Raw genomic sequence first — 72,089 nt, 5'->3', positions numbered from 1 at the left:
ATGTGGCACTGTAACCCTGTATCACCGAAATTCGCCAGCGATGTTGTACAGCCGCGTTCATTTGTAAGTCGGACAGGGGGTGGCGTGTTGCAGGCTTCTGTGATTGTTGTTTACGTCTCGCGTCTACTGTGCTGGAACAAACCCGTTATACGAACCAAAGCAAGTATGAGAAGTAAAAACATACACTGATGCCACATATGACACCCACACCTACATCAGCTCGTGCAGTAGTTGTAAGTGGAGGCGATTGTATATATGGGTAGCTGACAAGGAGAGCACCCAACACACATTCCTCCACATTACGACACACAACCGTCCCTTTACGAGTTAAGGTCCCTAATTTCAGTTCATGGTTCGAAAAGACCACGGATAAAGAAGCCCTGTCCAAAAGTCTAGTGATCGGACCTGAAATCGAACTCGGAACCTCTTGGAAGCTGGAGGAGTATGTTTCCGATTGGACCACCGCCATGCTCAGACGTTATATAGTTCCTGGTTTTATTGTATAGCCCCGTACTTCCACCACCACCACTGCCTCCTACTCCAGCTCCTCCTCCTCCTTTCTTCTTCATCTTCTTCCTTCTTTTTCTTTTTCCTCCTCCTGCTATCTTCTTCGTCTTCTCCCACCTTCTCCTGCTCCTCCTCATCTTCCTACTTTTGCTCTTGTTCTTTTTCCTTGTCCTTTTCAAGTTCCTCCTCTTCCTCTCCTCCTCCTGCTCCCCCTCAACCACTACCACCAACTCTTTCCCCTCCTGCTCCTGCTCCGCGTCTCAAAGTGTTTCCTGTCGCCTGAGAGAACACTTCCTTTTATTGCCCGTGTTGTTGCTTCCAGGTTCAATTCCCGGGCAAGTCAGAAGGGTGCACTCTCTTTCCCCCTCTCCCCCTTCCCCATTTCTTCCTCCCCTCTACCCCCTGCTAGTCCCTCCGGTGCTGGAGAGGGACGCCTTCACGAGGTGGCACTGATATAACGGGGTAGTGGAGCTGCCCAGTTATATACAAATATTCCTCAATTTCCTTCCTATCCCTAAAAGAGAGGAGGACGGTAGAGTGTTGGAGAGAGCAACTTCAGCCTGCAGTCCAGTGGGTTCACGTTTCAGATGAACCTGGGGCTACTACTACTACAACCACTACTACTACTACTACCGCTGCTATTACTACTGCTTCTGCTAGTGTCTATTCACCCAGCAGTAAAATCAGGAATCCACTGACCATTGCATCATGTTCTAGGAGAAAATTGGGACTTAGAAAAAATCGTTTGTCTGCCTGAACCCCTTCCATCTGATGGCGTATAGCTAGATTGCTCTTGCCAGCTCAAGACACCGTGATTCACCTTAAATAACCGTAGTGAAGAGGTCAGTGAAGTCTTTATCTTTATCCTCCAATTTTAAAGATTTCTCTGGAGCTGAATAAAACCGTCTGGACTGGCAGGGATACATTAGAAAATATATCAGTGGATTGGGGGAGTTCCTGGCCATAGTGTGGTTAACAGATACAAAAATTACCTCATTCAGTCCGATGACCTACGACTGATGTTATTCTCACTAACCCCAGACGATTTTTTTTAAGTTATAACGACACGATTTTTTGCAAGGTTATTGAAATCGGTCTCCATAAACAGCTTATGATGTGATTTATTACTATACGCTGAACAGACTCGTACCAAAGGAGGAGGAGGAGCGGCAGCAGCAGCAGCAGTTGTAGCTATAGTAGTAGTAGTAGTAGTAGTAGTTGTTGTTGTTGTTGCTATTGTTGTTGTTGTTGTTGTTGCAGTAGCCCTATATTTATCTGAAGTGTGAATTCAGTGCACTTCAGCTTATGGTACCCTCCTTCTGCAATCCAACATCCTCATCTTGGGGGAGGAAGTTGAGGGATTTTTGCATAACCGGGTAGCTCCACAGCCTAGCCACATCAGTGCCACCACGTGAAGGCCTCCCACTGACACTCACCCCAGCCAACGAAGTCCTCTAAACACGCGCAATCACACTTCCATCGTCCAAAACTTCCCCCCAGCTTCAACGCGCCCCAGGGGAGGGATATTCGCACCCCAGAACCGTATAAACCGTATCTATATCGCCCCCAGCGAGGAAATACAGAGCGATAAGTTTCCCTTGTAGCTTCCCAGTGTATCCTAGGGAGTCTTGATACTATTTGGTGCGTAATCAGCTTATTTTTTGCTCTCTCTCTCTCTCTCTCTCTCTCTCTCTCTCTCTCTCTCTCTCCTCTTCTTCTTCTTCCTCTTCATCATTATCATCATCATCATCATCATCATCTTCTACTTCTTCTTTTCTTCCTTCTTTCTTTTTTCCAAGTCCCTAACTCTCAGTCCTACTTTAAAATCTCGTGTTCTGTGTGTACCCTTTGAAATAAGACAAAACATCTCATCCCATCATAAATCATTATTCACGTAGCATCCACCATACATCATTATTCACGTAGCATTCCATCATACATCATTATTCACGTCCATTCCATCATACATCATTATTCACGTGATCTGTGCCGAATATTGGGAGCCAGAGATCAAGCCTGGTACGAAATTCATGATATGGATTACCGATGTGTCTGAACGAACCATTTTAAACTCACCTACTTCCTCTCTCTCTCTCTCTCTCTCTCTCTCTCTCTCTCTCTCTCTCTCTCTCTCTCTCTCTCTCTCTCCACCAGCGACCACATGTGTAACCCCAACCCCACCCTAAAAAATGGTGGTGGTGGTGGTGGTGGTGGTGGTGGTGGTAGTAATAATAATAATAATAATAATAATAGGCCCATCTCAAATCCAAACAGCTCTCTAGTAGGAATGTTCCAAGTGAATTCTATATTAAACTCTTTTAGTTCGAAAGGTCTACATCACTGCATAAAATCGTCTGGAGAAAGCAAAAAACCTAAATATGACCTCCACGAGCTTGAGAGAGAGAGAGAGAGAGAGAGAGAGAGAGAGAGAGAGAGAGAGAGAGAGAGAAATAAGTGACAGAAATTAGACAGAAAAAAAAGAGAGATCAACCACCGAGCCATCAGACACAGAAATAACAGAGAACAGGAAAAAAAGAAATATACAGAGAGTAAAAGGTGTAATCAGAGTATAATTACCTGCGCCTAACATAAACAGTGGCGTCATCAGCACACGGGAAATAGCGCCGGCCAATTTTCCGGTCGAGTCACTTTGTCGTCGGTGGGTCATCAGTCTGCCCTCCCCTCAAACCCCCACCCCGAATTGCACCCCCATTATGTTACCCTGACAAAGCTGGGTCTCGTTGGTAAATATTATGGACAGGTAAAAAAAAATCAGGTAGGGTTATATGGATATGAGACAGAGAGAGAGAGAGAGAGAGAGAGAGAGAGAGATCGGAGCATTGTAAGAACCGCCATTTCTTTTAAGACATTTAGTTTCTCCAACAGTTAACAGGGGCACCATAGCAGGCTCCATTTCACCCCATTATTTACTTATATGGTTACCACCCAGCGCTGTAATTTATTTATAGAGTTACAGGAAACCATCAGGCTTATCACTCAGTGCCGAGCCACCTACAAATGGAAAGAAGAGTAATAAAAGTGACAGGAAGAAATGGGAGATGTAGGATGAAAGGAGACCAGACACAATGACTGAATGATAAAAAGGGAAGGATGAAGTAAGCGGCACTGCATGAAGTGAGTGGACTATGCTCGCCACCACCTACCACCACTGTAAAATAATGCAAACAATAACGACGGATAAAAAGCTGAAAACGCCACATAAATAGCCTCTGAGCAAATAACTAACCCCAACTAATAAAAAAATAAATGATAATAAAAAAAAACATAAAGGGCAGACCACCAGACAGAAGGCGACCTGTGACAAATAATATGTTTATAATGATGCCATGAATTTACATGACCCAGACAAAACTGACCGCCTCTGGTAAATATTAATGGTGTGGAGAAAAATTAATGGCAGGTCAAACGAAGTCATTTGTCTGGCAGGGGGTACGAGTAAATAATGTTGAGCCAAAAATCGACGACAGTTCTTTACCAGCACAATATTCTGCCTTCCGTATTTCTCATTGTTTTTTGATCGACAAATAAGAGTACCCTTCCCCTACGAAATCTCTCTCTCTCTCTCTCTCTCTCTCTCTCTCTCTCTCTCTCTCTCGCGTGCTGTGTTCTTCATACTGCAATCACATAAAAATAGTTCATGGAATAACTCCCCTTCCCACAAGCGGCAGAAAAGTGTCAGCGAACTATTGCTCACGGATGTTCGTAATTCAGGTGGAGAAACTGGTTATAAAAACAGAGGTCAGAGTGAGAGGTGGAAATGAGTGAACTGAGAGGAGCATGTGGAGTTACTGGGAGAGACACATAGGGAAATGAAAGTGTGAGAGAGGGCTGCTGTGTGTGTGTGTGTGTGTGTGTGTGTGTGTGTGTGTGTGTGTGTGTGTGTGTGTGTGTGTGTGTGTGTGTGTGTGTGTGTGTGTTTTAGAAGATGAACAGAGGAAGGAAAAAGAGTAAAAAATAAAATCCATACACCTGATTTCGCGTGCCCTTCATTCATAAAAAAGTCTGTATGAGCTTGACTTGAACAGCGGTAAGTTGAAGGTCTGAGAGAAACTAATCAGAGAAAGCGAGTTCCAAAAGAAGAATCTGGAAAGCATTACGCGAAACACTCTAAGAAGGTTCAATCATGAGAGGATGGAGAATGAATGAGGTGAAGGGGGAGAAGGGGAGGGGAACACCGATGATGAGTTGGAAGGATGAAGTGAGGGGATATATGTAGGAGGGGTGCGTGATTTAGAGAGAGGGCAGTCAAATGGCAGAGGACAGGGCGACATGGAGGCGATTTGTTTGTGGCCACCCCTTTCAGAATTAAGACGCCTGGCTACAACTGTACAGATACACAGAAAGACGAAGATTTCAAAACTAGATGGTTGAAAAAACTGTTCTGTCTTAGGAAAATATGAACAACAGAATATACACAATCTTGGGGGAGAGAGAGAGAGAGAGAGATCGGAGCATTTGCTTTACGACATTCATGGAAAACCTGAATAAAAAAAAAAAAAAAAATGCATGAATAAAAAAATGTGTCGCTGAAAAATTGAAGCAAAACATGACAAAAAAAAAAAAAAAAAGAGAGAGAGAGAGAGAGAGAAAGAAAGAGAACGAACAATAGCTACAATGGAAGACTCAATAATTTTTAACCCCGTCGGCTAGAGAACGTTTTTTATTTATTTATTTATTCATAGCTTGGGAAACATTTTTTGAACAGGTGGAGTTTGATATAAGGTACTTTAACCTGCTCACTGGTGCTGGAGAGGGACGCCTTCATGTGGTGGCACTAGTATTACCGAGCGGCTTTACTGTCCGGTAACGCCAACGTCCCTTACCTCCCTCCCTATTCCCCCAAAACAAGGATGGTGAACTGCCGGAGAAGGGCAATTTCAGCCTGCAGTCCACTGGGTTTACACTTTAGATGAACCTGGGGCCACTACTACTACTATTACTACTGCTGCAGCAGATACTACTAACAGTAGTAGTAGCAGTAGTAGTAGTAGTAGTAGTAATAACAATAAATAATAATAATAATAATAATAATAATAATAATAATAATAATAATAATAATAATCATAATAATGAAATAATAATAATAATAATAATAATAATAATAATAATAATAATAATAATAACAATAATAATAATAACAAAAATTCCCTCTCACTACAAGACCCTTCTCTTAAAATTAATATAAACGGCTGGAAATGAAAACTGCACTGACGTCCACAGAAGCTGTTAATAGCCCAATAAAATCAGCCTGGACAAAATGACGGCGAAATAAAAGAGGCAAAACTAGTCAAAATCCCAGGCCCCAACACTACCCATCAGCTGCGTGAAATCGTCTGGAGGTGGCTGGAATAAAATACTAACGTTATCTCGTATATGTGAGAGTCAATGATAACACTACGGCTTCTGTATTCCCTCTCAGCTGAATAAAATCGTCTGGTGCAGCTGAAACAGGGTATGAGAGTTCTAACCCACTGAATCTTTCCACGTAAATCTAATTCTTGTTTTTCCCAAACGATTTTTTCTCCAGCTTATGGGGAATCTATTCAAACTGGGAAGGCTTAACTTGGCTTTCCTTAAAACCCTTTCGACTAGAGATTTTTAACTGGGTGGCCAAAAAATCGTCCTGTGGCAGCCTGATTAAAATGAAAACAGACGTCACTGAACTGAAGGGGTTAACAGTACCAGATGCGAGACACAGAGATATCCGCGACTCACTCTCAGTTGAGGAAAATCATCTGACCATAGCTAGAACAGTGGTAGTTTTGTTTCCAGAGAGAGGGAGAGAGAGAGAGAGACAGAGTTAAAATGATTGGAACAAGGAAGAACCATAAAAAAAAAAAACAACAAACGGAAAACTGAGGCAAAGAAAAATTAAAAAGGTAAAAAAAAAATGGTGGTAAAAGAATTGACAAAGAACATGTGAAAAAGAAAAAAAAAAAAAAACTGAGGAATAATCGCTCTGTTTGGGGTCATGGAATATTTGTCTTGATCTGGAAAGGATGGCCACAAAAAAATCACCTACATGTCACCCCGTCCTTCACCATCAGGATACCTTCTCTCCAACTCATCCATCCTCACTATCTCTCCACTCCAATTATATCGTAAAAATTGTTAAGGAAGAAGTGAGAGTCTCGTACACTAAAAAGGAAGTTTGGTAGGGATGGCAGCTGAAAAACGGGCAAGGGAGGCCAGCCAAGGGAACTAATCGCGTTTGACTGACAACACTGAAAATGCATAAATGAGGATGCAATAGGACGCAAATCAACCACTGCAAATTCAAACTTCAGAAAGACAAGGCAATAACGTACGTGAATGCTATCACACGCGCAAGCACGCACGCATGCGCGCGCGCGCACACACACGCACGCACACACACACACACACACACACACACACACACACACACACACACACACACACACACATGCACGCGCGCGAGTGAGGCTGGAAATGTGGTGAGGTGAAGTGAGATTAGGTGAGATGAAGTGAGGAGGAGAGATACTGGAAATGAGGTGAAGTATGATGGGATGAGGTGGAAGGATATTTGAAATGATGTGAGATGAGGAAGAGGGAGACTGGAAATAAGGTTAGGTGAGGTGAAGAGAGGTTAAGTGAGGTGAGACAGAGGAGGTGAAAAATGAGGTCAAGGAAGAAGAGGCAGAAGATGAGAGCTGAGATGCAATACAAGGTGTGATAAAGGAAGATGTGGGGTAATATCAGAGGAAAAGGAGAGACAAAATGAAAGAGAGAATGACGAAAGAAAGATAAAATAAGAATATGAAAAGATATGAGAGAGAGAGAGAGAGAGAGAGAGAGAGAGAGAGGTAGAAAGAAAATGTAAAAATATCAAAATTCAAGAGATGGTATCAGGGAGAAATTCGAGAATAAAGCGAGAAAGTGATAAAAGATGCGGTGAAAATACTGGAGCGAGGAAAGGGCGAAAGGAGGGAATTTCTGACGGCGAATAAATGATAAGAGGGAGTAAAGGAGGGATAGATAGACAGATAGATAGATAGACAGTTATACAGAGATAGAGACTGACAGACATAAAAGCAGATAGATAGGGATTTAGATACTAAGAGAGAGAGAGAGAGAGACAGAGAGAGAGAGAGAAACTGATGATAATGGTGATGCTGTTGATAATGATGATGATGATGATATCCGCTTTTAGGCAAGTTATTCGCTCACCCATATAACAATTACAGTTGTCTTGAATAACTACCCGGTACTGTGGTAGAGTTATCAGACCTCCTTCAATAGTTTCAGAATGTGTGTGTGTGTGTGTGTGTGTGTGTGTGTGTGTGTGTGTGTGTGTGTGTGTGTGTGTGTGTGTGTGTGTGTGTGTGTGTGTGTGTGTGTGTGTGTGTGTGTGTGTGTGTGTGTGTGTGTGTGTTTTGACTGTCCGAGAAGGATCTTGCTTAAGTCTGACGTCTCGTAGAGAAAAAGACTGACGCATACTGAGAGAGAGAGAGAGAGAGAGAGAGAGAGAGAAATTGGCCATGAGAGGCACTGAAGAGAAAGGGACTGGAAGCCTGACTCGGCATGATTAAAACGCGACGCTCCCTCCTTCCTTCCCCGACCCAAAACCTCTTATCCATCACTTGACAACCCATCCCTCGGAATCATATATAACTCTCACTACTACACCTCTCCCCTCTTCGCCTCCCCTCGCTAGGACGTGATCGCTTTTCCCCTCTCGCCGACTCAACCCCTCTCTCTCTCTGTCTCCCTTCCTCCGATCGGTCCATTTCAGCATTATTTTTTTTTTTGCTTTCGTCTTCCATTTGTCTCCCACGTTTGTCATATGTCTGAGTTCCCGTCTCCTTCGCTCATTTCGTCTGTCTCACCTCTCGTCGTCTCCCGATTATCACTTTTTCCTCCTCACTCCCCTTCATTGGTTTCCTCCCTCGTCCTTCTTCCTTCCTTCCTTCCCTCTCTCTCTTCCCTCAGCATTTTCTCAGTCTTCCCCTCCTTCACCCTACCACTCTGATATGCTCGCTTCCTCCTTGGTCACGATGCAGTCTACTACTTTTTCCCTTGCCTTTGTCTCCTTCTCAGTTTAGTTTATTCACTGTTTATCTTCTTCATTAGCACCTGCATTCACTCGATAATATAAGCAGGCTCTCGTTTAGTTATCAGTTCTTCTTTAGTTTGCATTATCAGTCATTTATTCAATATATCACCTTTTCTCTCTTCTTTCTCGTCGTCGCTTACCTTCTCCTTACCTACCGCTACAATGCGAATTATTATTTATGTCCGAAATGGCATGTGGATTTAAGTACAACGGTAGATCACCATCGTGAATCTTGCTTCGTGTAGTAGTAGTAGTAGTAGTAGTAGCAGTAGTAGTAATAGCAGTAGTAGTAGTAGTAGTAGTAGTAGTTGTTGTTGTTATTGTTGTTGTGACCCCAGGCACAACTGGACGTGAGCCCAGTGGACTGCGGGCTGAAACCTCGTCCTCCTTTGGGGGATATGGAGGGAACTAATGGACGTTTGCATACCTAGGAAACTCCACTGCCCTATTATAACGCGGCCGCCACGTGAAGGCATCCCTCTCCAGCAATACGTTATCGTAGTAGTAGTAGTAGTAGTAGCAGTCCATGAGTTACAGTAGTAGTCCTGGGTTCATCTGAAATGTGAACTCAGCGGACTGCAGGCTGAAGTCGCCCTCCTCCAACAGCTCAGTATTTTCCTTTCGAGAGACAGGGGAGTAGCTGAGAGGCAACATCGCAGCTTAAACAAACAGGGGCAGAAGCTATAAAGGACAGTATAGATATAAAGCAGTAAAGCCCAGGGAATGAAAAAGCATAATGAAACTGATCTCACCACATGACCAGAGGCAAGAATTAAAGAGCAGGTAGTGACGCTGTACCTTTAAACAGATTTTAACACGTAGCATTTTAACACGTAACATTTTAACACGTAATATTTTAACACGTAACATTTTAACACGTAACACTTTAACCCGTAACATTACACGTAACATTTTAACACGTAACATTTTCACACGTAATACGGCCTCCATTACACTGCCATCATTCGTACCTGCTCGGGGTGTGTTTCAGCAGACTATACTCTTTTTACTCTAACTTGGCCTAAAACTACCACTTCTCGGTCTTGAATACTGCCACAGCAATAGATTAATACTAGATTATAATGCTAGTCACGAAGAAGTGCTATGGAAAAGATGTAGAGTCATGGTGTTGTCCTTTCCTGCCACTGAGCTACGTAATATAAGCTACTAAAGGACGAGAATCTGGCGTTAAAGTGAGACAACTATAGTCAAAGGTTGCATATAACATTACAGGTAAATAAAAAATCATATGAAGATAGTAATAATAAGCTAAAAAAAATAATAATAAAATAGTTCAACATTTTCAGGTTAAACATAGCCATCAGTTACGGGATGATATAAAAAAATTAAGCAACACACATGATAGGAAGGGAAACACACACACACACACACACACACACACACACACACACACACACACACACACACACACACCGTAATGAAACAGAACTCTGCCAACCATAACCAGACGCAATAATAATCAAAGAAGAGGCCATAGTATTGTCAAATTTTCCCTCACGTAGGACAGCTACCCATTACCGTGACGATGCCTGCTTGTAGCGCTAAGAGGATGTAGACACTAATACTATAATGGAGAACTGCGTAGCTTGCATGCAGGGGGGAAAATGACTAATATTGTAACAGCACTGAATATCGGGGTCTAAAATCCACACGCTCTACCTCTCTCCCTTCTCGACTTTCCTTGCTCCTTCCCTCTTTCCTCTCGACTTTCCTTTCTCTCTTCTCCTCTTTCCTTTCTCTCCCCTCCTTTCTTCCCTATCTCTTCTCTCCTTTCAATTCTCCCTTCATCCCTCTCTCTTCTCTCCTTTCCTTTATCCCTCCTTCTCCCTTCTTCCCTCTCTCTTCTCTCTTTTCCTTTATCCCTCCTCCCTTCTTCCCTCTCTCTACTTTCGTTTCTATTCTCCCTCTCTCTTCTTTTCCTTCCTTTCTCACTCTTTCTCCCTTCTTCCCTCGCTTTCTCCCCTCTTAATTTCAAGATCTGATTTAATGCCTTCAGTTCGGTGACATTTATTGCTGATTACTGTTGTTGTTGTTGTTGTAGTAATATTGTCATTATTATTTTTGTTCTTTTTGTTTTTGATATTCTCTATCTATCTATTGCCAGACGCCTCAATCCCATTTGGGGTGGCCACAAACAAATCGCCTCCAAGTCGCACTGTCCCCCGCCATTTCACTCCCCTGCTCCCAGCTCACACCCCCCTCTCATATACCTCTCCACCCCATCCCTCCATCTCATCCTCGGCCTCCCCCTCCCTCTTTCCCCCTCCACCTCACTCACATGCACTCTCTTCGTCAGTCTTTCACCCTCCATCCTCTCCACATGGCCAAACCACCTCAGTGTGTTCCTCATAACGCTTCCTATCACATCCACATCAACACCACAACGCTCCTTTATATCCTCATTCGTCAGCCTGTCTCTCCATGTGACTCCACAGGCTCCTCTTAAATAACTCATTTCCACTGCTCTCACTCTTGACTTGTGTCCTTCCAACAACGTCCAAGCTTCACTTCCGTACGTTAGAGTTGGTAACACAATACTGTCATGTAGTAACTTTTTCACTTCCATGCTCACTTCCCTGTTTCTTATCACTGCTTTCAAGGAACCAGCAACCTTTCTTCCCTGCTGTACCTTTTCAAGCACTTCACCCTCCAAACCTCCATCCTTACTCATCACACTACCCATGTACTTCAATGTACTCACATTTTCCAATTCCTCACCATCCAACCTCGCTGTACATTCACTGACTTCACCTCTCTCAAAGACCATCTCTTTACTCTTCCCTACATTCACTTTTAGATTCCGTTTCTTACACACACTCTCAAATTCATCCACCAAGCCTTGCAGCTCCCCTTCGTCTTCACTCAACAACACAGTATCATCTGCAAACAACAGTACAGGGAGTTTCCAAACACTATCCTCTCTCACCAGGGCCACTCCAACATCCACTACCCTACCTTGTACCTCTTTTATTACCCCATCCATGTACAGATTGAACAACCATGGAGACATGACACATCCCTGTTTCAAACCAACTTTCAAAGAGAAAAATTCACTTAGTTCACCATCCACACGCACTGCAGCCTTCGTACCATCGAATATACTCTTCACAGCATTCAATAACTTTCCATCTACTCCATATATTCTTAACACTTTCCACAATCCTTGTCTATCCACCCTGTCATATGCTTTCTCCAAATCCATGAAAGCCGCATACAACTTCTTTCCCTTCTCTAGAAACTTTTCCACTAAAGATCTGAGAATGAATATCTGGGCCCGTATGCATAAAAGGTCCTGGGACCTAGGAACTAGTCGCAAGTCGTAGGAACTGATTTCAAGTCGCAGGACTTGTTTATAAACGCTCCCACGTCCTAGGACTGGTCCTAAGACACGGAGATTTTACTACACAACCTCTTCCCTTCCTAAAGCCTCCCTGTTCTTCTCCAACTAATTTCTCTGTTCTTTCTCTAACTCTGTCAATAAGTATCCTACCATACACTTTTCCTATTATACTAAGAAGACAAATGCCCCTATGATTACCACACACTTCTTTTTCCCCTTTTCCTTTGTACAAGGAAATAATTATACCTGACTTCCAATCCTCTGGGACTCTACCTTCCTCCCAGGCCAATCTGCACATCTTCCACATCCATTCTACTACTATCTCTCCCCCATGCTTCAGCATTTCACCACACACTCCATCAATTCCTGGGGCTTTCCCTGATTTAACTTTCTTCATTGCTTCCACAACTTCTATCCTACTGATTTCTTTCTGTCTTCTCACCTCCCTCCTTCTCCCAGCCATTCCCCAGCCACATATACTTGCATTACTCCCATCCTCTACGTTCAACAATTCCTTAAAGTGTTCTCTCCATCTGCTCACTTTTTCTCCCTTCTCCACTAGTAATCTACATTTTTATCTATCACTCTCCTGCTAACTTCACTTCCACCCTGTCTTACTCTTTTCACCTCTCTCCAGAACATTTTCTTACAGTCCCTCCACTTTACACTCAAATTCCTTCCAAATTCCTCATCCACTCTCTTCTTACTCTCTCTTACTAATCTTTTCACCTCTCTCTTTCTTTCTACATATAACTCTCTCTTCCGCCTCTCAACCTCTTCCACGCCCCTATTTCTCATCCATTCATTGTATGCTTTCTTCTTTTGTGCCACAGCCTGTTTCACCTCTTCAGTCCACCACGCTGTTCCTTGCACCCCCTCCGTCTTCTCTTCCTTCCACACACCACATCACATGCTGCACATATTTCTTCTGTAAATATCTTACACACACCTTCCACGTCTCCCATCTGCTCCAATTCATATTTGCTCAATCGTTCCTCCACTTCTCTCTTATACTCTGCCTTTTTCTCATCCTCTTGTAACCTTTCCACTCTCCTTGCAACTACTCCTTCCTCTCGTCTTTCCCTTCTTCTATTCCTCCAACTTACTTGAACTTTAATTCTGGCCATCACCAAGTAGTGGTCAGAAAGTCCACTCCCCCAACCTCTACACACTCTTGCATACATTACACATCTTCGCATCCTTTCATCCACACACACATAATCAATCATTGCCTTCCTTTCATTCAGTTCACCACCCACCCTTCTCAACACTCGCCATGTATACCTGTGGATCATTTTATGCCTGAAGAGGGTATTGGCTATCACCAACCCCCTCCCAGCACAAATGTCCACTAACGCACTCCCATTCTCATCTATCTCAGCAGGCACACCCCACTCACCAACTATTCCATCCACCTTCACATTCCCAACTTTACCATTCATATCACCAATCAAAAACACTCTCTCATTCCTTCCAAACTTTTCCATGCACACTTCTACATTTGTCCAGAACTCTTCTCTCACTCTTCTAGCACGATCTTGCGTTGGCGCATACACACACACAATCGCCCACATTTGTATTCCAACTTTCAACTTTACCCACACAATCCTTGACCCAACTGATCCATACTGTCTTATGCTCCTCTTCCATCCTTTACTCACAACTATACATACTCCTTCCTTTGCCATCTCATTCTCACCTACTCCTGCACATATACCCCATCCATACTCCCATTCTCTCACACTTTCTCCTCTCCATTTTGTTTCAGTTATTCCACATACATCCACTGTCGCATCCTCAAGCACCTGGACAATCTCTCTCTCTATCACCTCATCACTCGCTCCCCTTACATTCCAGGTTCCAATTACAATGTCCTTTGTCCGGTCCTTGGTCGTCATCGTTCGGTCAGTCCTTGTCCGAGGCTTATTGTTTGTTTTTTTTAGTTAGTTGTTTTCCGGGGAGGGGCACTAACCCTCCGCCAACCCTTTTAGTCGCCTTTTACGACAAGCAGGGATACTGGGGGAGTATTCTTGAAAACCCCCCCTACCCCCAGGGGGTATATTAGTTTTATTATTACCCCAGGGGATATTAGTTTTATTATTAGCATTATTATATGGTACTAGTAGTAGTAGTAGTAGTAGTAGTAGTAGCAGTAGTAGTAGTAGTAGTAATAGTGGTAGTGGTAGTAGTAGTAGTAGTAGTAGTAGTAGTAGTTGTTGTTGTTGTTGTTGTTGTTGTTGTTGTTGTTGTTGTTGTTGTTGTCGTCGTCGTCGTATTGAACATAAAACAAAGGAATATCGTTGCTGGAACTGCTATGTAATATTAAGCAAACCCAAATATCAAAAACCTAGAAGTACAAATACAAACGTTAATACAGAGACTAGGAGAGGGAGACGCATCACGTGTACTATATCCCTTTCACCTTAACTTGGCCCAGACATTCATCCTTTTGCAGCTTATTTCACGTGGTTCAGTGGGAGAAAATGACAATGCTATGGCTCTACATCCTTTTCATAGCACCTCTTCGTGACTAGTACCATGATCATAACTTTTCTTACAACTCAGCGTTCGAAAAGGAGAGACGTCAATTTTAGGTCAAGTAAAAGAAGTATAGAATAGGTGGAGATGAGAGACAATAAGAGATATGTATTACCCACCGTGTAACTAAGGGCAAGGCTTAATTAGCTGTGTGTCGAGGCTTAAGCTGGTATTAACTTCTTTACCTGCTTAATTAACGGTAGAAGGAAAGGTAGAATTATCAGTAAGTGGTGCTATAATTAAGAGATGAAACGCTCCCTCCGCCACTTACTTTACTGCTTACAAGAGAAACTTTATATTTTCAGCTTCCCAGGCAGTATATAGGCTGGCAACAAACTTACAATTCCATAAATAAACAAATAAGTATATTACTAGATGATAATAATAATAATAAACGATAAAGTAGTAGTAGTAGAAGTAGTAGTAGTAGTTGTAGCAGATTTGTAGTCGCTGAAGTAGGAGTAGCAGTAGCACTAACAGTAACATCAATAACAGCAATAAAAAAATAACAAATATAATAACAACAAATGTAATTCCAAACCCACCAACCAGCCACACATACACTTACACAAAAACACACTGAGCTACACTACCCACCCACCAAGCCACAAAAAGCAGCCTCTCTCTCTCTCTCTCTCTCTCTCTCTCTCTCTCTCGCATACATAAACAAACACTGGAGTCTTGTATGCTACACAGGCACATTCATTTTACACTCATTCACTCTTGGACACTCATTCTCTCATTCATTCTCTCTCTCTCTCTCTCTCTCTCTCTCTCACGTCCACTCTCACACCTTTCCCACATGATTGATTGATGATGATGATGATGAGAAGGAGGAGGAGGAGGAGGAGATAGCTAAGATTTATGCCCACTGACTACAAGGAATCGTTAAGACACACATTAATCTATGCTGAAGTCCCAATGGAAGACCACCACGAACAATCGAGTTATACAGCCAGGTCCCCATTGTTCTGCTAGGTGACACGCAGGAGAATATTACCCTGCGATACGTACGAATAAACAGCCAAGGAAGAAGTGTTATGGAGAATTATTAGCTGACACGGATAGGGGCTTTCATTCTTCACCTTCTCTCTCTCTCTCTCTCTCTCTCTCTCTCTCTCTCTCTCTCTCTTAAAACACACATTTTCGCATCTTACTTTTAATTTTTTTGCACTTTCGTTTTCTCAAATGGACTTCCTCGAAAAACCTCCCGCACATAGACTTTCACACACACACACACACACACACACACACACACACACACACACACACACACACACACACACACACACACACTTTCGGTCGTATTCTAAATGGCTTTGAAATTTTGGTAAAGTCTGTTCCTCAGCGATATATTATGTGTATTGTACCTTATATTTCTCTTTTAGCATTATTTTAATAGTCATGGTAACTACGTGGATTACTTCATTAATGTCCAATATAATGAAGAAAAAAATGAGAGATAATAGCTCGCTCCCTAGCACCTCTGCCTAAGCGATTTATTTTGGGGAACTGGTTCGTTTAATATCCTTTTGCACGTTTTCTATGCAGAGTACGGGGATTAGAGAGTGACTTCTGTAACACGGAGACGAGGATTAATGTGTAATAAGCTAAATAAGTCGCTTAGAAAAAAGTGTTAGGGAGCTTACGTAATCTACCTAAATACAGGCCTCACTCCCTCACATAATCGTAAAATCACGGAGAGTTAGGAATGGGGTAGAAGAGTTATATACATGGCACAGACGATGATATAGACGATGGTGACAGTAGAGAGTGCTGTGTTAGGAGGGTAGGACGGATATCAGGTAAAGACGATGAAACAGAGGATACTGGTTATTACTGTGGTACGAGGCTCATCTGAAAGTAAGACCTTCTCTTCCATAATTATGTTCATTTCTACCCTGTTTCTCCCCACACACCCACACCCTTTCCTCACACCCACTCACCCCATCACAGAATTCCCACTTCATTCTAAACACACCCACACTCCTTTCTCACACCCACACACACCGTCACTGAATCCCTACATCACCCCCACATCCCTTCCTCACACCCACCTACCCCATCACAAAATCCATACTTCATCCCACATCCCTTCCACACACTCACTCACCCCGTCAGCGATTATCGTGCTGAAACGGGTCGGAATTTGAGCAAGGTTCATAAAATTCCTGAAAATTATAGTTCCATGCTGTTAACACCTCAATAAAGATGTAAATGCCTGCCATAATCTTAGTATATTAGGGACTCTAACTCAAAACGTCTTTATTTTTGTTGTAATGGCGTAATGGCACCATCATCTTCAACATTGTCTCTCTCTCTCTCTCTCTCTCTCTCTCTCTCTCTCTCTGTATGTCTGTTATATGACAGTATTCTGTGTGAGACGGTAGTAACCTCGTTCATAAAACTTGATGGGCGTCTGTGTACCTGTGCGAGGGTCCTTGTAAAATATGAAGGCACTCCTCCCTCACCCCTTTCATTTTGGTCTGGTAGTCTGTGTATCAGCCACCACATAACACACCCTACAAGTAACGCGTGAACGATCTTAACATGGTTTGGCTTGTCTATGGAAGGCATTACACGGCCGAAATGCTCCTCACTCAGTGTTTTGCACTGCACAGAAGGGACATAACGAGTTTGGCAATGACCATATCTATAGAAAGAATGTTTGGGGTAATAATGTATATTTCGGTAACTGTAATAAACGTCTGCATGGTACTCATGATGATGACAAATCCCCAGACGGCAATGACTAGTGTAATAAGATGGCCCTCACCGTGAAATACGCACTTCATGCTGTTTCAGTGACATACAATCGGTAATGAATACATATGAAGTTTCATTTCAATGTCTGCCCCAATAGGCCTCGTTTTTTGCCAAAAAGGTTAATTCCAACAACCTTCTGTCATCATTCTGATCCCTGTTCTCATCCACTGCACTCACTCCCACACCCACACCACACACTTTACTAACAACATTAACCCCCTCACTCTTAACACTACTCCCTTGTCCATGAATCTCTGTCCCACATATTCCCACATCCACAATATCCACTTCACCATCTACAACACCCATCCCTCCACCCACAGCACCCATCCCACACACACACATCCTTTCACCCACCCTTCTCTCACTTACAGGACACAAACCCTACTCTCACATGCACACCCAAAAGACCCACTCCCACGCCCACAACATCCACCCCTCCATCCACAAAGCACAAAGCCCACACCACACTCAGTGCCACAGATAGATAGATAAATAGATAGATATGTTTATTGGCCACAGCTTACAAATCAGGCACTGCAAAAAGAAGCCAAAATACATGAATTCCAATAATCGTTGTACACATATAAAAGCTAATAGATAACTGCAGTTCAAAAGATAATCCATAAATCAAAACTGACGAGTACAGCTGCAGAAGGCATCGACTGAACAAAGAACATAATTATACAACCGTGAAATGTCAAGGGTAAAATAACATACAGCACCATTTGTGAACTTCGAAAACAGATCGTGTAAGGAATTTGTCATAAAGGTCTCGAATGTATTGTTTATGACACACACACACACACACACACACACACACACACACACACACACACACACACACACACACACACACACACACTAGCATCCTCGCAAAGACATAGGTTCGCTTGCATACACAGCGGTGGCTCAATCGGTAGAGAGGTGGCCTGCAGTCCTTACGGACCCAGGTTCGAATCCCGGCTGGGGCAGGGAACAGTTTAAGGATTTGAATTTCATTAAATCAGGCTTTACTGATCTACCAGAAGACCCGCCGACATGTCGTAAAAATACCCCCGCTAATACCAATACACCAGTCCTGTATGAGACAGCCCTGGCATGTATTCAATATGGACGGTGGGTGTTAGCGCCGAAGTGGTGACATGTAGAGGTGTATGGTATGTAGGAGGACTGCTGGGCCTTGATAGCGGGCTGTGAAGCCTATGCCCAGCGTCGGACACATAAAATATATATATATATATATAATCAGACATTCCTCCAACTACATCACCCACTCCAAATCAACATTTCCCATTCCCACGCCCACAAAGCCGACTTCCTCTCGCATCAGCCACAAAACTCACTTCACTCACTTCTCAATCCCTCTCCTTCCCACACATAAAGCACAATATCCACTCAACATACTCTTGTCCACTCTTAAATACGCGACACCCGCCTCCCACATCACCCATAGCTCTCAGACCTCCAAACACACACACACACACACACACACACACACACACACACACACACACACACACTTACAGTTACAACACTCTCCCGTCCACTAACAAAAACCAGTATTCATTAAACATTCACACCATGCACCCCTCTCTCGCACCCATAACACCCACATCCACAGCCACAAAACTAACCTCTCTCTCTCTCTCTCTCTCTCTCTCTCTCTCTCTCTCTCTCTCTCTCATCCACAGCATTCCTTTTCCTCACACATCAACCACCAAAACCACCTCCACTCACTCTTCCACCCACCTCCCACACCCACACACACACACACAGCACCCACTCTACTTCCACTTTCACCCATCTCCCACCCTCAGGCCCAGAACACCCACACCCACACCAGGGAGGGCCAAGTGTGTGAGTGGCTGTGCGTTACGGCCTCTTGCGGGTAATTAAGGGGCGGTGTGGCCTGGCCCTGATGATGTGGCCACGGTTGCTTATGAGCCCGCTTATTGCACGTAAACAATCCACAGCTTCCCGGAGAGGTGGCCTGCAGCGGGGAGGAAGCGGAAGGAAGGGAGAGGAGCTGGAGAGAGGGCAATACTTCCCTCACTGCTCTGGACACTGGAAGGAAGAGGATATTTCTTGTTTTCCTTTCCTCGTGTTTCCTTGTTTTTTTTCTTTTCTTTCCTTCTTTTTCCGTTCCTTCTTCGTATTTTCTTGAGTTTATTTTTCTTCTTCATGTTTCTTTTTCTTACTGTTTCTTCTTCTGTTCTTCTTTTCTTCCTCTTTTTCTTCCTCTTCTGTTTCTTTGCTTTTCTTCTTGTTCATTTCATCACCTTGTTCTTTTCTTCCTGTTCTTTAGTTGCTGTTGTTGTTGTTGTAGTTTCTCCTCCTTCTCCTTTTCTTCCTTCTTTTCCTGTTTCTTGTTTTTGTTTTTATTTTATTTTTATTTTTTTTCTTTCATCTTCGTCTTTCTTCTTTTTCTTCTTCTTCTTGTCTTCTTATCCTCTTTGTTTTCTTCTTCTTCTTTTTATCTTCTTTTTCTTCTTCTTCTTCTTCGTCGTCGTCGTCGTCTTCTTCTTCTTCTCTTCGTCTTTCTTCTTTTTCTCTGCGCCTGCGAGAACTCCATGCTAAACTTTGTGCTCTTAACACTTTTACTAAGACTAGAACATTAATTCGTCCACACTTTCTCTCCATCCTGTTTAATTCAACTTTATCAATGCAAATGAGCAATATACAGCTTAATCTCTAGGTAGGAATAAAGGAACAGGGAGGGATAAGAGGTTAAGAGATAGGAATGCGTCTCTCTCTGCGTCTCCAGCATTACTAGAGATTGTTTCGATCGTGCTATCTCCAGCTGGTTTTATTTACCTTAGAGACTTTATTCCTTTGCTGCCAAGGACGACTTTACCTTCTACCTTATTCATGCCATTTCCAGACTATTATTATTATTATCATTATTATTATTATTATTATTATTGTTGTTGTTGTTGTTGTTGTTGCTGATGCTGTTGCTGCTGTTGTTATTATTATTATTACTGTTATTATTATTATTATTATCATTATTATTATTATTGTCGTTGTTGTTGCTGCTGCTGCTGCTGTTGTTGTTTTTGTTGTTGTTGCTGTTATTATTATTATTATCGTTATCATTATTATTATTATTATTATCATTATTATCATTTTTATTATAACCATCATTATTTTGTGTTGTCTCCATACTGCTTTATCCAGCTTTATAAATGCCCCTAAAAAAAATTAATGGCTTCACGGACAGGCGAGTTTCAGTAGGGAGAGGTAAGAGGCTACGAGACAGCAATACAACTCTCACTGCTCCTTGACCTTTGTATTACTGGGAAGAGATTGCTTTATACGTGTTGTCTCTAGACGAATTAATCTAGCTTAAGAGTTATTTTAATTCATAACCAAAAGGAATATTCTAGTTTATTCCTGCTATCGCCAAAAAGTGTTGTTTCGGAAACTACTTAAATAACAGGTGTTACTTAAACGGTCTTTCTCAGAATCTGTCACCATGCTGATTGAAAAAAAAAAAAAGAAAAAAAAAAAAGAAAAAAACGCCACATTAAGCACCGATACTGGGCTGTCTCGGAAATTATTAAAGCTACAGCGACCTCCGCCCATCCCCGGGAATATTAGCAAGCTTGGAAATGCTGGGTGGTAAGAGAGACAGACGGAACTTGATTTTTTTTTTCTCTACACAGAACCCATCTTCAGGGATGGGTTCTGTGTAGCCTGAAATGTTAGAAAAAATAAAGACTTAAAGCTCTAACCTGTCTATCTCCCACCCAACATTTCCACTTGTCACAATGGTTATCTACATTAGCATGCGTGTTTGCTCGACCAAATTCAACATTCAAGTATGGACGCCTATTACGTAAAAAGTCTGTCCTGGTCTTTCAACGCGTAGGAGCTCCAGAATATACAGCAGTGATTGTCTGGTTGATGGGAATGATGTAGCTGAGCGAGAGGGTAGGGATGGGGCGGTGTGTCGTCGTGGTTGTCTTGTGCTGAAATGGGAATTGAGGTGAACACTGTGAAGCGTCTCTCTCGCTGTTTTGGTTGATGAAGCCGATGTAGCAGACCGAGGGACAGGGGAGGAGTTCGATGGGTTTGCCGTGGCTGTGTGGCGCGCTGGTGACAAGTGGAATCCGCGAGTTGATGAGGAAGATCCTGTAGAGCGGTGGTGGGTTGTGGAGGTCCCATAAATCAGTACGATAAAGTTAGAACTACTGCATTCTCATAGTATCCGCTTGATTTTATTCAGCATGACAAGAGACTTTTCGAGCTGGAAGCTTTTCGTCTCATTAACTCTCCTCCTCTTACTGACTCCCTTCAACCTCTGTCTCTTCGCCGCACTGTTGCATCTTTATCTCTTTTCTATCGCTACTTTAATGGTCACTGCTCCTCTGAACTGTCTGCTTGCATTCCTCCACCTCTACGACGGGCGCGTAGCACCCGTCTGGCAGCAAACTCTCATCCCTTTTCTGTCCAACTCTCTAATGCAAGAGTTAACCGTTACTCCCAGTCTTTCATTTATGCAACAGGTCAGCTCTGGAACTGTCTCCCTCTGTATTTCCTGCTGCCTATGATCTCCAGTCTTTCAAACGCAGTGTGTCCAGGCATCTCAAAATGATCGGATCTTGAATTTGGCTCTCTCTTGTATTTTGTTTTTCTCTTGGAGGGAACTGTTACTGCGGGCTCATGGCCTTTGGTTCCTTCTTCCTCGCAAAATATATATATATATATATAGAATTTATATATACACATATATATATATATATATATATATATATATATATATATATATATATATATATATATATATATATATATATACACATTAACCCCATTTATTACACGAGGGCTCCTCAATGTCAACTAAAATCGTGTGTGGGCAGCAAGAATAAATTACGGAAGACGTGATTGTATTGAAAGGAATAACCCCTTCATCCTGGACACATATTCTTATATTCTCTCCTGGCTAAGTGTTCAGCACCGCTAGATAAGATGCTATTGGCCCGACAGTGCCACTCGATTCCGGTGTCCATTCATCCTTTGTGGGTTGACAGGTAAAATGAGTACCTAACGTAACGCCTAAAGAGGATAACTGTGGTACCCTAGGTACCCTAGAAGATGCAAAGCGCTTACATCCTTGGACACTGGGCGAATACTTCGTAACCCTCCACAGGCTCCAAAGTCTAAATTATGTAGACAAGCAGCGCAGTTAAGCGTTTCATTATATCTGCCCCTACTTTTTCCATCATATCATATTTCAATCCGGGAGACTTTATTTAGCTTAAATTGGGCGTATCCGGCGTGTAAAGGTTAATCCATACAAATAAAAGTCGTTTTCTGCTGATTTAAACTTCCTGCCTCCAGACGGCTTTATTGAACTCGGAGGAAATCTCTCTCAAGTCCAGAAAGTCTCTCCCAAACTCGACAAAACTACCTGGAAGTATTCAGTAAAAATATAAAGCATAAACTCTGACTGAACGGGTTAAGAGCGACAGTTCTGGGAATGACTACGACGAAGCCGAGGGGATTGGACGGGAGCAATGAACTGTTACGGTGAAAGAAAGTTTAGATGACGATAATTGGTTACTCAACATGCTTCAGTGACACTCTTTTCCCCTTCCTCCTCTCTCCTCAACAGGCAGAAAGACAGTGTGTGTGTGTGTGTGTGTGTGTGTGTGTGTGTGTGTGTGTGTGTGTGTGTGTGTGTGTGTGTGTGTGTGTGTGTGTGTGTGTGTGTGTGTGTGTGTGTAAACAAAGTAGCTCGACAAGTTTCATTCTATTTAAAACAAACTTTGCGGAAGGGCTGAGGATTAGGCAACGAGGAAACATTTCTTAGAATAACACATCAAAGGTCAAGGTCAAAGGTCAAAGGTCAAAGTGCGACCAATGCAAATTCAAATTAGAGTTTTCTTTTTTATCCTAATTAAAGTAAACATGGTGAATGGCTCAGGTTAATGCAATAACGACGAGAGTTTGAGCACTATCATTCAGAGGACAGGGTCGCGGGACAAGGTAGAAGTTCAGCCCGTGAGTCTGTGAATGAAAAAATAACTACAATACTTCTTATCTAATTTGGTGTAAAAATTAAAAGCCATCTAAGAGGTTGTCCAATTTTTTATTTTAGAACAACTAGCCAAAGGTCATGATCATACGTCAAGGTAAAATTTCAGATATTATTCGATTTATAGCCGTCTCTGTGGCAAGGTACAGAGTGAAGGCGCGAATAAAGGATATCGATTTTGAAAAAAGTAAATTAAAGGTCAAGGTCAGAGGGAAAGGTCAAAAGCCTAGGTCACCTTAGACATTTAATTTCGACCATACTTTGTGGAAAGGTTCGGGATTATACAAGGATGATGAGATGTAATTATAGGAGCAATCGGCAAAGGTAAAGGTGAGACGGCAAAGTCAAATGTTCGGCCCATAGACCAACTGCAGTCGTGCGGGTACTTAACTTTTTCTTGGGTGTACAGTAGCGGAAATAATTATTTACCCTCATGAGAACGGTAAATAACAAGACAGCAGGCAATAGCTTTTGAAATCCCGTAATGCAATCTCCGGAGGCAAATAAACTTTTCTTAGAATGGTGTAAAGTTCCAAAATCGTTCGAAAAAAAAAAAAAAAATGGAGCCTTATCACCATCCGTAAGTGTACAATCAAACACAAATGTCTGTTCACTTCCCCGCCTCTTTTTCACCGCTGGCTTCACGGGTACTTAATTGAGACGTAGTGAACAACGGTGCACATTTACACCCACAAATAAATGATAATAAACACCTTACTCCACAACGAAACCTTTGAAAAAATAAATAAATAAATAAAATCTCCCTCGTCTCTCCGAAAAATTAAAAAAAATATACAGGAAGAAACAGAACAAAAAAGAAGTCCTTGTTACAATAGAGATGATCACTGGGCTGCATGTGTATATCCATCTTTATCAGTCAATAGTCACACCACTTCCCCCTCGCCAGCACTTGAGCAGGATGGTTAGCAGGAAAGGAGGTTTGGTCAAGAAGGAACAAAAAGGTGAAAGAAAATACACACACACACACACACACACACACACACACACACAAACATACCATCTCCGCCGCTGCAAATGTGTTATGACTGAGCCAAGGCGGAGGGCAAATCCTAGCCACGACAAGAAGGATGATTCTTAACACTGCATGTGAACCTCATGTCAGGAACGAGAAGAAAAAGGGACCCGAAACGATTTTTACCCTCTCCTTGACCTTCTTCCAAAAATAGTTACAACTGACTCAGGGATTGGGAGTTTGTCTGAAAATTTAGTTTCCACGGGATGTCCTTAATGTATGCGTAGTTTTTGAATAATCCCACGTCATATATTCTCTTTTGAAATAAACAAAGTAAATAAACACACACACACATTTTATAGAGAGAGAGAGAGAGAGTTCCGGCGGGGAACTGAATAGATTGGAAATATGCATGTTTTACCACCAGTTCTCACACACCCAGGCTAAAAGGGGAATAAGAACAGAGGGCAAGGAAAGATCTTACATTATCCTTCATTTTTAAGACAGGGTATTGATTATATGTGTGCGTGTGAATCTCAAACCTGAAAGTCACACACACACACACACACACACACACACAGTCTCACCACCCTTTTTGCCTCAGCTGCAGTTGTGTTATGAGTCGCGTGGAGGGTGGAGGGCGGTGATGGATGTTGCTGACGACCTGACTGAATTACTCCCATCACCAGCGAGATTGTGGCCGGGGAAGAAGGACCGGAAACTGTTAGGAGGGGGACCAACACGAGCTGTGGCAGGGAGTGACTGTGGTAGAGGAGGATGGGACAGTGATGGTGTGGTGCAACTGTGGTGGTGGATATGATGGTGTGGTGGGAGTGGTGCTGTAGAATTGCGGTGGTGGACATGGTGGTGTGCTTGGAGCTTGGTTAGGGTAGGGAACTAACTGTGGCAGAGAAGAGTGAGACTTTGTTGGCTGTGGTGGTGTGGTGGAATCATGGTGGTGGATATGATGGTGTGGTGGGAGTTTGGTTATGGTATGGAGGTGAGTGCTGTGCTGCGGTAGTGTGTGGTGGTGAGTGAGATGACAGTGGATGTGGTGGGGTTTTGGCCGTGGTAGGACAGTACTGTGGTGGCTTGGTGGGCGTTTGGTTGTAGCTGTGGTAGTGGAGGAATAGTTGTGACTGCGGTAGGGGGATGTGCTTATGATGGCTGTAGTTGGGAAATCATGGATGATGGAGAAATATATAAGAGAGGGAGATGTGAGCTGGGGAAAGGACAAGCTGATGGCAGAGGACAGGCTGACATGGAGGCGATTCGTTTGCTGCCACCCATGACGGGATTAAGGCGTCTTGTGATAAAAATATATATAATTACTGGTAGGGGGGGGGGAAGTGGTGGCTGTGGTAGAAGCGTCAATGTGGCCTACAAATAAGAATCGGAAGGAGCTGTGGCAGGGAAGTGGTTGTGGCGAAGCTGGTGGTGTGGTGGACTACTGTTGTGTGGTAGGGATAGAGGAGACGGGTGGCTGTGGTGGCGTTAGGGAAGTTTGGCTGCAGTTGTGGTGGTGGTGGATGTGATGGTGGTGGATGTGTTTGTGGCTAGGGAAGCAATTTGTGGATACGATTATGGTGATGGGTGTTTGGTGTAGTGGGTGATGGTGGGTGTTATGGTGGTAGCTGTAATGACGTGGTGGGTCTATGGCTGTGGTGGTGAGGTGTGCTGCTCTGTTCCTTAATGCTGTGTGATGCTGCAGTGCCCCTTTATGCTGTGCTGCTGTCCTCTTTCATGCTTTGTTTACTGCCGAGTCCTACCATGCTGTATTGGTGTCTTCTTGCTGTGTGCTGGTGCTGTGTTCCTTTATATGTGTGTTGCTGTGTCTCTTCATGCTATGTGTTACTGTATTACCTTCATGCTGTGTTCATCAAAGCTGTGTATTCCAGCTTTATCCTCGCATGCTGTGTTATGTGCTGTGAGAGATATAGGGACTGACTGCTTCTACGTCCGGAGCCTGAATGTGTACTGTGATGGTGATTGTTATTGTTGTGGGGATGGGGGTATTGGTGGTGATGGTGGTGGTGGTGAGAGTGCCGCTGTGGTGATGGAGGTGATTACTATTCTGATATACTGGGCCTGGGAATAGATATATTGGCAACGGTGATTACTGCTTTTATAACTAAGGACTGTGCTAGAGAGGGAAGCCTTCATGTGGTGGCACTGATACAGCCAGCCGGCGCAACTACCTGGTTATACAAACTTCCTTTAACTACTTCCATAGGAGGAGAATGGAAAGCAGAGGGACAATTTGATCCTGTAGTCTAAGGGGTCCACATTTCATATGAACCTGGAGATACTATTACTACTACTACTATTACTACTGCTACTATGACTACTACTACTACAACATTACGAGAAGAGGTGTGTTGTTCGTGGTGGTTATTTTTTTATTACTGAAAAGATCAATAGCTACAATGATGGTGGTGGCTGAGATGACTGAATTAATTACTGGGAATATGTGCAATGATGGTGGTGATTAATTTTTTATTACTGTGGATCTCTTAAGCGGTAGTGGTGATTATTGAAACAAACTCACCAATAATCGCCTTTACTCTGACAGCATACCCAAAACTGAGTGAAATCGCCTAGCAGAAGCAAATATGAACGAACTATAAATTAAAATGACTAGTGCAGTGTTGAGGGTGGTATACTCGTACACTTTTTACATTTATTTGGCCTAAAACTGCCATCTATCCATACTGAATGCTGAGTTATGACAAGAGATTATCACGAGAGGGGGGGTTAGTTACGGTGAAGTGCTATGGAGAGGACGTAGAGCCACATCACTGTCTCTTTCTGTCACTGTGCTATAGGAAATAAGGCACAAAAGGAGGAAAATTTGCTTCCAGGTCAGTGTGAATGAACTAGAGAGGTAGTTAGTGAGTTTCAGGTCTGTTTAGCGATGGCCAGATGCCTTAGTCCCTGAATTCGTGGCCACAAACGTATCACCTCAGTATCAAACCTTCTCCCCATCATCAGGCAGCCCTTTCTCCAACTCGCACCACTCTCATTCATGTATGTGGAAAGAATGGAAAACTAGATGTAACTAGGAGAATGTATGTGTTGTAGGTGGAAGGGGAGAGGGAGAAAAGGAGATCGAGGATGAGGTGTTTAAGGTGTTGATATACAAAGTGGTTCATACACAATCCTCCTCTTCCACTCCACTGGCGATTTGTCGAGTGTTGCGGGGACGGCTCAGTCAGCGTTTCCAGAGTACACCCTGGATCATTTATTCATATTCTGCTCCCACCCACGCCCACACCAGCAGACTGAGCCGTCCTCGCAACACACCTGATACCGCCACCTGTGTTTCTAGAGGAGCGCTATTTACGGCCCCCCCTGGACAATTATTCTGTAATTATAATAAGTAGTGTTGGAGGGATGGTGTAATTAACCCCCTATAGCTTAATGACGTAATCTGCTGTCTAATTATACATGCTGCCAGATCATCTTACTCATTTCAGGGGAGTCCATTTTGAGTGAAGGGGGTTTAACGAAGACTTTAAATATCTAACCCCTCCAGTTGAGAAAGAGAGAGAGAGAGAGAGAGAGAGAGAGAGAAGCCACCGGTACAAGAAATCCATACAATCGAATCTGGTGCTAAAAGATTGACGACGAAGCGAGAGTATAAAGTTTTGACACCAATGACGTAATTTCCACTTCCTTCTTGCTATCTCCAGACGATTTCATTCAGCTCAGGAAAAACTTCTAGCACTGGAGGGGGTAAAGATACGGCCTTCATTAACCCCTTCACTACTGGAGATATGAATGAAAGCAACAAACCAAGACACAGGACTGAGCGGGATGATGGTGGTGAGAGTAGTGTTTGAGGTGATGTTCTATAATTGTGCTGTAATTGTCAATGGAAGCCGCAGTGGTAGGAAGGGCTCGCTTAATTAACGTTATGGCCGAGATGGAAACCGAACATGTACGGTTGGCGAGGTTGCTGTTGTTGTTGTGGAGGGGAAGAGAGGGAGAGAGACAATGGGAGAGGGCAGGAAGTTTGCTGGAATGTGGTAGTTGGACTGGATAAACACTGGCGCTTGGTTGTTGTTATTGTTGTTGGTGGTGGTGATGGTGATGGTGATGGTGGTGGTGGTGGTGCCATGGTAGTAACAAAACACAGAACTGTGCAGATAAAGGTGATGACTTCTTGCTTTCCTTCCCAGACAGTGAAACTATAAGGGCTTGCTGGAGCGTGGCAGATTCACTGGGTAGTCACTGGCTCTGCTTTTGTGCTTGTGGTGGTGGTAAGTGGGTGAACATTTTTAGCGGATACCTTTTTTTTTTTTTTTTTTTAGTTGAAATGTTGAAAGGAATGCAAGCTTCCAGGATTACACGGGTATTTATAGAACGCCAGTAATTATCCCCTCTGCTGGAAATGACGCCCTCACACGGTGGCACCGGTATATCTGCAGAAGTCTGTTAATTCTTTCTCTATGCTTAGAAAGGACAAAGGAGGAGGAACAGCTGCAGGAGAAGAGCCGCTCCAGTTGTTGTTGTTCTTGGTGGTGGTGGTGGTAGGCTTAATGGTGCTGGGCATTATGTAAAAAATATATTCCGGTACGGTGGCATCTAATGTGTTTTGTTTACGCTCTCCCCAGGCGATTTTATGGATCTGAACAGAGACCCCGACCTGGAAGGGACTCCAGTAATGTGACGGCCTTCTCCGGTTTTTGTCGCCTCCGAATAGTTTTTATACATCTAAGGAGAGGCTTTTGAGATGTGGGGATTTAACTTTCATTAACCACCTCGCTGACAACCTCGTAAACTAAATAAATAAATAAATGAATAAATAAATAAAAGTTGCCTGGTAGTAGCAACCACACACACACACACACACACACACACACACACACACACACACACACAAATCGTATTGGAATGCAAATGTTGGTTGTCGTTCTCCCTATACCACTCCCCTCCTTAGTCTGGCCCCTTAATGGTCAGGGGCCATGACGACGACGGCGACGACACGACGACCAGGACGATCATCATCATCATCATCATGATCATCATGATCACCATCATGACCCTCTTTCCGTACGTAAAGATAAGGTAAGGTGCGACACATACACAAAATGAGAATATTTAAGTACAAGAGAGGGATAATCAACGACATACCCAGTGGAACGAGCCATGCAATCACTAACTCATCATTCAAGTCCCCGGAATAGAACTGACTATAATAAATTGCACAAAATGAATACCGGTAAACAAAAAAATGGAGATGATGACGATGTTGATGATGACTATAATGACGATGATGACGATGACAGTAATGATGATGATGATAATGATAAGAGTCTCACATACAACGGGGAACTGATCGCAAGCCCGTCTGTAATCTCGACCTACAAAACACAATCAACAGGAGTCACCCTTTCACTAACAGAAGGACCTCTTGAGCTGAATAGGATCCCCTGGCCGCATCAGAACTTCACAGAATAATCGCCGTTTTAATAACACTCTCCTTAGCCTTGGGATGCTGTTCTGATGTCATCCTCTAGACTCCCTTTCTTGCTGCCCTTAGATACTACCTCACATCATCTGTAGCTGGGAACAAGGCAAAGGATGATGATGGATACAAGAGAGAGCAAACAGCAACCTAATGGCCCTTTCGAGGCTGTTTGTTACAGGGAAGACTATAATGTTTAAGTCCATGAGGTGAATATAAAGATAGCAAAGCAAAAACGATGATGATGAAGATGACTAATGTTGATGGCTGATGATGATGACGACAAAAACAACGATGATGATGATGATGGTAGACTGTTCCTACACACTTTTTACCTTAACCTGGCCTAGATTTTCGTCCTTTTACTGCTTATTTCTTGTAGCTGAGTGATAGGAAAAGACAGCGATGCTCTACATCCTTTCCAAGCCATTTTTTTGCGACTAGCATCATATTCTGGTGCTAGCCTTTTATTACAACTCAGAATTTAAGATGGAGAGAAGGCAGTTTTAGGCCAAGTTAGAGTAAATAAAGTACAGTACAGTGCAATCTAGCAATTTTCGAACTACCAAATAACAGATTCTCGTTCGGTGTTACGTCCTAGCTATCGACATCCCTCTAGCCTAGGATTGGGGTAGAAATTAAATACAGACTCATGAGTTTACATTTACTTTTTTATATTATCATTTCTTTCAGTATCGAGATGAATGAAGACGAATACGCATCTGCCTTTACGAAGCTCTCTTATATCCTACGAAGCGGTTATATCCTACGAAGCGCTGTTATATCTCCTACGAAGCTCTGTTATATCCTACGAAGCCCTGTTATATCCTACGAAGATTAGTTCAGTCCTACGAAGCTCTGGCCTATCCTACGAAGCCTTGTTATATCCTACGAAGCGCTTTTATATCGTACGAAGCGCTGTTCTATCCTACGAAGCTCTGTTATATTCTCCGCCTCACTCAGTCCCCGTCCCATCGCCCTTCTCCCCGGCATCCGTCTCCGTCCAGCGGCCCTCGTGAACCCCTGACTAATGGCTCAGGTAATGGGTGCTGGCAGTAGCAGGAGGGCAGGTGGCGGGTCTGGTGAGTGGGGAAGTACCCATTAGCTCTGATGCCGGCGATGAGGTAATGGGGGAGAACAGATGGCAGCTCTGGCGCCTGTCAAGTTACTGTTGTCTACCCATGAAACTGTCAGCTTCCCGAGACCTACAGATTCGCAACAGATGGCGCCACAAGCACGTCACTGTGCCTTGTGGAAGATCTTTTTTTAATGTTTAAGAGAAAATCACACCCACCTACTGTTCCCTGCCCAAGTTGCAACTGATCATGCAACCTCAGACACAGCAGTCCACTCCCCTTCCACTTGACCACCACCTCCGTATGTCTTCAAACACCTTACTAGGCGTTTCGGTGTAAAGTATTATGGAGGTAAGAATTATCTATGGAATAAGAATAATTTCCAACCCAATTAGTACATTACCTGTCAGTGGCTTCCATCTGGTAAACAACATGGCCGCCAGTAGGGAATAAAAACGTAATTGCTTCCACAGACTGAAAAAAAAAGTTAAGCTCTGATGCAAGAAAAGGGTAATGACTACGAGCAAGGATCAAAATTGTCTGGATAAAGAAATGTTTGGGAAAATACTGTAATTGGCCGTACTCATGGATAAAGCTAACAAAGAGGGAAAAGAGGCTGAGTGCTCTTGAGTGAACAATACGTATGAGACTGTTCACTGTTCCTTTCAAACAACAACAAAATAAATGGCCAGAACATCAAATATAGAGAAGGGAGACAGCACACAAAAGAATGGTATTGTGTGGATGTAAGTACTTGGTTTATTTGCCCAGCGTCAATTTCATCTGTACAAAAAAGGTAAATAAGTCTTACACAATGAAAATTCTACCAAACCTTAGTCGTGGAACCTTTTTAAAATTAATCCCAGGGAAGCTGGACAAAATCAGTGATCCCAAAGCTAAACACAACATGGAACTCCCTTGTTTCTTTGAGCCACAACCAGGAAAAAAAAAAAACATCGGAGAGAGAGAGAGAGAGAGAGAGAGAGAGAGAGAATTTACAGGCCTCTTCATGGTCCTTTTCACTGTAGCCCTACTTGAAGGTCGTCGCAGGTGTCAACAGGGAGCAAAGGAGAGAGGCTTAGGGGAAGAGGAAGGGCTGGGGAAGGGGAAAGGTTGGGGGAGGGGAAGGGTTGGGGGAGGGGAAGGGTTGGGGGAGGGGAGGGGTTTTGATGAGACTGAAGAAAAGTTAAGGAGGGGTGGGGGGGGTGCCTTGAGCGGTTTGAGGGGCAGGGGAAAGGTTGACGGAGGGAGGGTGATGATACTTAAAACAGGGTCTCCGGTGTGGGGAAAGGGTTGGGGAGGAGGAACACCTACTGTAGAGTGACTTGGGGGTAGGGGAAATATTGGGGAAGGAGCGATGCCTATAGAGTTGTTTGGAGGGTTGGGGATGAGTTGGATAAGGGGAGTACAGTACGTAGAGAGTTTAGAGGGCAAGGGAAAGGTTGGGGAGCAGGGGAGTGTCTAGATCGGTTAAGGGTAAGGGTAACGGAAGTGGAAGGGAGAATACCTAGCACAGTTTGAGAAGTAGGCGTGAAGAGGGAGAGGTGGAGTTCTAGAAGGGTGTGTGTAGCTAGGGCAAGTCGGACGGGGGTCGTGGTGGGGCGAGAGCAGAGTCCCACAATAGTCTTGGCTCTCCCGCTAATTTCCCCAGAGAAGTGAGTGAGAATGTCCTGTAGTGAGGAGGACCCCCTGGTGCTGAGCGAGGGGGAAGAGGGAGGACGGCCAGCGAGACAGGGTGAAGGAGAGATGGAGAGGGTTGTGATGGAGGAGAGACAAAGACAGATAGATAAAAAGGGCAGTGATGGAGAGGGTTGTGATGGAGAAGAGACAAAGCAAGATGGATGGAAGGGGTAGTGATGGAAGAGAGACGAGGAAATAGAATAGTGATGGACTTAGGAGACGAGAAAAGAGAGATGGAAACGGTTGTGATGGACCTAGATGGAGGACAAGGAAAGAGTGACGGAAAGCGTAGTGATGGAAGGGAGACGAGGAAAGTGAGATGTAAAGGGTAGTGATGGACTTGAAAGGGAGTGGAAGAAGAAAGGTTAAGGAGAGAAGGAGAGGAACTAATATACTGCATTATCAGAGGAGAAAGGATCAAAGGAGAGACGAGGAAAAAAAAAAAGGTGTATGAGACGTTTGAAGGATTCGTGAGACACAGAGAGGGACTAGGAGACAGAGAACAGAAAAAGGTGATGGAGAGAGGGTTTTCGTGACAGGAATAGTTTGAGATATAGAACAGGGGTTTGGAGATAAAGGAGGGGTTTGGGAGATTGATGAAAGGTTCAGGAGATACAGAATGAAATTTAAAGGTACAAAAAGGGGTTTGGAGATACAGGATGACAGAGAATGGATTTGGGAAATACAGAAAGGATTTTCGAGGTAGAAAATGGGGCTTGAGAGCTAGAAGAAGGTTAAGGAAGGAAGAAAAAGAGGTGTGAAGTTAGAGAAAGAGTGTGGGAGATAAGAGAAAGCTGCAGGAGTCAAAAAAAGGGTGTTGGAGATAGAAGAAGGGTGTGGGGGATAGAAGAAGGGTGTGGGGGATAGAAAAAGGGTGTGGGGGGTAGCAAAAGGGTGTAAGAGATAGAAAAAGCGTGTGGGAGATGAAGGAGGAGTGTGGGAGACAGGGTTTAGACGAGAAAGGAAGAGAAAGGAAAGGAATCACAGCATAGCATCCCTTCATACAGCAGGTGTCAGACATGGCCTCCCTCAGTGTCTCTTTCATCCAGGCGTCGTAAAAACTGATGCAGATAATACAGTGAAGGTAACATCAAGAAGTCAACATAAGGAAACAATCACTACCTGTTGTGTTGCATGGAGAGAGGCATGGAAGAAAGTGGAGTAATAGGGCTTAAAAATAGGGGTCTAGTGTGGAATAGGTTTATATATGTAAAAAAATAGTACACATTATACCGTACCGTATCTACAGCCCAAGAATTGTACAACGTGGGTGAGGGGTCGGGGCAATGAATTCTTTATCATCTTATTTCAGGTGACCCAAAAGTAAGTGTGTGTGTGTGTGTGTGTGTGTGTGTGTGTGTGTGTGTGTGTGTGTGTGTGTGTGTGTGTGTGTGTGTGTGTGTGTGTGTGTGTGTGTGTGTGTGTGTGTGTGTGTGTGTGTGTGTGTGTGAGAGAGAGAGAGAGAGAGAGAGAGAGAGAGAGAGAGAGAGAGAGAGAGAGAGAGAGAGCAGGATGTGTGTGTGTGTGTGTGTGTGTGTGTGTGTGTGTGTGTGTGTGTGTGTGTTTTGGGATCCACGGTGGCTCTGTGGTGGGGCATTCACTTCACGATCCGCATGTTTCCCGGCTCGATCTTCAGAAACTAAGCCCTATCCTACATTTGAAATCGGTGATGGTAGTATGTCCCTTCAGGTGCATTCATCTCTAAAATCAATTACCTATTTCGAAGACTCTATTGCACAAAAACAGAGTCACTGCAAGATTTCGATTTTCACTTGCATCATTAGCCACAGATTCGCCTTCACTGTTCATACTTAGCCAGCATGAGGAGGGGGTAATTCTGGTGATCACCCTCCCGAAGTACATGATCCGATCTTGCAATGGAGTTCTTATGGATCGTTGCTATTCTCTTTCATAAAATCTTGTTGATCTAAATTTTGGACTATCGAAATATTGCACTGAATACTAACTGAGAGAGAGAGAGAGAGAGAGAGAGAGAGAGAGAGAGAGAGAGAGAGAGAGAGAGGATGAATCTAATAGAGAGCATCCCAGGAGAGAAAATAGGACTGGAGTGTCAGCGAGGAGGGAAAACTGGGAGACGAGAGAGAGAGAGAGAGAGAGAGAGAATCATTTTAAGACTCAACCTGTTTTCCAAGTCTTCGCCTAATTTACCATCTGATTCTCGAGTATTTCTTAGTCCATATCTCTTCTTACATAGAGCCCACAACTCGCCTAAAATCTGTGCATTGAGGCATAGGCAGCTTTTAGGCTCCTGACCATTCTTGAACCGAAGTCTTTTATATTTCACTGACGAGGAGGGGAAAAAGGAACGGGAAAAAGTCTGGCTACCATTTGCCTTTCATCCCTTCTCCTTCTCCTCCTTTGAATTGTTGAATCGCCCGTGAGAGACTGATATATTTTCATCGATGCACTGAAGCTTTTAAAAGGAGATATTTCTTAATCTTGTCTTATTTATGTGCTGTAATCCCTGTTTATTAAGGAGAATCTAGAAAACTTTTTGACAGACACCTACTCCAAAATCATCGGAAAGAATAATAGAAGTCTGTTTCATTTTCTTTTTCTGCCATCAAACGTTTTAAGGAATGGACGGATTTATCTGAGACTTAACATGCAAATTACAGTCTACTCATGTAAGTGTCACCAGGAAATTTACAACAACTTGATGACTGGCAAATATAGGCCTATGTATGTATGTTTGTATAATGGCTTGCACATCTGCCAATAAAATTACTGAAATTGTAGAGCCTGACAGGAATCGAACAGAAGGGGATAACTGAGACGCAGATGGAAGGCTTCTGTTGCCTTATTTCCCCTATTCTGCCCTCCCTCTTATCTCTCCTTACCTCTCACCTCCCCTCTTTTCTCCTCCTATCTGCCCTCCGCCTCCTCTCTTTTTACCTCTCCTGCTTCTCTCTTTCCCACTTCCTACTGCTTCCCTTCCTCCTCCCCTTCTATGTCCTGGAGCTAATGTTTTCATGGCGGTACTACGAGTCTCTTCCCTCCCTCCTCTCTTCTTCACATCCTCTTCTCTTCTTCCTCCTTTCCTCCTCCTTTCTTCCTCCCTTCTTCCTACCTTCTTCTTCACTCTTTCCTACCTTTTTTCCATCCCTCCTACCCTCTCCAACCCTCCTCTCCTTTGTCTCGGACTTCTCCTTTACCTTCGTCATTTCCATCTCCTCTGTTCTTACCATTATTACACCTCCTTTTCCCCTAATCTTAGCTCTTTTTCCCTTCTTACTTCCCTCTTCTTCTTCTTCTCCTTCCCTTCCCCCTTCTCCGTTCTTCATCTTCGGAAGAGTGTTTTCATAATTGTGCTATGATCGTATTCTTCCCTCCTTTTTATTCTCATCTTTCCTATCTCCTAGCTTCTCATTCTCTCCTCCTCCCTTTCTTCCATCCCTCGCTCCTCTCATACAATCTACGTCTCTTTTCCATCCCTCCTCCCCGTTTTTTCCCTTCCTCCCTTCTATCTCCTTCTCTCGCATCTACCCTACTTGTCCAACCACCTACCCTGCACATCCAGTTTCCTACACCTTTCTTCTCTCTTTGCCTTCTTCCCTTTCTCCTCCCTTTCTGTTTCCTTGGATTCTTTTCTTCCCTCCTTCATGTCCACTTCATTCGTTTCTCCTATTTTTTCTCCCTCTTACTACCTGCTTTATTCTTTTTTACCCTTTCTTCCTTCTTCCCCTCTTCCTCCTTCTCACTTTTGTTTATCTTACCCTCTCTCCTCCGCTGTCCCTCTCACTCTCTCTTTTACCCTAACCCTTCCCTCTCTTTTCTTCTCATCTACCCTCTTTTTTCATCCTCTTCACCTGTTCTTCTCTTCCTTCTCCCTGCAATGTTCATGTCCTTTTCTTTCCTTCCTCTTACCCTCTCCTCTGTCATCTGTCTCTCTTTTCCTCTTACACTCTCCTTTCTTCTTACCTTCCAGTACTCTCCTACCTTCTTCCTTCCTACGTTCCAATGCCTTCATTTTCCTTCCTTCTTACCTTCTGATACCTTCACACTCCTTTCTTTCTAAATTCCAGCATCCTCCTGCTCTCTCTCCTGCCTTCCTTCCATTATTTCTCCTTTCATTCCTTCTTTTCTTCCTTCCTTCCAGCACCCTCCTCCTCTCCTTCCCTCCTACATTCCCATGCCCTCCTGACCACCCAGTACTCTTACCCTCTCTTTCCATCCTACCTTCCTCTTCTCTCCTTCCTTCCCTTCTTCCCCTTCTTTCCTTCCCTTCCCTCTCCCTGTTATGTCCCGGGGCTAGTGTTCTCATGGCACAGCTCTTATCCCGCCCATTGTTGATTTCATTAAAGTTCCCCGCGCCGAGGGTAAGGGTCCTGACGGCGTAACTTAGCTGCCCCGCCGCCCTTGATGTTACCGGCGCTGCTCCAGTTATTGTGCCCTTTGACTCACCCTTTGCCACTTGCCTCGCTCCCTGCCTCTCTGCACCCACTGAATTAAAGGTGAGGTAAGCGTGAATAGTCTGGAAGTTAATACATACATGCCGGCACGCGCAAAGTCATAATTGCTTGGGTGTATGCCTGGGTGAGACGATTTCGTTTTGTGAATACTCAGTTGTGTATACTCCTTCTCTTTCACCTTTTCCATTTATCGCTCTCATGTTAAAGATGAAGAGGAAATTGCAGATATGGCACACTTAAAGTTATAATTACTTGAATGTATGCCTAGTTGAGATTTCGTATTGTGAATATTCGTGCTTTTGTATGGATATTATTAGACTCGCACTGTTTCACTCTTTGCCTTCACTGCTCCCATGTTAAAAGGTGCAGAGGAAATTGCAGATATGACACACTCAAAATAATAAGCTCTGATTTCGTTTTTTGAATATTCATGCTATGTATATTGTTAGATTAATAACATTCACCTGTACATCTTTGCAAGTGCGCGGGAGGGGAGCAAATTTGGCTGACATTAAGCTGAATTAGATTAGATAAGTTACCCCACGAAGTCAAAGTTAAATCGAGATAGCCTGTTAATCTTCACCATTCAGGAAAGCTCTGAGTTTCGAGAAAAGATCGTCTAGCGTTAATCGCAGTACAATTGAGAAGTTGATCCCTATGGCTTTTGGGTTAATGCCTTCCACAGACATCACTTTAAAAATCTAAACAGGAGGGAGTCTATGAAATGTACTGTAGTTTACATTGGTTTCCCTGTTGAATGAACTTGCTGGGGTGACAAAGAAAATGGACGCGAAAGAGCAACAACACATCACTCTTCATTACCGTGTTTTCCCCCAGTGAACCGCCTCACCACACACCACACCACCTGACCCTCACACCACACCACACCATCTGACCCTCACACCACACCACACCATCTGACCCTCACACCACACCACACCATCTGACCCTCACACCACACCACACCACCTGACCCTCACATCATACCACTCCACAGCACACCATCTGACCCTCACACCACACCACACCACAGCACACCACCTGATCTCCACACCATACCACACCACACCACACCATCTGACCCTCACACCACATTACAACACAGCACAACATAGCACACCACACCGCCTAACCTTCACACCACACCGTACCATCTAGCCCTCACACAATACCACACCACCTAAGTCTCATACAAGACCACACCACCCCACACCTCACAATCTAAGCCTCACACTACACCACACCACACCAAAAGCCTAAAACTCACATTACATTACACTACACCAAACGTCTAAAACTCACAGTACACCTCACCAAAAGCCTAAAACTCACACTGCACAACACCATACCCCCTTAAAAACCCCAGACTCACACTACACCTCACCACACCACATCACACCGTAGCCTCACAGCCACACCTGGTGACCACTTGCTGCCACACCACCAGATATATTTTCCTAAGCTAAGGAGGCTTTACAATACCTCACCCTTAGCAGTATACAGTGTGATCCAGAAACAGCGCGTCACTAGAAACTCGGCAGTATCTTATGTGTTACGGGGACGGCTAAGTCTGCTGGTGTGGGTGTGGCAGTGGGGGTAGGAAATGAATAAATGATGCAGGATAGACACTGACAACGCTGGCTGAGGAGAAATAGCCCTGCCGAGTGGAAGGGCAGTGTTATATATGGACCCCCCTGTGTGTTTCATCCTTCACCTTCACCCTTAAGACGAGGACAAAGGCTGAGTAAAATCGTCTGAAGGCAGCAGGAATTGAGCAGTTAAGATTTCTGCTTTCTTAGGGGGATTGTTGGGATGATTTTTTAACATCAAGAAAAGGTTAAAACCCCTCCGTGTTCCTATTCTCGTCGGCCAAGGAAGTTCCCCTTAACACCTCTTTCTTGGTGATTTATTTTTGTATCCAGCTGGTTAATATGACTTTGTTCCTGACTTATGCAGAGTCTGGCGATATTAGCATGACTTACGCAAACAGAAGACAACAGTAATGCATAAGGAAAATAAGTCGCTTAGGAAGAGGTGTTGGGGAACTTCCTTTACCGACGGAAACGCGGGCACTGAGTTAAAGGAAAATCGTCTGTTGGTAAAAAGAATCAGAGAATTAACAATCATGTCTCCGTCAGAAAGTAAATATTCTCTTTATACACTGTTTTACAATTTTTTCCTCTTTAATATCAATATACCTGTACTTTACGTAAATTGCAAACAAGGGTGGAAAAAAGATATGGGTGATGATGATGATGATGATGATGATGGACTAGGAAGGTGTCATGCAGAGAAACACCGAGATAAGGAAGACATATCATCAAGCCTTCTCAAGTAACAACAACACGTCCAAGGCCTCCTCCTCCTCCTCCTCCTCCTCCTCCTCCTCTGACTTACTCTTTTAATACCACACAAAATACGCGCACCACCGGCCTACCTTGTCTCACCACACCATCTCTCAGAGTTAATTAAATTTTACCTTGGTTGTTTGTCGGATAGCCGCCGCGAAAGTTAGCAGACTAATTTAATTCCCAGCTCTCTGATGTGGTAAATTACTGCAAACATGCTTAAGCTATCGTTTCAGAGTTAGCTACGCATCAAGTATTTTTTCTGCCAAGGCCATTTTAAAGGAACTGATAAAAGGTGCAAAAAGGCAGCAGGTGATTAGAATATGACAAAATAATAATAACTCCATTTGTAAACACTCTACTGTTAAGGATGTTTTGTTTGTCTTTTTCGTGAGTGCCTGAAGTTGGTGTAGCAATAATAGGGAGATTAACTGAAGCACTAAAATCAAATATAGTGTAAAGTAGGAACTCGATCCCTTTGCATCTGTTTATAACCACTACTTATTGGCGTACTTACAAAGCCACTTGTGAATGAAAGATGCATTTGATATTATTCTGGTATACACTCTTACGTGGTGACACCGCCATAAACAAGAGGGAAATGTCTCATTGTATCACCATTTTCTTTCAGGGAGACCAGCAATCATCTGCCATTTGCACAGCCTGTCGTGTCTCCGGCCCTACGTAGCTGAGGATATAACACCAACAAACTCTATGCCAACCGTAACTTTACCAACATTTTTCCCGGTAAGAAATAAGTTAGCTGCTCTTCCAGTAAGTTTTAGACTAAGCCACGTACAAGGGAATAGTTCAATATGATATGATGGGGGAAAGGTGTTACTGATGCTTCGTTCGTGTACCTGGGTTGGAACTGCTACACAAAATATCCATCACGCTACGCTCCTCAGTCGGACAGGTTTTCTCTTCAGTTAAATACGATCGTTTGGAGCTTACCTGAACTAAAAAAAACGAATGTGATATCCTAGTATTAAGAGTTAACTCCTCAGTGGGTTTTCTAGCTGAATTAAATCATCAATGGTTAGCCACAATAAAAAAAAAAAAAAGACTAACACGAACAGAGACAGATGACAGACGATAGACAGACAGAAAGAAAGGAAAAGACAGACAGACAGACAGAACGACTACACACACACACACACACACACACACACACACAAACCTTTCACATCCCCCCCCCCCTGACAAACACAACCTCTCACATCCTCCAGTTCCCCCCCAACACACAGCCACAGGGTCCGTGATCAAACATGAAAATCACTTCACCTGGAGGGCAACCCGATTCTCCTCACCACACCCCAACCCCTACTGCCACTTCTCACCAATCTCCTGTCTCCACATCTCCCTACCACAAGCACACTCCACTCTGCCATTTCTCACCTCTCTCCCGTCTCCACCTCTCCCCACCACAAACCCACTCCAGCCTGCCACTTCTCACCATCTCCCTACCACAAACCCACTCCAACCTGCCACTTCTCACCTCTCCCTACCACAAACCCACCCCAGCCTGCCACTTCTCACCTCTCCCCACCACAAACCCACTCCAGCCGGCCACTTCTCACCTCTCCCCACCACAAACCCACTCCAGCCGGCCACTTCTCACAATCTCCCCACCACAAACCCACTCCAGCCTGCCACTTCTCACCTCTCCCTACCACAAACCCACCCCAGCCTGCCACTTCCCACCTCTCCCCACCACAAACCCACCCCAGACAGCCACTTCTCACCTCTCCCCACCACAAACCCACTCCAGCCTGCCACTTCTCACCTCTCCCCACCACAAACCCACCCCAGACAGCCACGTCTCACCTCTCCCCACCACAAACCCACTCCAGCCAGGCACCTCTCGGCACATCAGATGCAAAGGCCTGGATTCGGGCGCTTGCGTATTCCTCAGAGGCCTTCCTCCTCGACTGAGTCTCTATTTCCTTCTCCTTCTCTGACGCGATACCCATCTTAAATATCAAAAGAAAATTCGTGGGATTTCCAAGAGGTGCATTTCTTGGGCTAAGCTGTGGCGCGAACTCTGGGTCTTGTCGCCTTAAATCTCGACCCTAAATCTCTGAAATGGCTCTGGAGAAGGTTGCAATCCTCTCTCTCACCCAGGCAAACTGTATACACTTTCTTCTTCCACCGTAAAAATTGCTGAAGAATAACGCGGCCACTATAAACTCCCACCCAAGTTAATTTTCATTCTTTTCCTGCAACTGCACTCGAGATAGCCAGCCAGTTCTTCCTCCTCCTCCTTCTCTAATGGACGGCTTCTGTGGTTTTGGGTAGTGTCATTAATTTTACGTAGGAGAAGCACGCCATCCCGCCATGATATGCCAAACGAACTACGCTGTGTATTATCGTACAGTACATTTTTGTAATATAACTCAGGGCTCTATTTGTAGTCGCTCTGTAGATTTCCCATCGCCAGTTCCTGAGCGATTTATTCTATGGATGACACCTGAGAATCCTTTTGTGAGTTATTGACGAAAACTGCACCGAGATTTCCAAATACCTGTTCCTCAGCGATTTATTTTTTAGATAACACCTCAGTATCCCCTTGTGAGTTACTGATGGAAACTATATAGAAATTTCCTAAAATCTCTTCCTTAGCGATTTATTCTTTAGATGACACATCGGTATCGTCTTATGAGTTGTTGATGATAACTATGTCGATATTATGACGATATAAATAACATATAGGCAATGTTTAAGGTGTATATCCAAAATAAATCGCTAAGGAACAGGTGTCACGGAGTCCCTCTTCTACGCCACCGGTGTAACTGGGTACTTTGTTCAGGCTATATGCAGACCTTTATATTTGGTTGAGGGAATTTGTATTTGTCCAGAGGTCAATTGAGATGGTCATTAACCTTTCTGATTACTAAAATTCGCCACAGCTAAATAAAAGATAGACAGATAGATAGATAGACAGATTGAGACTGGTAGAGAGACAGATAGACAGAAAGAGATAAATAAATAAATAAATAAATGTTTGTGACAGCCGTAGTAAAATAACGTATTGCATCCATATACGCAAAAAGAATGAAAAAATGTTAACTACAACTCTCTCTCGTCTCTATGCTCGGTTCTTCTTCCTCTAGTAAATAAATGTGTACGTAACTAACATGGAAAAAATAAGACAACAGAAAAGAGATGAAGCTTGTTCCTATGTCAGTAAGAAGGATGGAGACGAGGGAAGAATTAGAGGGTGAAGAAGTGAATATTAAGGGGGATGAGGAGTCAGGGAATAACCTCTTCAGTCCAATGACGTGTTCTTTAACCTACTACAAGACGATTTCACTCAGCTCAAGAAAGACCCCTAAAAGGTGAAGGGCTTAATGGAGGCTCTAGCTAATCCCTCCAGTTGAAAAAGCCTGGCCAAAAGCTGAATAAAATCGCCTGGAAGTCAATTTACACACACACACACACACACACACACACACACACACACACACACAAATATGGGTGAGAGGAACGCTGGCCTGGTATCAGCTTCTCCCAGCACAAGGGCAGTTTGCTAGGGCTCTTTCCCCCCTAGTGGTCTCCCCCCTCCATCGGCCCCGTCGATTTTGCCATGCGTTTTAGTCGCGGATATGGGAGATTTGCATAAGAGGCAGGTTCTCTCTCTCTCTCTCTCTCTCTCTCTCTCTCTCTCTCTCTCTCTCTCTCTCTCTCTCTCTCATGTTTTAATCCCTGTTATACTCTTGCTCTACATCGGCTTGAAATGATAAAAATACACTCACACTATACTAGAAAGCAAGAGAAACTACTGACTAAACGGGATGAAATTCTGAGAGTGTGTGTGTGTGTGTGTGTGTGTGTGTGTGTGTGTGTGTGTGTGTGTGTGTGTGTGTGTGTGTGTGTGTGTGTGTGTGTGTGTGTGTGTGTGTGTGTGTGTGTGTGTGCCAGCATCTACAGTAAATACACCAGAAATTGCATGTCCTTCAAGACTTCAGTTGGACACACAGTAATTTCACAGCCATTCATTGGTCATTTATTTCTCCCCGCGACTCCACATGCACTCAAGACAACAATTCACCCTCTTATTCCGTGGATGCGGTGCTGAAGAGGCGCCTTCACGTGGTGGCACCTATATAAATAGTCGGGGATGCTGCCAAGATTTTACAAAGGCCTCTCAGTCCCCTCCCTATCCCCCGAAAGAAGGATGAGAGACTGCAGAAGGACAAAACTTTATACTGTATTACTACTACCACCAGACGATTCTGCTGGTATGAGATTCCGTAGCACTTCCTCCTTGGCGATTTATATTGCCTTTTACACACTTAGGTCTCTACTCACATGTCTTCATACTTGTTTTTATTTATTCTTTCCACCTCCAGACGGTCTTTATTTAGCTGTGGGGAAACATAGGGCCTTGAAGAATATAAGCACACACACACAAATAATACTATCTCACCTTATGAACTACATCTCCAGCTAGCTTATGCATTTTACACAGACACACACGCACAAAATCAACACACCTTCATCTTGCCTACGCCTTTCACTTTCTGTTGCCCGCGTGCTTAGTGAATGGAAAACAACTCGCCCCCGGGTGGGCTCGAACCACCAACCTTTCGGTTAACAGCCGAACGCGCTAACCGATTGTGCCACGGAGGCTTGATATATATACGCTGGCGGAGAAAACTAGGATTAGTGTTCTCGGGTTTACTGCCTGCTCAGAGCCTCCCACCTCTCTCTCTCTCTCTCTCTCTCTCACTGGAGAACCTACAGTATGTACCAGTCAGCTTGTAACCTATGAAATCTATGTAAAAATTAAGGCCACATACTGTTATTGTGTTTACTGCGTGTCTGGGTTTAACACCTTTTGGTCAGGGGCTGGTGAGGGTCGCCTTCACGTGGTGGCACCGATATAAACCAGGCCGGTCAACTACCTAGATTAAACGTCCCTCAACTACTTCCCTGTCCCCCCAAGAGAAGGATGGTTGACTTCAGAAGGGTAACTTAAGCCTGCAGTCCACTGGGCTTACGCTTCAGATCAGCCTGGGACCACCACTACCACCGCCACCACCACCACCATCACCACCACCACCACCACCACCACAAAAGTAACAACAATTCCTTCAATGATGTGTAACTTTCAGACGCTTTTACTCAGGTTAAGATTTTATTTATTTATTTTTTTTGATGAATAAGTGTATCTTGAGTCAACCCTTTCTATGCGAGAGGCCTTTCCTAAATTTAATATATCTCGGGGTAAAAAGAATACAGTAAAAAAAAAATTGGAATCGAGAAGTTAATCCATCCATCAGAGTCATAGGAGCTAAGAGAGTCATGGGAGCCCGAGAACGAGTCATAGAAGCCTGTGAGTGAGTCATACGAGCCTATGAGTGAGTCACAGGAGCCTGAATGTCATAGAAGCCAGAGAGTGAGTCACAGGAGCCTGAGAGTGAGTCACAGGAGCCTGAGAGTGAGTCACAGGAGCCTGAGAGTGAGTCATTGGAGCCTGAGAGTGAGTCACAGGAGCCTGAGAGTGAGTCACAGGAGCCTGAGAGTAAGTCATAGGAGCCTGAGAGTGAGTCATTGGAGCCTAAGAGTGAGTCATAAGAGCCTGAGTGTCATAGAAGCCTGAGAGTGAGTCATAGGAGCCTGAGAGTGAGTCATAGGAGCCTGATTGAGCCATAGGAGCCTGAGAGTGAGTCATAGGAGCTTAACAGTGAGTCAAAGAAGCCTGAGAGTGAGTCATAGGAGCCTAAGAGTGAGTCATAGGAGCTTGGGAGAGAGTCATAGGAGCCTGAGTGAGTCATAGGAGCCTGAGAGTGAGTCGCAGGAGCCTGGGACTGTCACAAGAGCCTGAGAGTGCTAAGGACAGGTGGACAGGTGACATTACAGGTATATGCCCTCAGGTACAGTTTAAAAGAGAAGTGACACATAAAAGGAAGACAGGAGAGGAGGAAGTGGTAGCTGACGGGAGGTGGTGGGGATGGAGAGGGGGGAAGGAAAGAGGATGGGAAGAGAGGGGGAAGGAGGAAGAAAAGAAGAAAGGGGAGCGCAGACGAAAGGGAGTGAAAAGGAACGGCGAAGAGGAGAGAGGAGGAGAAGAGGAAAGGGGATGGAAAGAAGAAAGGGGAGGGGAAGAGGAATAGGAGAGGAAAAAGAGAGGGGAAGGGAAAGGGAGAGGGGAGGGGAAGAGGAAAGGGGAGAGAAGAGAAAAGGAGAGGGAAAGAGGATGGGATATGATAGGGAAGGGGCAAGGGAGATGGGAGATGGCAGGGGGGTAGAGGAGGGGAAAGGGAGGGGGAAGATGATGCGTGTTGAAAAGGGAAGGGAGAGGAGAGGAAACATAGTAGGGGAAAGGAGAGGGAGGAGAGGAGTGATGGAGGGGAAAGGAGGGGGGAATGAAGGGGAGATGGTAGTGCAAAGGAGAGAAGAGGGGAGAGGAAGGAAGGTAGGGAAGGAAGGGAGAAGAGGGAAGGTAGGAGGGGAAAGGAGGGGAGAGGAGATGGCAGTGGAGAGGAGAGGGAAGGAGGAAGTGGGATGGACTGGAGGGAGAAGGTAGGGAAAGAGAGGAGAGAAGGGGAGATAGAAGGAGGATGGCAGCAGGGAAGTGAGGAAGAGAGAGGAGGGGAGGGGAAAAAGGGAGGGGAGAGAACGGGAAAGAGCAAGGGGAGAAAACAGGAAAGGGGAAAGGAAAAGCAGGAGGAGTAGGTATAGACTACAGTATATGAAGAACCACTGCAGCGAGCGAGGTGAGTGGAGGAGGGAGTGAATTTGAATTTGATCCCTTAGGCTACGTTATTGGGAGACAGCGTAAAGAAACTACATGGGGAGAGGGGAGGAGGGGAATGGGGAGGGAGGGGGGAGGAGGAAGACATATCGGAAGGAAAGAGGAGAAGATAGTGGAGGAAAGATGGGGGAGGAATATAGGAGAGGGGGAAAAGGCGAGGAAACAGTTGAAGTGATGGAATGAGGTGTACAGAGAAGCAAATGACAAGTTGAGAGAGAGAGAGAGAGAGAGAGAGAGAGAGAGAGAGAGAGAGAGAGAGAGTGGTGGAGCTGGAGGTGAGTGACGCATGTGAGGGTGTGTGTGGGTGGTGGCGGAATCGAGGGAGGGTAGAGGTGGAGTGGAGTGAGGGGGGAAGGTAGGAGGGATAGTGGAGGTGGAGGGATCAGAGGGGGTAGCATGTGTGTGTGTGTGTGTGTGTGTGTGTGTGTGTAGTGGTGGAGGGAGGGGGAGGAGGGTGTGGAGGGGGATGAAGGGATGGAGCAGGTGGTCGTGATGTCAGGCGTGGAGAAAGCGAGGCAACTGTACACACACACACACACACACACACACACACACACACACACACACAATGCTGACCTACAAATACAAGTACCAATATAATTAAACGTCCAAATCTTTTGTTTACATATATTTCATAAACACTACGACGACATATTCCTGTAAAACACTTGAGCACTATTCCATGTCAGACTAATGTTTTGAACCACATCAGCACCTGTTTTTCTCGAGCCTCCGTGGCACAATCGGTTAGCGCGTTCGGCTGTTAACCGAAAGGTTGGTGGTTCGAGCCCACCCGGGGGCGAGTTGTTTTATTATTGGAGGAGGAGGTTTATAGGCTGGGAAGCATCAGGCTTGAAAAATAATACAGCGCATGATGACTCTCCCCATTGGATCAATTGTACAAACACAGACAAATGAAATTGTTACTGCTTCGTTCCAGGATATGAATCATACACATATACTGAGATTTTGCCATTGTTTCCGTCTCAGGGATGAATATTTTTACACTGACATAGCCTACCGAGATTGTATTACTATTTCCATTAAACTTGCAGACTCGTTGCATCATCACACGAAGCACCACTTTCGCAACAGCTCTAACTAACTCATCCTTCTGGAAATATTTATAAAGAAGCTGGGATGCAAAACACGTCTCTCCCACTGTTTCCTACCTTCATGGAGGCGGTTTGTGTGTGGCAACCCCTGATGGGATTAAAGCCTCTTCTAATCGATTTAGAAAAAAAAAATGGCTTAGCAGTAGCAGAAGTAACAGTAGTGGCAGTAGCAACTGTAGTAATAATATAATAGTAGTAGTAGTAGTAGTAGTAGCAGTAGTAGTAGTGGTAGTAGTAGTAGTAGTAGTAGTAGTAGTAGTAGTAGTAGTAGTAGTAGTTGTTGTTGTTGTTGTTGTTGTTGTTGTTGTTGTTGTTGTTGCTGCTGTTGTTGTTGTTGTTGTTGCTGCTGCTGTTGCTATTGTAGTAGTAGTGCAATCACATGAAGACTTAGTCGACTGATACAGTCAGGCATCTCAGCGGGTGGGTAGGGAGGGGAGAGGATGGTGGAGGTGACGAGCGGGATCAATTAGGCAGGTGGATCAGGCGAATAATGAGATCGAGAGATGTGCCCAGGGATTTATGTGAGTCACGGAGATTTATGTAAGGTCAGGGAGATTTTTTATGAGATCAGAGAGCTATAGAAGGTCAGGGTTAAGTATATGAGATCAGGGAGACTTATATAAGGACAGGGGGTATTTATATAATGTAGGATGATGGGCCAAGGGAATACGAGGCTCTTTGAGACAAACAGGGGAATCAGCCAGTCACCAGGCTCCCTAATACCTCTTCCTCTGCTGTTTATTTTTGGATATGGCTGGTTAATATCCTTCTGTGCGTTATTTATGCAGAGGACGGTGACATCGGAAGGATTTACGCAACGCAGAATAGGGCAGTAAGGTGTAATATGCAAAACAAATCGTTTAGCAAAAGATTTTAGGGAGCCTCCTTAACCTACGGAAATGCTGGTCAAGATGTTCTACCAGACGAAACACTGCAGATATTTTGTTCAGGCTGCGAGAAATGCCATAGTCAGTTCACCTTAACTTGGCCCAGATTTCTGTCCTTTGGTGGCTTATTTCACGCAGCTCGATGATAGAGAAAGACAATACTACGGCTCTACATCCTTTTCCCAGCTCTTCTTCGTGACTGATATCATATTCTAGAGTTAATTTATCGTTACAACTCAGCATTCAAGACGGATAGATGGCAATTTTAGGCCAAGTTAATATAAAAGGCGTATAGTAAAGGGGAAAATGGTGGTGCACGGTAGGAATTTTATGCAGTTTACGAGGATGCCACAGTATTAGAGGAAATAAAAACTTTTGATAATTTCTCTAGTTCAGAAAATTAGATCCAATGTCCATGAAACTCCTCTGCCATGAAAATTCTCACTAAAGAAAAGTAAAATTGCTCTGTGATGATACGAGTATGAACCAGACATATCCAAAAATAAATCGCTAAGGAAAAGATGTTAGGGAGCTTCCTTACCCGACGAGAATACTGATCACAGCCTCAATTATCTTTTTACTACAAGATGTTTTCCCTCAGTATTAAGAATGGGTGGTATTCTAATTGGGTAAGGAAGCTCCCTAACACCTCTTCCTTGGTGATTTTTTTTTGGATACTGGTGGCTAATACCGTTTTGTACGTTATTTCTGCAATGGTGATATTAGAACGATTTAAGCAACGCGAGAGACGACAGTAATGCATAATAAGCAAAATAAATCACTAAGGAAATGGTGATACGGAGCTTCCTTAGGCAACGAGAAGAGCCAAAGAGTCAGGGAAAGATAGAGAAAGATAGCACACCATCGTAGTGAAGAGGTAAACAAGATATTGATAGTACTGATAAGGAATAAGGAACTTGCGTTTTTTGTTTCATTTAATTCACAACGATTTTATGCCACTTAGCGAACTCCACTGCAGTCAAAGATTACAGCAGTGAGTGAGAGATGAAGGGAAATGAGAGGAAAGGTGAAGAAAAATGAGAAAATGAGGCAATTAGAGGGAGAAGATGAGGGAAAATGAGAGACTATGATGCAAACTTGGGTGACTTTTCATGATGAGAGGCGGTGAATTGACGTAACTGTGTGTGTGTGTGTGTGTGTGTGTGTGTGTGTGTGTGTGTGTGTGTGTGTGAGAGACCTGACAAGCTGGAGGACAAGTGAGGCCATATAACAGCTGCCGAGCCCGATCAATACTTCGAGACTTGGCAACCCACACCCTCGCTCTCTCACTCGCACTCGCATTCCCTCACTCGCACTATCTTTGCCCTAACTCGCACCTCACTCTCACTCTCCTGACCCTCACTCGCAGCTCACAGGTCTCTTTTGCACCCAATATACCTTCACTCGCACCCCATTCTTAATTGATTTTACCCTCTCGTGAAATTGCTGCACCTCACTCGCACCCAGTCCACCTTCACTCGCACCCAGCTCGGTCATTTTGTAGCCCCACTCGCACTCCACTCGCACCCAATTCAGTCTCAGTCGCCCCCTCATTCGCACCCTACTCACCGCCCCTTTACCCTCTCACACTCACTTACGCCTCATTTGAACATCAATTGCTTCTCTTGCACTCGTTTTGGTACAACTCTCATCCTACTCACCTTCTTATCCTATTCATTTCCACTTTACCCTCATTCACACCTCCTTCACCACACTCACATCCTTCTCATCTCACTCTCACCTCCATCTCCTCACTCGCACCTCCCTCAACTCACTCGCTCCATCGTCACTTCACTCGCACCTCCCTCACCTCACTCGCACCACCGTCACTTCACTCGCACCTCTCTCACCTCACTTGCACCCCATTTTGGTGTCATCGGTGTCTCAGTCGCTGCCAACTCAAATTACATTCTCGCATTCATCTCTCTCTCTCTCTCTCTCTCTCTCTCTCTCTCTCCTCACTATTTTTCCTAACATTTTCCCACTCTAGGCTCCTTTCATTCTCCATTTCTCTATTTTATTTGCTTTATGTAAAACTCTCCCTTTACGTCTATGCATTACTATCGGTCACTTCAATCCGATGACGTATTTTAATTTTAATTCTTACTATCTTTCTACGATTTTATTAAGCTTAGATACACACACACACACACACACACACACACACACACACACACACACACACACAAACTATGAAAGGGTTAATGGAAACTGATTTTTACACCGTCATTATAAGCCCTTCATTTTTATCAGAAATCGTCCGGAGGTACCGAGAACACACACACACACACACACACACACACACACACACACACACACACACACACACACTCTCTCTCTCTCTCTCTCTCTCTCTCTCTCACACACACACACACACACACTCACACACACACACACACACACACACACACACACACACACACACACACACACATCGGATTCAAGAGGACAGTTATTCACTACCTTGTTCATCCTTCACAGTCTTTCTTCACCTTAAGTTGTGTGTAGAACTGCTTGCTTATATACTTTTCATCTTCACTCATACGGCTGCCTAACACTGCGAAACATTACTATACCGAATATTAAAACGAAATACTGGCCAACTAAATGGCTTTCTGTAGGAATTTATTGTTTTGGAGACTTTTGGCTGAAAAAAAAAAGTGGATGGGTATTGCAGTGAGTGCGAATTGGTTAGTTTTTGTTATTATTAGGTATTACCACTATTAATAAATTATCACCACTATTATTATCATTAGTAGTAGTAGTAGTAGCAGAAGTAATAGTATGTTCCTTTTGTCTGCTCTCCTTCTCATACTTAAATCATTCTGTTGACACAAATGTCTGAGATGCCCACTTACTTCACCTTATCGATATCTGGGTCCTCCTCATAGATAAGCAACTACTTCTATCTTATTCACGTAATGCCAACCACGGAAGATAGTGTGTGGTGATATGTGCTCAACTCTGAAAACGCCGTCGTATTTTCGCACCATCTTTTCCTCGTCATTTTTTTTTTTTAAGCAGATGGATAGAGGAAGAAAAACAAAATGAAATAAAAATCCATACACCAGATTACACGTGTCCTCCATTAACAAAAATAAATAAACATAATAAATAAATCTAAAAGCTGAACTTGAACTGCTGTAGGCTGAAGTTTGGGTGGAAACTAATCTGGGAAGTGAGTTCCAAAGAGAAGCAGTCCGGGGAATAAAGGAATTCTGACAGATGGAAGTTCTGCAATATGACAGTGTGACAGTCAAGCCGTGAGCGCTACCAGATGCCCGTGTAGCATGGGGGATAGCGTGAAGAGGTGACACAATGGATATACAGTACGTGTTGTCACCGTCTCCATTCCCTCAACCCTCTCTCCATCCTATGCTTCCACCTCTTTAGGCAGAGGTAGTATTTTTCATGTTAATCTTGCCATCCCCAGATACTTTTATTGCCTTAGGATTTTGTTTTCGAACTGGAAGAGATACATGTAAGACTTCACAAGCAATCGCTCGGAAAGGTGGAAGAGGAGTGTAACATTTGGATCATTCTATATATTTAATGCTAATAATTCGGAAAGCCTCCTCTTAAGTAAATAAAATCACCTGGAGATAGCAAGAACGAGATAAAGAGTGCATCATCGGGCTGAAGAGGTTAGTGGAATCGACAGAATAAATCAATGAGGAAGACGTGTTACGCAATTTTCAAGCCCAATCTCTCTCATCACTCAGTTCCTCTTCCTTCCACCCACTTATATTTTTTCGTCCTTAACCAACTCCCTTTACGCAAATTGCACCTCTCTCTCTCTCTATTTCTAGACTTAAAGGGTGCCTTTGATGTGGCTAATCATGATATAATACTTAATGAGTTGGTGAATTTCGGTGTGAAAGGCAAACTACTTGGCTGGATTAAAGACTATCTTTGCCACAGAACTGCTTATGTTGTTTTTCAAGGAAAGAAATCTAACACATTTGAGCTTGAACTTGGTACCCCACAGGGAGGGGTACTAAGTCCTACACTATTCAATATTTTGATGAATAAAATAGTAAGTTTAAAATTCCCAAATGGTGTGAGTTGCATCAGTTATGCAGATGATATTTTAATTCAGGCCAACAATCATCGTGATATGCAAAAATCACTAGATTTATTGGGAGAGATGTGTGATGAGCTAGGCTTAATTATATCAACCGAAAAGACTAAACTCATAACAAAAGGATCCAACTATGTAAATACGTTTTACTTGCAAGGGAGTCCACTGAAAAGAGTTGACTTTGTTAAATATTTAGGAGTATATGTTGGGAATATTAGGGGAAAGAATGCTGAATTCGATTTGGTCATGACAACATGTATGAAAAGACTTAGGCCTCTTAGAGTGATGTCTTGGAAGGGTCTGGGGGCCTCTATTCCAGTTTTAAAAATGATGTATATTGCATATATAAGATCAGTCATTGATTATCACGCTCCAGTTCTTTCTTGTCTGCCTGCTGATAAACTTAACAAGCTTGACACAATACAGAATGAAGCAATGAGACTAATACTAGCATGCCCAAAGAATGTTAAAGTATCTAATCTTAGACTAGAATTAGGGTTATCTTCTATCCCAGATCGGATTAAGGAGATAAATACACTAATAGGAGTCAGAGCACTGAGAGACAAGAGAGACACACTACCTAAATCAGAGCTCATAAATTTATTAAGGCTAGAAGATTTGACTGGCAGGGACTGGACTCATATAACTGCAGCAAACCTTGTCAACTACCAAATGACTGATCATCATTTAGGAGACTGGGACTGGAGTGAACCACTGCCGCCCTGGAAGGAGAGACCACTAGACATCGCCTTCACTACATTAGACACAAAAAAGGCCGACCTCCTACCGTATGAACTCAAAGTTGACTTTATGACACTTATATCAAGTCTGGCAGGGGAAGACAAAGACCAAGTGTACTGTGACGGTTCTCTTCACACACAGACTGGACGTGCTGGGGCTGCTGTTACCATTGTAAGTGGGGGTAGCTTTGTTCATGGGGCTGAGACACTCAGCAGGCTACATGACTGGGCTTCATCCACCCAGTGTGAACTTGTAGCACTTGTGAATGGGCTGGAACAAGTTTGTCTAAGGAAACAAAATGCCATCATCTTAACAGACAGCATGTCTGCTCTGCAATCTCTCTCTGACCCTCACCCCACATACCCTGACCTTGTTCACAGGATCAGGCGAATTGTTGCAGTGCTTAGGGAGATCGATGTTCAGGTCAAATTTGTTTGGATCCCCTCACATGTTGGAATCCCGGGTAATGAAAGAGCTGACTTTTTAGCCAAGGAGGCTTCTAACAAGGACACTTGTGACTATGACCTGGGACTTTCACTTAGACAACTTAAAAGAAAGATCATGACCATACAAAAAGAAAGGGTGACTGACCTTAGACTCAGAGAACACAACACCAGCACTTCCATACACTACTACAACACAGTTGCACTGATGACAAGTTACGTATATGGCAGACATACGACAAGTAGGTGGGTTGACTCTGTACATGCAAGAATAAGGCTTGGCTACTGTTACCCTTGGGAACTGGGTTGGCAGGTTGATGAGGAGAAGAGGAAGTGCAAAGTATGTGAACAACCCAACAAACACACTTTGAAGCATTATCTATTGGAATGTCCACTCATACGTGAATACAGGAATACTCAGTTTATGACAATAGAGAGTCAGGCAAAATTTATGTTAGAAAATGATATTGTCAGAAAAATACTGAGGAAGTATAAATTATTTGCTTCTCCTCAGTAACACAACAATTGCCCCCAAAATACACATAGCCTAATATAACTGTTATAAAATTTTTCAACTTAAGAACTTATGTCATACATGTGTGATCAGTTCGTCCAACTCTCTCACCCTATGCATACTGATAATATAAAATGAGTTATATTTATGTTAATATACTATTGTAAGACTTTTGTAATGCAGATAGGGATGCATCTCGCTGAGATACTGCCTTCCTTTTGGATACCCCTTTTAAATTCTTTGTATGATGCTGTATCTATGTATTTTTTTGACGCTGCCCCTTCATAGGATGAAGTGTGGGGTGTCCAATAAACTAGCCCCATTGGGGTCAAATCAATCTCTCTCTCTCTCTCTCTCTCTCTCTCTCTCTCTCTCTCTCTCTCTCTCTCTCTCTTCTACGAAAGAATGGGGCTTTTTAAAAGCGTCTGAACTATGTATGATAAGCGTTTTTATTATTATTATTATTATTATTATTATTATTATTATAATTATTATCTTTCTCGTTAGCTAGACGTTCATACTGTTGCCTCCTGATCATCATGAGGAGGTGGATGTGGAGTAGTGAGGCGCGTTTCTAACACGATATTCAGGTAATGTTACGGCCACAAACTATCTGCATTTATGAACTACCAGGAAGTCAGGAAGTCAGGCAGTCAGTCACGGTGGTTTGTCTCATCATGCGGTAGGGAATAAATCCAGCACTAATTAATGTTGAGGTATTTATGGTCAAAGTTTAATGACTATTTCTGAGATGATTTACTTCTAACTGTTCCTAGTGAGGTAAAAATAACACACACCGTACTCTGCTTCCTTTGTGTGTGTGTGTGTGTGTGTGTGTGTGTGTGTGTGTGTGTGTGTGTGTGTGTGTGTGTGTGTGTATTTAAAACTGGGCGCTGCGTCGTTCGATATTTGATTACGGTCTCATATACCGAAGAATATTAAATTACTGGAAGCATGGGTCCATGTTTCGTTTGTGATGCATAACCTTCCCCTTGAATATATAAACAAATATAGACAGATAGATATATAGCTAGGCAAACAGACAAACACAGGTAGACAGATAGATCGAGAGAGAGAGGCAGATACAGTAGATATCTATCTATCTATCTATATACCTAGGCTGCTTCCCCCAAGGAAAGGGAGGTAGCCGAGACAGGACGACTCACTCTCCATTTACTCATCCATTCAAACACATTCATTCGCATCTTAGCCCCAAAGGGGAGAACGGACAGATCCTCACCGCATCACACTGCACAAGGGTCAACTGCGCAATGCAAGCAGTGACATCCACAGCAGGGCCCGACAGCAGAACTGGTTTACCCCTGCCACATCATAACAGACCCATCCCCTTACCCGCACCTGACCTGACTAGCTGATCAGACCAAATGCGGGAGAATATCCCCTCAGGGCTGCGTCATCACTTATTCATTCACAATTTCTCTCCATTTATTTCGTTCACGCACAGCCACTCTTCCTTGCTCAACAGACATCCCTCTCGCATCCAGCGCTCTCTTCACACTGTCCATCCATCCTATTCGTGGTCTTCCTCTCAGTCTTACACCTCTCACATCAGATCTAGTTATCTTTTTCACCAATCGCTCATTATCCATTCTCTGCATATGCCCAAACCATTGCAACACCCTCTGCTCAACTCTACCAGCCATCTCCCGAACAACTCCAGTTCTCCTTCGCACTTCATCATTTCGCACTCGATCCATACGCGTCACTCCACACATACTCCTCAGACATCTCATCTCCATTCAGTAGATATACAGATAGATATATTTAAATGAGCTTAATCATTACCAAGAATCGTTGCTCTGAACAAAATAAGTTTGCATTTAAAGAGAGCTCCCAGAACAAAATAACACCTAAGATATGCTTCTACTCCTACAGGCGACTTCAATCTCTACTACATAAGACATGCTTGTTGAGAGGCTAACCTTGAAGCAGATACTGATTTTAATTTGTGGAAAAAAAAAAAAAATACAGTGCGTTAAAACTGGGCCTCTAGCCGTCACATCATCAACATAAACTTAATATATTCTTGACAGTAAAAGGCAAACACTGTCCCGTCTCTTACATCCCGGGGTTTTTAGGTACCGTATTCGGAATTGACGTCACTATCCCTTTCATATGCACGGTAGCTCAAGTCAGCGTCCTTCAATCTTCTCTAGCTTCATGTGCTCCTGTTAATGTACTGAGAAATTCACACTTCAAAGACAGATAACTGCCACAACTGTGCACATTTACTTCAATTTTTTTATTTTATGGTCAGGCATATTTTACTTTCACAATACGCAAATGATGACCCAAATTTATGCATGAAATCTGATACTTATTATTTGATGGATAGGCAGATAGACAGACAGTTAGACAGAGAGACAGATGGACAGATAGACGGATAGACATGTACGCCCTCCCATTCAACCCATCAGTTCCTTATACCCTTGGAAAAAATCTCGTGCACCCTGGCTGGCTATCAGTGGCTTATATAACACAGGCTAAACACGTCCCCTTGCTTACAGGCTACGAGCGTCCCTGGTTCTCTCTCTTCAGTAATCCCTCCTACGTCCGCCACCCCTCCTGCCCTTCACCTCACACACTTTGGTCACGCACTCTTACCTCGCTCACTACAAACTTTTTCACTTTTCCCTTTCATTTCATGCGGAACTTTTTTTCTCCCACCTTTTCTCTCACTCCAATTTTCTTTCTTCTTTCTACTTTAACTCTCTCCCTCTTTTCTCTTTTTTTCTTGATTTTTTCTTGGGCTTAGAGCTTTTTTCTTTCTTTTTCATGGTTTTGACTCATTTCTCTCCTTTACTATATCCTCATTAATAATACCGGTATTAATAATAATAATAATAATAATTAATAATAGTGACGACGACAACGATAACAATAACAACAGCAACTACAAAAACAATAGCAACAGCAACAACAATAAACAAATAATAATAATAATAAAAATAATAGTAATAATAATAATAATAATAGTAATAATAATAATACTACCAATAGTACTACTATTATTACTACTACCACTACTACTACTACTACTAATAATAATAATAATAATAATAATAATAATAATTACAATAATTTTTTCTAACCTTGTGCATGTCACCTTAGGACATCACGGTCTATAAGTACACCGTGTTTGCTGCACTAGGTTTAATCCTTCATGGAAAAGTAGGTGACATCCGGAAAATAGGGAAAAGACCTAATTTTTGACCCAAGGCAAGGTCTAGGTAAAAGGATGCAGGAGGATGGGTATAAGGATGGAGGAGGATGGGTATAAGGATAGAGGAGGATGGGTATAAGGATGCAGGAGGATGGGTATAAGGATGGAGGAGGATGGGTATAAGGATGGAGGAGAATGGGTATAAGGATAGAGGAGGATAGGTATAAGGATGCAGGAGGATGGGTGTAAGGATGGAGGAGGATGGATATAAGGATGGAGGAGGATAGGTATAAGGATGGAGGATGGGTATAAGGATGCAGGAGGATGGGTATAAGGATGGAGGAAGATGGGTATAAGGATGGAGGAGGATGGGTATAAGGATGGAGGAGGATGGGTATAAGGATGGAGGGGAGTGGGTATAAGGATGCAGGAGAAAGGAAAGATGGATTGCGCCTCCTCGTCACCCCCAGCTCCACAGCACCTCCATCCACCCTGACGTTTATATACTCCCTGAAAAATGCGTCTGGACAGGATAGTGGTGGGGAGAGAGAGAGAGAGAGAGAGAGAATTACTGCTATCGTAATCTCCGTCCAGATAATGAGCCAGTGAGCTAATGGCGATAGGGTGATAGAAACGTACTCAAGTAGGGACGATAAAAATATGTATAAAATGAGAATGATAAAAAATAATAATGATAATAAAATGTAAACAATTATGGGACGAACAAGAATGAAGACAATATAAGAAAAGATCATCAAAATATGGGAGTAAAAATGAAGGATGTGAAGAATGAAATGGAGAAACAGAAGCAGTAGACAGAGGAGGAATAGGAGGAATAAAAAGACAAAATGAAAAGGTAATTGAAGAATGGAGACGGAGAAAAGATTAATCAGGGTAAGGAAGAAAGACAGAAGTGAGAAAAGGTAAAGGAGATATAAAAGCAACAGAAAGAGAAGGAATTAAAAGACAAGAAGAGAGGGTAACTGATGGATGGAAGAAGCAGTCAGGGCTACGGGTCGTGTACCTCAACCACCTCAATCAAATGACGTGTATTTCTCTTTTATTCCTGCAACTCTTACAAGATTTTAATCAACTTCAGAATGACATGCAGCAGCGAAGTGCTTAATGAAGGCCATATCAAACCCCTTCAGTTATAAAATCTCCCCAAAGCTGAACAAAATCGTCTGGGGTGGGAAGGATAACATCAAAAAACGCCACGGCATTGATGGGATAGACTTAGAAGTGATAAGTGTCTTCCTGCAATTTATTTTTCATGACCCTGTAATCGAAAAGGACAATACAAGGTCCTTCAATTTTTTCATAGTTTCCTCTGTGACAACCATTCGATGTTCTTGAGTTAAACTTTTGATATATTTCAACATGAAACGTGGAGACGGTAATTTTAGAATACAACAGATTGAAAATGTGGAGGGTTGTAAAGTGTGATAAACATGAAAGAAATACAAGAGAAGCAGGAATAAGAACGGAAGAAGAGGGACGAATCAGAGGGGAGGGAGAGTGAACACAAGTAAACTGTGACTATATAAAGTGCAGAGCTGGTGGTTCTTGTTGAGTTGCCTGCCTGGTCGAGCAGACTTATCAACCGCAGGCAAGCAATTGTCACTGCAGGGCCGTCAAGTGCAGTGAATCGATGTCCCCTTGCGGTAGACAACGCTTCGCCACAACGAGGCGTGATGAAAAGTGTGGAGGTTTGGCTCCCAGTTGGACGCCGCATTTGCGTCCCGAAAAGCAATAACAACAGTGACAGAAACATGAATGAGTGTATGAGTGAAAAAAAAAGTGGGAGAACTAATCGAAACTGAGACAACGTCAATATTAGCAAACTGAAAGAATGATGTGAAGAGCCGTAAAAGCAATAAAAATAAAAATAAATAAATAGAATTAAATAAAAAAAAAAAACAGTAGCGAGAGGACCAGAGAATTTGATTGACGTTAGTGAAAGGGCGAGGAAGGGGAGCAATGTCTGAAGGGGAAGAAACACAGTGAAGAAACAGAGAGAAAGAGAGAGAGAGAGAGAGAGAGAGAGAGAGAGAGAGAGAGAGAGAGAGAGAGAGAGAGAGAGAGAGAAGTATTGACGAGTCACAGGAGGATGAGAGTTTTAATACTGGTGTACAAACAACCTCCTCATGGTCAAGGCAGCTCTAGCTTTCTCTTCCAGCTAAAGCCAGACAATTATAAAAATCAGCTAAGAAAAATTAACACAAGCCTGAGAGTATTAGGTCACAATAAAGGAATTAATAAAGGGTGACAATAATAATCGAAAAATGAAATGCTAACAATAAAGGAACCAAGGGTAACAATAAAGGGCCTAATAAAAGGTAACAGGGCCTAATAAAAGGTAACAGTAAAGGATTTGATAAAGGGAAGAATAAAGGAATTAATAAGAATACAATGAAGTGTTTTGTGTCAGGTGGTTCCTTCGACTTTGGTGGTTTTCTGACAATTTTTTAACAGTTTATAATCGTTCTGGAGAGGGATGCCTTCACGTGGTGGCACTGATATGACCGGAAGGTGGAGCTGCCTGATTATACAAACGTCCCTCTGTCCCCTCCCTATCCCCCCGAAAGGAGGATGGTGGACTATGAAAGAATGGTAACCTCAGCCTGCAGTCCACCAGGTTCAGGTTCAGATGAGCTTTGCAACTTACAGTACTGACTGACGAGTTTGTTTCTGCTTATAACACACTGATATTATGTTGTATGTGATGTGGAGAAGATGGAGAATGACAGACTAGAAGAGTGTGTCGGTGAGGTGGTGAAGGAGGGGAAGACCGAGTACGAGTATATGATAGTGGGATGAAGTGGAGAGATACACGAGGGAGGGATGTGTGAGCTGGAGGAAGGGTAGCCAAATGACAGAGGACAGACTAATGTGGAGGCGATTTGTCTGCGACCACCAATCACGAGATTAAGGGAATAGATATAGATAGATATGTCTACATTAAAAAGATATACGTCAAAAGAGTATATAGATTCGTAAAACATCAAATAAATCGCTACGGATGTGGCTCTAAGAAGCTACGTAAGGTCTCGAGAATAGGAATGAAGGCCGGAATGGGGGAAAAGGGACATCAAAGGTAGAAGGCAAGGCAGGGCGGTGCGATGTAATGGGGAAGTGGTGTCGCCGCCTTAATGGCGAGGAAGCGCGAGAATGGGTGAAGAGGAAATGGAGGGAATGGATAGGTGATGTAGAGGGCAGGGCTGTAGGGCGGCCAAGAGGGTTACTGGGTAGTGGGTAGGCATAACACACAGGCCTGGGGTTGAGGGGGGAATTTTACATCACCATTTTTTTTTTTTTTTTTCGTTGGCGGCAGAAGTAGGAAAAAAAAAACAATAAACCAAAAAAAAGAAAAAAGAAAAAAAACAAGGAGGTCCATAAATAGCGCTTCACTGGACACTCGCTTGATGGCATCTTATGCACTTTGGGGTCGGCTCAGTCTGCTGCTGTGGGCGCGGCAGTGGCGGCAAGAAGTGAATAAGTACTGCATGGTAGATATTTGTACCGCTAACTGGCTGTCCCCGCAACACAAGAGAAATAGCCTGGCGGAGTGAAGAGGAGCTATATATGGACAACCCTACATAAACACAAAAGGCATCATCGTGGTGAAGCTGTTAACCTCATCAGTCCGGTTATGTAATTTTTTTAAGCATGACATCAGATAAATTTTTAGATGAAGACAGATTTTTTTAGCTATGGGGGTTAGAAAAGACCCTTCCTGAGTCGAATTTGATTGCCAAGTTGCAGTAAGAATAATATATTAGACGTCACCCGGATTCAAGGTGTTTATTTACATGATTTTCAGGTGAGCGTGAGATGAGGTTTGTATTATCTCAGCTAAGTGGAAAATGTGTGGAAGGTGTTAATGCAAATGGCCTTCAGTAACTTTATTATGTTGTGTGTGTGTGTGTGTGTGTGTGTGTGTGTGTGTGTGTGTGTGTGTGTGTGTGTGTGTGTGTGTGTGTGTGTGTGTGTGTGTGTTTACATATTTTGACCCAAGTTTGACAGTACAGTACTTGTTAATCTCTTCACTAAAGGGAGTCTTTACTAAACTGTAAAATTCAGCACGTCTGGTGACCGCGTCTGCTGGACCCTTAAAAAAATAACAATTAAGAAATTAAAATACATTAAAATTCAGGGACGTTTGGCAGTCCCCAGGCAACAGTGGGTCGGTGATGCATGTCAACTTCCAGGCTTGCAGAAGAACTGAATTTCACGAATATTTTGAAAAGCTTGAATATCTCGAAAACCGTGCATACTGGAGCACAACTGAGGGGTCCTTGCTCATTCTGAAATGAGTCCATCAAATTTTAATCTCCTCTACATATTTTCAAAGATACAACTCCTAATTCTCCATTATTTCAAAACGTACCTAACCTCATACGGAACGAATCTCGCAGTATGACAACACAGGCCAGCACATGGTGCCAGGAACAGGCTGACTGACATTAAGATACTTCGTCCCTCAGTCACACAGTATCTCAAGTCATTCAGCAGCTCAGCAACTCAGTGACAATGGCGTTTCTAGGTCCAGCTGTTGAGAGGGTACGGCAAAAAATCACCTGAGGCTGGCAAGAATATATCAGAAATCATGTCAATGTAGTGAATGGGTAATGAAGACTGTCCCTAATTCAGCGTAAAATATCCACACCATGAAAAAAACAAAACAAAACAGGAATAATAAAGACTAAAAGAAAAAAAATGAATGTTATCGCAGTGAAGGGATTGACAGATAAGCCAAATGAAGGTCATAGTTGAGGAGAGTACAGATGTGACAGCTATATTGGAGTCTGAGTACACTTCCATTACCCTATCTAAATATACATCCATCACCTTATCTCTCTCTCTCTCTCTCTCTCTCTCTCTCTCTCTTCCCTGTTCCTCGCCCTATCTCTTTCTTACTCTTTCCCTCTCATTCCATCGGCTTCATTTCTCTCTTTTCTTACTCCCTCTCCTTCTCTTCATTCCTCTCCAATTTATCCCTCCTTCCACCCATTACCTTCCTCCCTTTTCCTCCTCTCTCCGTCTCTCAACTCTCACTCTTATTCCACCCACTTCTCTCGCCCCTTCCCTTTTTTCTCCTCTCTCCTCCTTCGTCCTCCATCCCCTCCTCTCTTCCTCTTTAATTTCGTCTTCTTTACTCTCACTCTTCTTCCACTCAATCCTCTTTCTCTTCCATTTTTCGTTTCTACTATTCCTCTTCTACCCCTTCTTCTCTCTCTCTTCCATTTTCGTTCTCTCCACTCCCTTTTCTCCCATCCCATCTTCTCTCCCCTTCATTTTGCCTTTTCTCTGCTCCCTTTCTTCATCCACCCACTCCTCTTCCCCATTCCCTTATCCTCCCCTATACTCTCCCTCTACCCCAATCCCCTCCCCTCCCTCCACCCCATTCCCAGCCTTACTCCCCCCGTTATGGCGTCGTAAATACTGATGATTTTATAACCATTTGACAGGTAGACGCCAATAACCTTAAACCAGGGCCAGACTACCTCGTTATTTCATTATGGGTGTTATGGGCAGCGAGCGTTACCAGGCCGTCGACACACCTCAGTTACCGAGAGAGAGAGAGAGAGAGAGAGAGAGAGAGAGAGCGTATTATTAGTGTTGCGTGTTTTCCCTCCTCTATTCTCTGTTCTCCTCATATTGTTGATGTTCGCCTTCTTTTACTTCTGATACCTGGAGAAATCTTTTAATTAAATCATAATCACGTCTACAGCGTTAAATTAGTAACATTATTCTTCACAGAGTGTATTACCCCTCCCTGTCCCACCACACAACGTCATTCCAGCCTGTCCCGCCCTCTCCTCTCCGCCCATGCAACTCTCTCTCTCTCTCTCTCTCTCTCTCTCTCTCTCTCTCTCTCGCACACACACACACACACACACACACACACACACACACACACACCTAAGAAAAACATGTGAATCGCTCCAGTCCCAAATGCCTCCTCTCAGACAATACCCTTTTGAACAGGGTATACTCTTCTTGCCATGCCCCATCACACATCACCATCTAAGGTCATTTTATCCACTGCTTTCCGCCTACCCACCCATTATCTGTTTCTCAGGCTCTGATTGGCGCCTTTCCGTCCCACCTACAACACCATCTTCTCAATCTATCAGCTTCTTCTGGCATGTTCCTCCATTCACTACCTTCCTAAACAATCCAGGCATCTTCTTTCTACCCGCCTCATCATCCAACCCATCTCTTCTTTTTAATTTGGCCATAAAACTCACTGTCTTGGTCAAATGCCACTCTGCAGCAAACATAATCAGAGCGCATAATTACCATCTTTTCTGCAGCAAGACCCCTGCAAAAATTGTCCTTTAAAACAATGAACAAATAGGAATCCAAAAATCAAGATTTGCACATATCAGGATGTCTGGACAATGTGGGTTCAAAAAACTAAGGTTCAAAGGCAACGGGAAAGACAAAATGAGGACGAAAGTTTCAAGGTTGACCAGTTGCTTACCCGGTATATGATGATGCCGAGAATATTGATTCAGTCTTTCATTAGGCAGCTGAGTAGGAAAGGGATAGGTGCCCATAGCAGGACGGGTGCTGAGTGCCCGCCATCCACCAACATCCCAGTCCATCCCCTCCATTTGTTTCCACCTATCCTACCCAGCCCTGAATAACCCGAATCAACATATCTTACTATTATACCAATTGGGATGATTTTTTCCCGCATACTTACACAGGCATGACCTTAAACAATCTGTAGCAACCTGAATTGATCCGATGAACCTAAAGGGACCAGAAAGGACCCGAAAGAAATGAACTGTCATGGATGGAAAGCCAATGCACCGAATGGATTGAGTTTTGGTACAAGTCTTCCAGGGTATGTCTTGAACTGATGAACATTAACTCAAGTCGACTAAGGGACACAGAATAACATAAAAAAGATCAAACCCAAGTGAAAAGCATTCTTGAGTCGGCCCACTTTGGTTAGAACATGACAGAGATGAGCTGGAACGAATTACATGGATGTGACTGGACCTAAAGTGACCGGATAGGGTTCGAATGTGTGTGAAAGCCCTAAATGAACCTAAAATTGGACCTTAACCCCGTCATTACGATGGTGGGTTATCTTAATTAATTCTTGTTTCCCCCAGACGCTTTCCTTTAACTCATGAAGGACCTCCTGTATGATGGGGTTCATGAATATAATGTCACTGGACTGAAGGAATTAACTAACCTGAAATAGTATAGGTGTGCAAAATCCAAAATAACCTAAATACCTTCTAAATGGCCTAAACAGACTTCGTTGGACTGAATGGACAGACAATGAATAACTGGCCTAAACCATCCTGAAATGGCCAAACTTCTCCCAAAAGCAAGTGAAAAGCCCGATATGACTTGAAATCGCACGGCTCTTCTTGCCTGAACCTACTGGACTGGAATGGAAATAATAAGCTCTGACCAGACAAGAAATGATTTGACTGTGACTGTAAAGGACTTAACGCCTTTGGACAGGAATAACCTTGATATGACGCTGATGGTTCAAAATTAATCTGAGAGGACCTGATACAATGAAGGCAGATATGCTTTGCTTTGACTGGGTTGAGGAGGAGGAGGAGGAGAAGGAGGAGGAGTTGCAACTCCAGGCTCCTCTGGAAGTGAACCCAGTTGGCAGCAGGTTGCCTTTTTCCCCCCGCAATCCACCATCCTACTTTCGGGGGATAGGGAGGAGGCTGATGGACGTTTGTAAAACCATGCAACTCTGCCGCTTGGTCACATTGGTGCCACCACGTGAAGGCATCCCTTTCTAGCATCTGACTGGGTAAATGTGGTTGATACTGACCTAAAAGGATGGATGTAATTGGACCTGAAGTGGCCTGAACTGATAACTGGACTATTCTGCCCCCAGTCAGTTCACGCAGCAAATCACAGGCCATACTGGTGGTTGTTTTGGCAGTGATCCTGATTGACAGGAATGCCCGCTGACGGTTATGGTGGTACGATGCAGGTGAGCGATCCACGAAACCTCTTGCTCTACCAGTGTCTTTACCTGCAGTGCCACCGATGCCTCGTTTTCGTCTTCCATGCCATTTCTTTATTTCTTGTAAGTCTTCTTTACCAATTAATTCTTACGTCACCTCTCTTTTTCTTTCTATTAGTTTTATTTCTTTTATACACTACCTCCATTTTGTTCTCCATCTTTTTCATCCTTCTTTATCATTTACCTCTTATCTCCCACTTTTTTATCTCTTCCCTCCCACGTCTCCCACTCTGCCCTTTCCGTGGCTGACGTATGACGCGTCAACATACACCCAGGGCAATGACTGTATTCCATTAAACGCCCGGTGTCGACACCTCACGCAACCTGACCTCTAGTTCATTTTTACCCGTGCACATTTCAAAAACGATTCTGAATTTCACAGCAATTTTCCCCCTCCTCCCTGAAGCCACGATTACATCTCTGCTGAAAGTAATTATCAAAATGGTAGGTGGGGTGGCACCACTGACTCACTTGGTGTAGAGTTATCGATAAGTGACTCTTCGCTGAGTGGCACGCAAAATAGTTTCTTGTAGCCCGGGATATCCTTCATTATACTACGAGGTAGCCATATAATCAAATAGACGCCTGGTGATCTAGTGGGTTACAGAGTTCTATCTTAACTCTCGCTTTACATGTTAAGACTAATTAGGCTAGTCCAGATCCGGACCTCTACGTTCCTGACAGGCATATAAAGAATTCGATAACAGATGGTGTGCATGGTTTGATGATGTACTGTACTGTACTACGGGTGTAGTGCTGAGATAATTTCTTTTCTCTGTCAGAAACTTATATATATATATATATATATATATATATATATATATATATATATATATATATATATATATCCCTAAACTCTTGGCCATAACGCTCTGCCGTGAAAAAATATATCACAACGTGTTTTGTACGGCATCGCTGTTGTATCAGACTATGGATTCGGTGTCAACAAATTTTTCCCTTTCCAGAATTTCAAGGTGTTTGTTATCTCTCGTCCCTGGGGCAATGACGGTACCAATCTCCCATGAAATATAGCAGGGTGTTTTTCGCTTCACGTTGTTGTGGTCATAAACTGTTGTCACAAACTTTAAGATAATTTGCATCTCTTTACAATTTTCATGCTGAATTTGAATATCAAAGCATTTTTTTAAATTACGAAGTTAAACGATATGTTCCTTTAGACGCTGTTGTATATATAAGACTGAGGGTAGAATGTTAAGATCATTTAGGTCTTCCATTTTTAGAATTTCAAAGTATATTTTTTTCTCTCGTCCCATACAATGCAAATATTTCAGCAATCGTGAGATGAGTCTATGACGCACCTGGTTTCTGACTTGGCTCATATTTCTGATTGGAGTAAAAGAAACTTTTTGACTATTACTGCATCGAGAACTCAATTCCTGGATGCTTGGACTCGTCAAAGCTCTGTCACAGAAGCATCCCCGAATATTCAATGTTCTTGTGGTTTCAATCTTTATGGAAAAATCTTAGAAACATCACATTACCTCTTTTGCAAAATCCGGTTCCATTAGACTAGGTATACTAAGCCGATTCCGTGTTTACCACCGCACAGCTGTTGGCTTTGTACTGGTGTGTGTGTGTGTGTGTGTGTGTGTGTGTGTGTGTGTGTGTGTGTGTGTGATGGGGGGGTGGGGGGTTCACCACAAGAAATTCTTTTAAGCAGGGCAGAAACAAAGGCTTTTCGTCTCATCAACTTCCCTCGTTTTACTGACTGCCTTCACCTTCTCTTTCTTTGCCACACTTTGCATCTAATCCCTTTACCATCGCTACTTCAATAGTCACTGCTCTTTCGAAATGTCTGCTTGCGTCCCTCCTTCATTACGGAGGAACTGTAGCACCCGTCTGGTAGCTCATTCTCATCCTTTTCTGTCCAGCTAAATTACGGAGGACGTGAGCATATACTCTCAGTGCGTCATGTATGCAACAGATCGACACTGGAGTTATCTTTCTCATTCTGTATTTTCCTCTGTCAATGACCCCCCAGTCTTCTCAACGCAAAGTGTTAAGATTTCCCGAAACGAACGGATCTTGAACTGACCTCTCTCTCTCTCTCTCTCTCTCTCTCTCTCTCTCCCTCAAGTATATACAGTTGAGGTACTGTTAGTAGTATGAAGCTACGCACGTTCTTCTTTTGTCGCCCAAATCTAATGCTCATAAAGGTCCCGTCGAGCAACTTTCTATTATTGCAATATTGATTTTATATGTTGATTACCTGGCGCATTTCACTGGACATGCTGTTGATAATTCTCCCTTTATTGTGCACTTTCTTCCCATTTTTGTGGACCTTAACTTACCCCATCCCAAGATAAGAAAGAAGTTAAGGTGATGGTGGTGGTGATGATGATGATGATGATTAATGATGATGGTGAATGATGGTGATGATGATAAGGAGGATTAGTATAATGATGATGATGATGATGATGATGATGATGATGATGGCTAAAGATGAGCTGCCGGAAAACCGTTCATTAACACTGTCTTTCATTACAAAATATAAGTATTTATGTATACCTTCCAAGATTTCAATGTACCTTTAAGATTTATACCTTTATCACGGAACTGTACCCTCACAACGAACACAAAATTTTGGTTCGTGAGTATTATTCTTCATTCCGACCCACACAACGCTATGAAATCAAAACACACGTCAGTATTTTAGGTATTCTCGGCAAACTCCTAACTAATTCTCCATTTTTCGAACCCCTGGCGGAAAGCTGGCCATGGTTTTCTTGCGGTGTGTTTGGGGCTTCATTTTGCCTTCGTGGATATTATATGATGTTTTCGCGGGCTCCGGAGTCCACGGTGGGAACGCATTGACTGACCACACTACACGAGAGGCTATCGACCTGGGCACGGATTCTTGTAGTGTGTGGAAGCTTACTAACATCGCTTCTTTAGCGATTTAGTTTGTATGTTACACCTAACTTTACACCTTACTTGTCTCTTGTATCACATTTATCCCTTTGCATCACTGACACGGATTGCAAAAACTCGATAAAAGCAGTTATTATTATGGCACATACAGGAACAAACCGGTAAGGAAAATGTTATGGAGCTTACTCATCCTAAGATAATATGGACTCCGGACTCGTGCTGTTTTCACCGTCTTTTGTTCAGTATTCAGTTCAGCATCCACGACCAATATATGGCGAATTTCATTAAAACAGATTTAACTGAGCTTCAAGACTCCAGTATGTCATAAATACGTCCCCGCTAATACCTTTACACCAGTTCTGAAGGAGACAGCCCTAACATGTATGCATGGTGGGTGTCAGAGCCAAAATGGTGACAGGTGAAGGTGTGTGTCATGTAAGAACACAGCTGGACCTCAGGGAACGGAATATCTTATCTTTGCCTGAAGTGGACAAGAAAAGAAAGAGAGAGAGAGAGAGAGAGAGAGAATCGATTACTTCTCCCTTGGACTAAATCAATGCAATGTTCATCTTCTTAAAATAACAGAGAACCTAATCAGTACCAAAAATAGTACCGTATATATACTGTCCACTTCACTTACTATAATAAACTTCGGAGCTTATTTCTGCTGTTGAGAAGGGACTGTTTTCCTTAGGCATCAGTAAAGTCATCTTTATTTTTCTTACAACATGCCTGTCACCATGGATTGATTTTCAATTAATAATGATTGCAAGATTTACACAATTTCCTCGGTCACAAAAGAGACATATTTTGCACACATAATAGCTGTGTGTGTGTGTGTGTGTGTGTGTGTGTGTGTGTGTGTGTGTGTGTGTGTGTGTGTGTGTGTGTGTGTGTGTGTGTGTGTGTGTGTGTGTGTGTGTGTGTGTGTGTGTGTGTGTGTGTGTGTGTGTGTGTGTGTGTGTGTGTGTGTGTGTGTGTGTGTGTGTGTGTGTGTGTGTGTGTGTGTGTGTGTGTGTGTGTGTGTGTGTGTGTGTGTGTGTGTGTGTGTGTGTGTGTGTGTGTGTGTGTGTGTGTGTGTGTGTGTGTGTGTGTGTGTGTGTGTGTGTGTGTGTGTGTGTGTGTGTGTGTGTGTGTGTGTGTGTGTGTGTGTGTGTGTGTGTGTGTGTGTGTGTGTGTGTGTGTGTGTGTGTGTGTGTGTGTGTGTAGACTCGACCTTTTCGATACACAATGAAAGAAAAGAAACTTGTCCTGGTTTTTTAGTAAGTACTCATAGGTATGAAGTTTTTTTTTTTTTTCATGAAGGTCCTTTACTTCATTCTCTCAGTTCATGATCATAATTATGTAGTCATGCTGGAAGATTTAGCTAGCAACCAAGGAGACTCACACCTGCATCATAACAATTGTTCATCTAATATCATCCAACCCCAACTTGATAGTCACGTTACGAGAGTGGCGCAGATATCTCGAGTGAACACAAGACTGCTACTGTAAACAAGGAGACTCATCCCTATCTCATGAGCATGGCTGAGAGAACAGGTACCACTACTTTGAATTTATTTAGTGCCAGTGACCCATTTCCTGGCCTTTGGTTCCTTCTTCCCTGCATAAAAAATAGTTATATGCAAAATGATTACCTAGATAATTTGATACAGCCATGCCAAGACTACGTACCGAAAAGTGGCAAGCGAATAGAACCCAAAGCCTCATGTGTTGTTGATTCAAGGAAGCTTCGAGTAAACCTCACAGATCTGATAGGAATTTGTCACTGATCCGCGTGGGTTGTGTTGTACTGCGGTGATGCGTGGTGGTGGTGGCGGTGGTGGTACTGTTTGGGAATGTGGTGGTGGTTGTGTGGGAGTGTGGTGGTGGTTATGTGTGGGAGTGTGGTGGTGGTGATGTGTGGTTGTGTGATAGTGGTGACGAAGGGTGATCGTGAGATGATGATGTGTGGTGATGGTGGTGGTGATACGTGGTGTTAGTCGTCTGTAGTAGTGTGGTGGTGGTGATGTGTGGCAGTATGTGGTGGTGGTGATACGTGACAGTGTGATGTGGTGATGGTAATATAATCCACGATACCCTTTGCTTCACAGCTTCCTACAGCCTTACCGATGTCTAAATACACGTCGTAAGATTTTGTTTACTACTTCTGTTTGACTTTCTTCCTCCTTATCAATTAAATATAAGAAGATGCTAAACTGCTCTTCATAAACAGAGAATATTGCGAAGGCAATTTTGACATTACGGTTTTAAGACGTTTGGATACTGACAGGGTTGCACTGGATTGTAAATATGCTAGGAGCGAGAGAGAGAGAGAGAGAGAGAGAGAGAGAGTAAACGATAGTCGCAATGCTGAAGGTAAAATTTGATGCATAATTTTACTTCAGGTAGTCGTCATAACAAGCAGGAAATCTTTATGTATTCTGAAACTCCCCCTGTGAAGCAACTGGCAATTAATTTCAGTGCAACCCAGTCTCTGTATAATACAAGGAAACAGTGCATCGAAATATTCGTTCGTCTTTCAATTTCATGAGTTCCGAGGAAGCGACATTTCCCTCTAAATGTACAGTGCAATTAGCAGGACTGATTTATCTTTTCGTAAGCGTAAAACAATTCTCAAATCAAGTGATGGGTGTGTACAGCAAACTGAGAACACACACACACACACACACACAGAAGCCACCAATTCAGTGTCTTCCAATACACATGTGCCCTATCCGCTTTACCAACATAGTCATACTTTTTTACTTTCTGTCAAGGAAAACATATTGCATATAAATCACACAATACCCATTACACAAATAATCCCAATAACCTGATAAATTTATGAATGGAGCTAAGTAAGATAACATACCTTGCCTGTGGGATGAGTCTTGAAGGTGGATGGGTCAGGAATCAGCTGGCCCTCAACCTGCACCACCTGGGGAAAGCATATATCTGACTTTAGTTTTTACACTCTCTTCATCCTAAATTGGCCTAAAATTGCCATCTCTCCACCTTGAATGCTGAGTTGTAGCAAAAGGTAAACACTGGAATATGAAGCTGAATGGAAAGGCTGTAGAGCCGTAGTACTGTCTTTCACTGCCACTGAACTATGTGAAATGAGCTGCGAAATAATGAAAATCTGGGTCAACTTATCATGAAAGGGGTATAGCAACCTTAACACTATTATTTCTTCAGTCTGCGGCTACTAAAGTTATGCGAAAAATAAGAATAAGGTGAGATTTAGTAATAAGCGTAATATCATGAAGAATATCATTCAATATGTACGAAGTAGAGTATGTAATATTTTTCTTCTTTCTAACACAAACCTGGTGTCTAGCAGAGTCTCTAAAACGAAAGAGTGCTTAAAGAGAAAAAGAAAGAGAAGTTTTAGGTATCAAGTGAAGGAATAAAGAGAGTTATTGAAAGAGGCAGAGGAAAACTGAGGATATAACAGGGGACTATTCTTGCTCTCTGGATCACACCTCACTCATCCTTCGGTGGGGAAAGATGATGATGATGATGATGATAAGGAAGAGGAGGAGGAGAAGGAGGAAAGTGGTGATGATGATGATGATGATGATGATGATGATGATGAGTCTAGCACTGGAGGGTTAGATATTGCCTTCACCCTCTTTAGTACGAGTGGCAGTTTTTACTCTGACATCAAAAATATTTTACTCATGACAGCACAGTGCCTCATTTATGTATACAAATCTTTAACCTAATCATTCCATTCGCAGTCTTCCTCCGCGCAATAGATGGCGTCATGCATCAGACGATTTTGCTCAACTGAAAGAGAACCCGGGCAGTCCAAGAGTAAACACTTTCGCTCAGCTGAAAATCGCAGATGTGTTATAAGCTATCTCAATAAAGATTTTCTCTTATATACACACACCTACGGCATTTTATTCATATGTTTAAGTCTATTTTTAAATAAGAGATATCCGTCCTTCTGCAGCTTATTTCTCAAAGCTCATCGGTTAAATAAGACAATAATGTGGCTCTACATCATATTTAAGTATTTCTTCATGACTAGCAAATTATTCCATTGTTAACCTCCCTACAACTCCGTATTCGAGATGGAGAGAGGGCAATTTTAGGCCAAATTAGAGCAAAGAGGGAATAATACAAGACGATTTTCCTAAGCAGACAGCAATGGTGGTACTGGAAGGAATAA

The 72,089-nt window shown here is 43.3% G+C and overlaps 2 non-coding genes across 2 annotated transcripts; one reads left to right on the top strand and one right to left on the bottom strand.

Annotated features, from left to right (window-relative positions):
* Window positions 1–43,848: 43,848 nt before the first annotated feature.
* On the bottom strand, window positions 43,849–43,922 carry TRNAN-GUU (transfer RNA asparagine (anticodon GUU)). Its single transcript has one exon. It is a non-coding gene; the product is annotated as a tRNA-Asn (tRNA).
* Window positions 43,923–46,778: 2,856 nt separating this feature from the next.
* On the top strand, window positions 46,779–46,852 carry TRNAN-GUU (transfer RNA asparagine (anticodon GUU)). The gene has a single exon. It is a non-coding gene; the product is annotated as a tRNA-Asn (tRNA).
* The last annotated feature ends 25,237 nt before the right edge of the window (window positions 46,853–72,089 follow it).

The sequence above is a fragment of the Coenobita brevimanus genome, chromosome 22, assembly GCF_032717465.1.
Source record: "Coenobita brevimanus isolate Jiangsu-jjx chromosome 22, ASM3271746v2, whole genome shotgun sequence".
In the NCBI taxonomy this organism is placed as follows: Eukaryota; Metazoa; Arthropoda; class Malacostraca; order Decapoda; family Coenobitidae; genus Coenobita; species Coenobita brevimanus.
This window is presented reverse-complemented; position numbering and strand designations above follow the sequence as displayed.